General features: G+C 44.5%; 1 protein-coding gene and 1 long non-coding RNA gene across 2 annotated transcripts; both read right to left on the reverse strand.

Moving 5' to 3' along the window:
- Nucleotides 1–21,797: 21,797 nt before the first annotated feature.
- Nucleotides 21,798–33,016, reverse strand: LOC144143396 (uncharacterized). Its single transcript, XM_077675159.1, has 6 exons — nucleotides 32,923–33,016; nucleotides 24,621–24,778; nucleotides 22,866–22,937; nucleotides 22,659–22,786; nucleotides 22,538–22,587; nucleotides 21,798–21,910 (listed from the first exon to the last, which is right to left on the reverse strand). Exons 1-6 carry the CDS (start codon nucleotides 33,014–33,016, stop codon nucleotides 21,798–21,800), a joined length of 615 nt encoding a protein of 204 aa, XP_077531285.1.
- A 1,652-nt stretch (nucleotides 33,017–34,668) lies between these two features.
- LOC144142106 (uncharacterized) lies at nucleotides 34,669–51,421 on the reverse strand. The gene is made up of 3 exons (XR_013316838.1): nucleotides 51,235–51,421; nucleotides 40,009–40,193; nucleotides 34,669–34,779 (listed from the first exon to the last, which is right to left on the reverse strand). It is a non-coding gene; the product is annotated as an uncharacterized LOC144142106 (long non-coding RNA).
- Nucleotides 51,422–72,089: the final 20,668 nt, after the last annotated feature.

The following is a 72,089-nucleotide window of genomic DNA, read 5'->3' on the forward strand; positions in this document are numbered from 1 at the left end:
ATGTACATCCTCGCGTGCTTCTTTTGCTCGCCTTTTTTGTTATTCCGAATACCAGGCAAACCAGTTGCCGACATTGTAATCAAAATCAGCGTGTTATGGGGAGCCCTCACCGGGTGTTTCAAGTGAATGCAATAACGGGCTGCCATAGTTTTCTCATGTAGTGGCTCTAAGTGTACTCGCTTAGGGAACATAATTCTTTGCTTGAGATGGACCTCTTTGCCTATTTAGATAAAATTGGTCATGGTGCTGACTGTCGCGACAGCCTGGCATGACCAGTGGCTCAGCGGATGCTAGCGATCAGACGTCGGCATGTCTCGAGACTGTGCCTGTCACCAACCTCGCTTACTAGCGGCGTTCCGCGACCGGTGCGGCTTCCATGAACACCGCCTGACTCACAAACTATCCTTTAAAACGGGAAGGGCGTGTTAAGCATGGCCGTTCGTTAAATAGTTCCGGTGACTGAGAAAACTTCCGAGGAGGAGGGACAGGGCCGAGAACTCAATACGCACGCACCCGTGAAGAGCTTGCTCACATGAAAATTTGGCGCTTCTTTCTGAGGAATGCCTCTACCTATTCTGTAAATCATGGATGGAGCCGCATGTTTCATACGTGAATTTTTTTCTCTCTGTGTTTGCGAGTACCACAGTCATTGGTTGTACCGTGACAAGGCAGACAATTGAAATAACGATATTTTGATAAACCAAAAAGTCGAAAAAAGAAAAAAAACACTACAAATTTTTAATAACGGAAGAGGGAGGGAGAGAGAAGTAGTAAAAACAATATTCGTCTTGAACGTATGAAAAACTTGAAGACAAAAATAAAAAAGGCCGAAGAAAAACGGCGGAAGTATAAAAAAAAAAATTCCCCAAACGGGCCAATCGTGTAATGCCTTACAGTAGAACGAGAATGCATAGTCGGCAGAAATACTGCGCTTAATAGTTACAATAGCGTAAATTCAGATAACCGGTTTAACGGAATCTGAAAAACAAAGAAAACAAAAATTAAAAACAGATAAATAACAAACTGCACTCCAGCAAAATACGACAAATTTGAACAACGAACCCACGTGACTTATAGAATTATTCAGAGGTGCCTGAATAGGTGCCTGGGACCATTTGTTCCGCGACCATTTGTTCTGGCACCATAGGTTCCGGAATAATTTGTTCCTACTTTCGAGTTGGGACTATTTGTTCCGGGACCAGTTGTTCCTACACCCCGGATAAACGCATGGTAGAACCTGCCGCACCCATGCCCGGCTAACCAGCTAAAAAAGGCGAAAAACACGTCTGCAGTAATACTATTGCGCACAAACAGGCTGACGGTCGACTGAGGGCCGTAACTGGTGTGGTCGCTACCAACGCTGCCGTGGAAAGAGTCCATCGCATAAAACCACAGCGCACAACAAACTTGCTCTTAAGCAGTCATTGAGCGAAAGCCGCCTCAATGTCGTCGCAAAGGGGGTCCTGCACCAGGTAGCTGCACAGCCAATGCATAGTACTTTTGAGAGACAAAACGTGGCTTGAATTCCTCCTCCGCTAATGAAAAAAACTCTGTCGGGATAAATATATGCTTCCTACGGCGACCGTGAACATTGACTAACGCTGGAAGAGCCCCCGACAAGGTCGTCACGAGTTCAAATCGGCCGTACAACATCTATCCCGAGTTTCCTCCGAGTTCTCGTGCCAACCACACAAACACAGCTCATTCATGGGCGTGGTGTAGTGAACGAAGGCGCACGCAACCAGGGTGTCCACTTCGGCGGCGGAGTTGAGTCGCAGCCACAAAGTCACTTGCGTTTGATGTTCCGGTAACAAAGCTTAGCAGCAAACAATGAACAATCTCCGCAGGCCACCGCAAATCAAATGCTCCTGCAGTCGTGGAAGGGTTCGGTCCGAATGACAGGAGCGCCCAAGGCGGCGAGATTTTCTCACGGCAGCTGAATTCAAACACAGAAAAAAACGGCTCCAATCTACGCTGTGAAGCTGGTTGGAAAGCAAATCTGTAGGCGAAATCCACAACAATTGGCCATGCGACGTCATTTGAATTCACACACAGCACTGAAAAGAGTGAAACCAGATATTCTGCCTGCATATTCTGCCAGCGTCAGCCACGCAGCGGACGCCATCGCTGTTGCCCGGGCGTGCGTCGGCAGAAATAAAACAGCGAGGAGAGTCATTCGAAGGGCGAGACAGGAAACCTAGCTATCCTGATGTTCTAGCTCAGGGCTATGTTACCGTGCTACACAAGCGCGGCCACCGAAACAATTCGGCATGTGAGCTTAGTGAGTTCCATTTATACCGATTCAAACAGGTAATTTAGTTAGTTTGAGAAACGGGAGAAGTGTGAGGGAAATCTTATCGCTATTTATCTGAACCAGTTGCTCCATTCACCTTTTTTAATACCTGTTAGAACACAAACGAATTGGTATTAACAAAATTACAAACGGAGTCCCATTCATGGCAAGCAGTGCGCAAAAGGAACCGTTTGTTTATAGACCAGATATTTGTATGTGGTCTCTGCATTTCGTTTTCGTGTCCTGGAAACCTACTACCACTTACTTCCCTTGTGGCTGGTTTACCCAGGAGCTGCTGTTGAACAATTTCACCAAGCCGCGCGAAGGAGGCGCGTAATGAACGCGAAGCTGCGCTAAAACAGGCCACAAACGACCGTTACTAAAGTAGACGACAAAGCTGGGTCGCGCCGATGCGCCTAAAGGCGTGAGCGCGCTGGGAACGCTCAGTACTAGACTGTGCTCCGCGAGTGAAAACCGCCGTTGGCTCCGCAGCCTCATTGAGAATATCTTGTCCGGCACGACACAAAAAAACTAATTAATTGATTGGTTGGAGTTTTAACGCGCTGATGCAAAGGAGGCGATGACGCATGTGTTAGAGAAGTTCTCCGGATTAAATTTGACCCCCTGGGGATCTTTAACATGCGCCGAAATCTTGTACATGCCGGCGTTTTTGCTTTTCTCCTCCTTCAGAAAGTCGGCTGCTGCGGCCGGGTACCGAACCCATGAACTCGTGCTCAGCAGGGCAACGCCTTAGCCACTGAAATACCGCGGCGGGTGCCAAGAAAGAACCGTGAGCTGGTAGAAGTAGAAACATTGGCTTTAAAACGCAATCGATGACACAAGACACACCTTCAATATTTTAAAGCATACTCGTAAAATGTTGAAATACGCCCACTGGATTGGATTGAAACAGCCTTTATGGAACAAATCCTGCAGTAGGTAAGAGCAGGTTAGCAGGCCTACCTCAACGTGGCCGCCCTGACAGGCTAAATGTTGAGGGATGTCTGATACTACACCCACAGTGCGCAAGTAAACAAAGACGGTCACGTTTGTCTTTCGGGAAAAGGGCGTGTTTTTTTCGCCACATTGAAGTGCTTCGCTTAATTGGTTTGGGCTTGCTTTGATCTATGCTGGAGCCACCCTCAAGCCACGTAGAAAACATATTTCACCGAACGAACAGAACTACAAGAAAATCGGCGCAGCCTCGCGCTACTTTTACATGCCAGAGCTTTAAGAGAAGGCTGGGGCGAGGCAGGAGATTTAAAAGGAATAGCTGGGTTATTTATTTCACGCAACGGACTGTATATTGCAGCTAGATTCTGGACAGTGCGGCACGCGGATTTTCGCACAAGCCGTGCATTTTAAAGTGAGCCGCCACAACAGGGCTCGCTGATAAGGCCAGCCTGCTCCGCGCGATTTCGCTGGTGTCGCGTTAGGTTTATTAGATGCTGTGTTATGACTACTTTGTTAACTCGAGCCGCTGGAGACTCCGGAACGAGCTATGTCGGGCTTTCTAAAACAGCACCTTTGTTACGGACCATTCGTAAGGGTGAATGGAAGTCTAAAAGAATAGGTCATTTACTGCGATCAGTATACCACACCCTTGAAAGCAGCAACTGTCCTTGAGGAAAATTGGATAGGTCACAGAAACTTGTTATCCCGATTACCTTCTCCTTTGAAAACCACGTTTTTTTTCCCGATATAGATATCGCCAGAATCAAAGGAAGGAATATTGTTAAGGGCATCAGGAAAATGTTTCGAAGATTTGCTCGAAGCAAAAACATTAGGTATTTTTCGAAGCTGCGCAAATCGTTTGCGAAGTGTCTTTGAAGGTTATGATGACTTGTGTCTCAACTTGAACAATTTGGCTCGTAGTTGAATTAATAAAGTACCTTGCGTGATCCATGTGACGGCACGCAATAGATTTCCATTTTGCAAAATGTGTTGGGCTGACGCCTTTGTGGAAATGAAATATTGACGATGATGACAAATTACGTATTTTTGAATGGGAAGCGAACTGCACAAAATTTGGTTATTTCTATATACGAAACGCACACGTGCAAAATGCACACACCAATAAAAATAATAATGGCTGCTTACCTTATGACGTAGTTCATTTGTGCGAGACTACAAGTTGAGAAATGGTGGTGGGAGGGCCCTTTGTTAATGTAGCTCATTATGTGGCCCCAATCCCACGGGCACGCTAAGGAGTCTGGTTTATTTGGATAATTCACGTCACGTGGGGAGCCATCATGAGATGCACCTAGGCTAAAATGGGAATGGAGGGCTATAAGTACGTATGTTGTCTTACATTTCAGTCTTACTAAATAACACTAAAAATTTATATTTGTCCTTTAGAACACGAATAGGTGTTCTTTACCCAAAGTAGCCCAGAAGTCACTGCTGTAATAAGACGGCATTACCTTCCCCAGCAGATGTAGGAGTTAATAATATACCACAGAATATTACTATAATACACCACCGGCACCATTTTATTACACCAGAAAATACAATCCAGACTACATACAGAGTTCAGGTTCTGCAACATTTCATGTTGCTTCTAGTTTCACTTTTTCAAAACTTTTGCTTGTGGAAATATTTTATCAAAACATTTCACGGTGGATATTTCCGATACAAACATTTTTTATTTTTCAGAAAGGGAATAGCTTTCAAACAAACTGACAAGTATCTCGAAACAAACGGAACCACATTGCTCTTACGCTCAGGTTAGATTCACGCCTCTTCATTTTGCGGATTGCGTTTTTTTAGTAACGGATTTACCGAGGCATTTACCGAGGTAAGTTGTGGCCGGAGTTGAAAATGCTCAGGACTTCTCATAGCAGCTGACAAAAAATTCTCCGCATTTCCCCGAGGGGAAGAATGTGAAAGTGCGAATGCACGAGTTGAATTTGCGCGGTTCGCTAATGTTCGCGAAAGAGAGATCACACACACACAAACACACACAACTACAAAGAAAGAAAGATGCATTTATTCACAGACACCTATTTGTGTTGTCGTTGTACGTGATTGCTAGAGCGGAACTCAGCTTTGAAATTTCGTGTCAGTACTCCTTTAAGCAGGTGCATTAGCCCTTCTCAAGCCCGATTCTTGGCCAATCCCCCACGTGGGTATGTGCCATGTCAGCTGCCAGGCAGCGCGCGCCCATCTCCCCCCGTTGCCAAGGAAGACGAGGAGATTCCTGGCAAATCCCCCACGTGGGTATGTGCCATGTCAGCGGCCAAGCAGCGCGCGCCCATCTCCACGTGCGCGGACATCGCCGGTGGACGCAGGTTCAGGGTCGCCTAAAAAGAGCATTGCACTTAAAAAAAGATTATCTTTCACCTGGGCTGATGCATTTTAGCAATCGCTAAAAAGTTGGGAAACACACTGCAAGCCCCCTGACAATTAACATTCAAACATTCATTCTCTGTTGAATATCAAATATTTTAAGCTAGACTATGAATCTCAATATCCGGAATAACAGAACACCTTTCGCGTTATGGTGCTTGGTGATGCGCACAGAAACCTCACACGTTGCTGAATAGGCTGCAAATGTGTCGAAAGAGTGGTTAAGAAGCACAAATAGTTGCTGTCGCTCAAAGAGAACGTTTTTGAAGCTACATGGATTTCGAAGTTCATTTTACGGCAAGAAACCATTTACTCTGTAGAAACCTCGAAACGTTTCTTCGCAATAACGTTTTTACGCTCCCGGTAAGCTTTACGCCCACGAATAGCAATACTGGTTTTATTTTTGGACAGGCGAATTTATTTAAAAAATATATCAGAATGTAAACATTAAAATTACCAGCTGAAGAAAAGCAACGACTGTCACCGTAAGGCAGTTTTTTGGTGACAATGAGGTCAGTTATTTTGGAAATGGCACCAAGGGCAAATGGTTGCTGCAGAATTAATATCATAGAAAAATCAATTTATAGGGCATAGTCGAAACAAGATAACTGTATTACCAGAACCATCGGAACACTCCTTGAAGCCCAACTGTGTTAAAATGCCCTATCAATGACAGATTGCTACGTATTTGAAGATATGTAGGTGTGGCTCACAACTGTTAATCCTAACATAAAGGTTGCGCAATCAGCACTTTCAAACAACTCCTATAAAGTATGTTCGACTTTTTTTGTTTTATACAATATTTGTATCAGGTTCGGACTGTGAACATGAGTTTTAGCAACGTGGCAAAATGTAAAAACGTCGGCAGTTTAACCACACTAATCTGCATTCGTACATAGAATAAAATTTACCCAGTGTAAATGTATTTTGTATTGTGCGCTTTGGTATTCTACCCGATCCGCTGACTTCGTAATTCCCCTCGTCTTCTTCTCCTTATACCCCACCTAACATTTTGACACATATATTTGAAGGAAATTCGTGCATTGACAAGGAAGATGAAATATTCCGAGTTTTTCGTTCACATCTAAGCTGTGTATGGCTGGGATCCATCCGGTAGCCCACGGCGACCAAGCGAGCCTATGCCAACTGTTTTCCACGTATGAAAAACATTATCAAAAGTAAAGGTCCTAGGGCTTCTATATTAGACAAAACTTTATATGCCTAGGAAGCGGTGGATCGTCACTGTATTTTTGTATAAGGGCCTATATTTTCAATTAAAAGCCGTTTTACAGAAATTTGTTTGGGTTGACAGGTGAAGCCAACTATAGCAAATTTTTCTAGGCGTTTTCTGTCAGCTGGTATTGCCACATTGTGGGTTGCACAGTAAAGATTAACCATCTATGAATGGTTATGAGTATAGTTACAGCTCCAATTTTTATTCAACTACAACGCCAGTCACTACTATCCCATATTGTGTAAATAAACCTCCACGCGCAGAGTCAGTCGCGTGCTCTTTGGCGGCGACATGTAAGACGCGCTAAAGACATCATTGTTTATACACTCTAGTTGGTGACGTCAGTCGTTCGTGTAAATATTGCGCTGCTTTCCTGACATGCAACAAAGCAAATCGCCTATATGGCGAAGCCCATAATAGCAATTCAAACCAAAACAACGAAGGCTTTGATTTTATGTAACACAGCGTATATTAATTCCTAAAAATTGAATCTCCAGAACTGGAGTTTGTTACACCAAAATCCGACTTTAAGGTGGTCGGTGTAAGCAGGGTTTTTGTAAGTTGTAATCCCGGCACTATGTGCTCGCCATTGAAACATAGACTTGCACTTAAGGGATATGGTTAGAGTCAAACTTCATACAGTCAACCGAACTGTGCTCTTCTGAACTGCTGTTGGCATTTGCGATCATTGCGTCGTCGTCATCTGCTAGCGCCACCGGCGATAAGCTTACAGCAATTAGGCTTTCATAATAGCCAAGTCGGTGACCCTTGTCTCCTCTAGCCAGGAACGCATGAGAATCGTTGACAATGGTCAATAAGGCTTCTTGTATGAATAGTGGGATGATCGTTACTTTTATCAACGAATTGAACATTTACTTCTCTCTTTTTTCAAAGAGGAACCAGTTTTAATACCTGGCAAGTTGTTTCGCTACTCTAGAGGGCGTTTCATGGCCTGGACTTTACATTCTAGTCGCCACAGCACTGTGAAAAAATGTTTAAGGATGTTATACTACGACAAAGTGCCAGACACACGTGTTGGTGGTAGATACAAAAAGGGGAAAGTCTTGATGAATATTTGCTTGGCCAACTCCAAAATGTCCAGAGAAGCGCTTCGCACTCGTCTATTATGTGTTCTTTTAAATTACTATTCACAAAATGTGGAGCATAGCGTTAGGGTTCTATTTGAGGGGTGAAAGGCAACACATTCACTGAAGTTCAGTTACCTGATGTTCTGAACTCACCCTTTCATCATGAGCTATAATAAAGTGTTATTAGATGACATTTGTTTTTCAGAACGAGCCAAGTTCATTTTAGATGGAATTGAGAAAGACATGGTTTTTCGCTACCAAAATAACGGTGGCACCTACTGAAATAATTTTCGATCATGGTTTAGAAAAGAGGAAAGGATCTTATTGCATCACTGAAATAGAAATATGGTTGTAATACTTCCCTAGGTAGGTATTTGTCAAATTTGCATCTGGCACACATAGACGTGACACGCAGGATTTGGCCCCTTTTAGAATAAAAAGGTGTTTATTGCACAGGTCTTTGGTAGTGATAACCGGTTAAAAAAACTTCCTTGTGCTCTTTTCGAACGAATGTGCATAAAGAAGTAGCATGACTGTCATTTTGTAGCAGCAATTTTTCGCTGCTCTCGAATTGGGGTCACTGCGTGCCAAGACCACGACTAAGTCTGGACAGGAGAGTCTCCTTGTAAAAAACCGCACTGTTCCGGTTTTTCAGCTGCCCTTTCCTTATTTTGGAATCTCGTGCAAACGTCGAGAAATACTTCAACACTTCATGCTGCTGCCACTATGATTCTACCAATTGTTTAAGGATATGACACATTGTATTTGGCCTATTTTCATTATGACAGGTAGCGTACGTGGGCCGTTTTTGAATTTAATAGTCATTTTGAGTTCGTAATTCTCAGTATATCTGGTTAATTTTATTTTGAACGGGTTTTTGTGTCAATGCTCTCTAAACGTGCTGTTTATTACACTCAAATTAGGCGTAGTTTTGGTTTCGGTATTTCGCTCATTTTGAAACAAACTGATCAATAGTTGACTGTAGTGCAATTCATTGTGATAGCACAGCACTGTCTTCAACATCTCACTCACTTGCATGCCTAAAGACGGCCTTACTCACCGCAAATATAATTACACCGTAATAAATACAGAATATTAAGCAACGCTGCAAAAAACAAGAGATGAATGGGTATCTGTCACTGCTGTAAATAAATAACAACCTGTTGTTTTTCGCAGTTCTCCAGTTCACATAGCAGGCGTATTCGTGTCTACAAAAAGACCCGTATCCGTCCTCTGAGAATAGAAAAACTATGAAACCCTAACATTGTGTAAAGGGTATTTGAACAGAAAAACTACATATATCTGATAAACCGGATAATGTTTTTCTACATTTTACTGTGAACTAGGGACAGGGTTTTTCTTGTAGCCTTTCTAACGAATGTTTCATTTTGGGACATTGTTGGCGGCGACGCGCGCCGTGGTCCCCGCACGGATTTAACAAACATTTATACACTAAATATTATGTGACCGGTTTATGGAACAAATTAGAAGCCATTCCAAAAAAAGCTGGGATATATTTGTGGCCTTTTTGCACAGAAGTAGGAAATTCGCAATGCTTTCACACCGGTCGCGTAACTTTTCCGATGTATTATTGTGCTCGTAGACACGTTATCACTTCGTTATGCCTCTAGTTGTACGAATTGAACGTAGTTATTAAGTGAACCTTATTCGGATCTTGAACTTATCAAATCATGCACAGAAGTGCGTTGAATGACATCCTTTTTTTATAAACGCAAAGACCATATTTTGAGTTAGCTATCGCAAAATTTCCTAGCATACAGCTCTATTGCTTAGACGTTCCCTAAAATTTTCCGCTGAGTATGAAAGGAAATATTAGGCATAAATGTTCAGAAAACGACATTGATAACGTACCTATTCACCTTCACGGCATCAACTGTGAAACATAGTACGCCATTTTGAAGCACAAGTTGGAAGCCGTGTTTACGAAGACCCTCAACGAAAACTTTTTTTGAGACACACCAGAAGCTGGAACTTGGCCTCGCATTTGTCGCCTTTGGGGTGAAGATAGCAACAAAACTAAATATTCAGAAACAAGATCTCAGACGTCAAACCATCTGCACAGGTGGGAAAAGGCTGAGATTGAAGATGCGTTTTATGCTATACGTGGGTGTATCCCCGTCGTCCAGTTAGTCAACAAACGTTTGCGGTAAATTGGCGAACCCCAATCCGTCATTCGGCAATGCGGCCGCCGTAGAGAAACGGGACGACCAAAAACAGAACAAAACTGCATTCAGAAAGTAAAAGGGCGTATACATACGAGCAAACATGAAGGGCTTATTTGCTGGAAAAAAGGAACAGCCTCTTGGATCTCCATTTTGGGCGATGTTTATCTTGATATGGTCCGTAATGTGCGACCATACCTTCGCAGGTACGCATATTCTACGAAGCTGCCTCAATATGTGCGCCCTAAGTGAAAGATTGGTAAGCAACCACAGGTACGCATAATCTACGAAGCTGCCGCAATATTTGTGCCCTAAGTGAAAGATTGGTAAACAACCACAAACTGGCATTTTTAATGTGTAAGGGGGTATTCCACCCGAACCGGTGAAGATGGGCATACTTTCCCTGGAAAATAAAAGAGTGCCAGTAGCACTTCTAACGTTTCAGGCCTATCTAATGCTGCAACGCCCCTACTGGTACCAGAGCGGTCAAAAAAAATATAGGACATCCATACACAGAAGCGGCGAACTGAACCGAACATTTTAATGCCTCGTAAAGCACAATCCGTATTCAATCTTTCTAGAAAATTTGAAGTGATGTTATTTACTGGCGGTTATAGAATGTGGCCAGCCAGATCACCGTTAGATTCAATGCGCCCTCTCAATTTCACACTGCTGGAGAAACATGTGTTGAGCCTAGACATGTATAACAGCACCTTTTTACCACGAAACCAATATTACTGATTTAAAGAGAGGAAATAATGCCGCAATTCTGCAGCAAAAACAAATTAGTTGCTTCCTGGAACTTCCCATCTCAAAATTTAAGCAAAATTAAAATCTTGATTTTATTATAACTATGCTCAACTAATCAAAGCCAAAATGTAGTTCCATGCGTAGAGAACAACACGTCACTTTTGCTTTGAATTTTTCTCACTATTTATTCAAACCTACAAAGAACATCCCAAGCTCAGAACCACGCCATGGAAGTTTATGAAAGTCATAAAAGTAGTAACGCTGCATAAAACGTTTGCAGAGTATTAGTCATCTTTGGGATATTTTACATTACACAACTAGCCAACGTTTGAAATGGCAGTGTGCTAATTGTATCAGCCGCAACTCGGCTGATAAGGACGTAAGACTGACACGCTGGCGTTGACAACAGCAAATGAGCAAAAGAAAAACACGCGCCCAGAGTTTTTCTTTCTTTCTTTCTTCTGTATATTTAAAAAAATGTTTACTTAATTACCCGTATTGAAAAAGAAAAGAGCCTAACCACACCCCTATGCCTCCTTTGGCGTTGTAGACTGCCGACCTCTCTTTCTGTATTTCCTGAACGAGCCCCTCATTTCCTTACTATATTATTCTGCGAAAGCCTAGCGAGGGTCTCGGTTCTGGCAGCCTTGATGCCTAGGTAGCATAAGAGGGCTTCCCGCCAGTTACCCGCTCATGACAGGCTGTAGACGCTCGAGTCACGCCCCGGGGGTTGAAAAGAAGGTCCCCTTCTCCCCGTGTAGTCAGAGTGGCGCTGGCTACCACCCTCAAGCGTCAGATACACTTCTAGTAAATATAAATAGCCCAGAAAGTGAAGAAGAACACAGTCGCCCAGATAGCCGAATTGGTAAGGCATTCGACATGTAATCGAAAGGCGTAGGTTCGGTCCCCGCTCTGGGCGCGTGGTTTTCTTTCTTTCTTTCTTCTGTATATATGTATATATATATATATATATAAAAAGAAAGGAAGTCCTCTCCCTGAAACGTCAGTAAACTTATTTTTATTTTCTAAGTCTTTCTCGTTTGTCTCTGTCTCTACTAACCTTATATTTTTTTCGCGCTCTGTGTGAGTTTTTATCTTTTCAGTCTATATATATATATATATATATATATATATATATATTGGGATACTTGTAGTGACTGTATTTTAATTATTTGCATAGTAGGAAAATGTAAAACAAATGGCACAGGAACCACGCACGCCCCACCACATTCATGGCATTCGTGCACGTCGAAAAACACGCAATCTCCCGGGTTCTCCGCAATGTTTTGTTTCCGCTGCTTAGAAAGGGCGCTGTCCTGTTTAAAAATTTCCGTAACAGGCAGCGATATACAAAATTTGTGATTTTTTCCAGGGCTTTGCTTGTTGAGCAGGAGATCAAAACTGTATCTGCATGTAGTAAAACCGAGGCAGATGTTTTATTTATAAAAAAATAGTTTACTGATAACAAGTGGCGGGCGCCAGAACAATTTTACAATACGCAGCAAGAGTGCAGCTCAGTAAGTGTTTGAGTGAGAATTTTTGTACAAACTGTTTAATATTAGTTTCAATAAAAGTGGGGACAATGTATGTAGAAAATGTTAGGCGAAATTCCACATTTTGATTTCTTCGGCGAGTTTTTACGTTGTTGCCGGGAAAGAATAACTAATTGGCCAAATTTGCCAAAACAAGTGATGTGATTATGACTCTTATATTAACAACACAAACATACTGAAAGGATTGTAAAATAGGTAGGTTTACCCCAATGGTAAATGTTTAGTGCACACGTTTTGCACAGTTGTCAGGAAGATTGAAATACTAAGCTACCACCGTTATGAAAACTTTTTGACGCAGGCCACGTTTATTCATAATATAAAACTTTTATGATAGTGTAGACAAGGACATCACTACTACTAAACAGAGCGAGGTATACTTATTACTTCTTCGTGCCCAGGAAAATTTTGCCTAAATATGTCTGCTTAGTCACTTGACGGAAGTAAAGTACTGTGTTTTTATTTAGGGTTTTGTCCGGCTGTATCTTCTTAAAAAGTCTGTTCAGTTTTTACAAGCGTCTTTCTTAACTACACTGATAGGGGGAGGTCTTATTGTACACAGCTTGCGTGTACTAAACCGAGAAGCAGTGCCGTTGTACCAAGGAAACGATGACAGCCGGGCTCTTCCTTTAAGTGATGACTCCAAAGTAATTTCATACTTAGTTGCTTTGAGCAAACCATGTGGTCTTATAGTACTTTTACTACGGGTAGCAGGCGGTATAAATGTAAGAGGTTAAAGGCAGTTCATATTTAAAGTTAGCGCTGTAAAGAAACAATAGTAAAGACTACAAATGCTGGGCAAGCCTTGTCTTTTTCGGTCACATTTATGTTTTTTTTTTCAATACAACACGAAACCACGCGGTTCCACAGAACTAACCTATAATCCCATCATCAAAAAGTGTGTGTTTTTTTTGTCCAAAATCAATTCGCAGCACAAATAAAACGGACGAATTGAACCGCCACAGTTTCTAAAGCAGAATATTCTCAATAAATCATTTCATATTCATAAGTGTGCCGTTGCCCTTGTAGGGACTCAGCCCCTACGTGCGCCCGCGGAGGGTGATTACACTGCAGTGAGTGCCGGACGAACACTGATAGTGGCGTCAGTGCGTCATTGTGCCCGTGCGCGCGTGTGCGATGAACAGTGAGCCGCAACGGACACGTGTAGTGCAACAGAACCCGGAGCATGCGCACAACCAACAGAGTGGCTTAAAAGCGGCGCTCACAGGAGCAGCTGGACAGTGCGCACCGAGGGACACGCGAGAGCAGCTGCGGCCGCGGGCGGCGGCGAGCCACGACCATGACGCCCGGACCGCGAGGAGCAACCAGCGTCCGAGGCGGACGCTCTTCACCCGACGTCGGCACAATTGACTGAAGACGTCGTCGTGAGTGTACAGCACCATGCTGTACCTTTCAGGACAAGCAGGGTTTCAACCACCGCAATGTTTTCTTTACGCGCTTTCGGCGCTTGCTTGCTGTGCTCTCTTTTTGTTGCCTCCCAACCTGCCTTGTTTGTTTTTTCCTGTTTTGGTTTTCCCGGAATAAACCGGTGATTTGTTCTCATGCGGATCGGCGTTACTTCGTCGGGCACGTTCGGGCTCGCGAACCCTTTACGCTCGAAGGGGGATCCTTCACTGGCGCCCAACGTGGTTTCTTTCTTTATTCCTTTTTTTCTTATTGTCTTCGAGCCTTGACTCGCCCCGCGAGCTACACTGCCACCCGCACGTGAGAATGCTTGCAGAACGCTTCAGAACTGTGTATGCTTTGTTCGGGTGGCTAACCTTTTTCACGCAGAAGTCTCCGGCGGATTCGGCGGCACAAAAGACGGCCGTGCCTACTTTGCGAGCATCACTCAGAGACCGGAGAATGCTTCCAACCGTCTACCACAAGCCACCGCTCAACGACGAAGCTGGCGTGGAAAGGAGTAGCCGAAAGCTGCGCAACAAATCCTGTGAGTGACTTCCCACAGAATTTGCGCTTATCGAAGTGTAACCGCTGATTTACTGTGCGCGCCCACTTAGGAGCATTTTTTTCTTTCTGCGCCGGTCAGAGCGGCTGTATTCAAGGCAGTGTTGACAGTATTCTGCAGCTACAACTATGTCGACGGACGAGAATGCTGTTCCCGCGTTAAGCGAAAATGCCTCCGTACGTTTCTCGGATAGTATTGCGCAGACTGATATGCTATCGGACAACACAAAGCCAATTCTTGACTTAATGGCCCAACTGATAGAATCGAAGGCCGAGTTTGAAAAGCAACTGTTGGCGCTTCAGACTAGCAAGCTTAACACTGAGGCATTATTGGATGATCGGCCGCCGCAGGCTCGTCAATGCAACTGTCACTGCAGCGCGTCGTTGCAGTTAAACTTAGCCGTGCCAACGTATACAGGTTTCACCGACAAGAAGTCTGTTTTCGACTTTCTTTATGAATTGACGGACTACCAACAAGCCATGGCAATTTCAGATAGAATGCTGATTAGCAGGATCTTGCCAGTTGCTTTGCGGGCGGAAGCTGGCGCATGGAGACGTCACCAGAAGCCATTCGAGGACATGACGGACTTCAAAGAACGCTTCAAGCTGGAGTTTTTGCCACCTGGGTATGCGTACCGAATCAAAGACGAACTTCGCGCTCGGACACAGGGAGAAGGTGAAAGCCTTCGGGGATATGTGCGTTCTATGCAGGACTTGTACCAGCGGGCTGAACCGGCAGCACCCGAGGAGGAAAAAGTTTTCCGGGTCATCCGACAGTGCCACCCCAGGTTCCAGCCGTACTTGCGGTCCCGGCGGTTCTCAGACTTTGAAGACCTCGCCAAGGAGGCCACAGCCATACAAGCTTCGCTGATGGCCACGGAATCCTACCAACCGCCGCCGCCTAAAGAGGCATGCCTAGAGGCTTCGTGTGCGTACACCTACCGCACACCCCCAGGGATGAACCAGCGGAGGCCCCGAGCGAAGCGAACAACGCAGCGAGGAAGGAAGGCGGCGCTGTTCATGGGCGCGGGGCCGGACAACCGGCAATCGCAGGAGAAAAACCACAAGCGAGCAGCGATCATTCATGGCAAAGGTGGTTGCAGCGGTGACTCACCCCAGCGGTGCGGCGCCACCGTGGGAGATGGCTGCAGCGCTGACTCACCCCAGCGGTGCGGCGCCACCGTGGGAGATGGCCGCAGCGCTGACTCACCCCAGCGGTGCGGCGCCACCGTGGGAGATGGTTGCAGCGCTGACTCACCCCAGCGGTGCGGCGCCCCCGTGGGAGATGGTTGCAGCGCTGACTCACCCCAGCGGTGCGGCGCCCCCGTGGGAGATGGTTGCAGCGCTGACTCACCCCAGCGGTGCGGCGCCCCCGTGGGAGATGGTTTCCAAGCGCCGACTCACCCCGGCGGTGAGGCGCCGTCGGGGGAGCGCCCGTTCAGCCGGAATGCCCAGAGGCAAGTACCTCACAGTTGGGAGACATTTCCTAACCATCGAAAATCCATCTGTGCAGACATCAGCAAGGAATTCGTGTCCAAATCACCTGAGTCGAGCAACAAGGAAAGGCGGCAAGCGGCTTTCCACCAGACCGTGTACTCAAGCTCTACGAGCTCGGAGGCGCCACCTTGCCTGGACACGGTGCAGCCGACAGGCGCACGCGACAATGCACTGGTATTCTGGTCATCCTACCACCCAGCGGCACGCTGTGCAGACCCCCTCGCGCTACCAATCGAGATACGCCCCTCGAAACTGCGGCGAGACTCGCCGCATCGCGGTAGGCAGCAGTGCACAAACCCGCAGACGCAGCAGTGCAAAGACCCACTGCCTCCGAAGCGGCCAAAACGGCCGCCGAAAGCTCGGCGCAGACGGCGGGTGCAGGAGCAGAGCCGAAATTCCACACCAACTGCCTTCGAGCATGCCGCACCCTACATGGACGACATGGAAGGCGGGAACGTGGTGCAAAAGGCACACGAAGGGCCTCCAGCGAGCAACAATCAGCGCATGGTGAGCTGTTGGCCGTTGGCCCTTGGCGGACAGGCTGCAGGCGTGGACAATGCCCCTTTCATTACAGTCAAGGTAGCTGGCCTGACTATACCTGCCCTACTGGACACTGGAGCAACGGTTTCTGTGTTTGGAGACGTTGTCCGAGAATGGTGCTCCCCGAGGAAGATCAAATTCCGGCACGTAAGCACCAGTATCAGAACAGCTTCGGATCAGGTCGTGCCGATAACATCGGCAGTGAGGCTGACGGTAATCGCAGATGGTCGCAAGCACAGGCAACGTTTCTTGTACCTCCCCGGTCTTTCCTGTCCAGCCATTCTATGCGGCGATTTTATGGCCAGGACAGGGCTAATGCTTGACGTGAAGGCTGGAAACTACCACTACGGCCCAGGAACGCCGCTGAACAGCTTTGCAGCAAGACCACCAGAATCTCTGTCAGGGTTGCTGACAGCGGAGACCACCGCCGGAGAGGTTGAAAATGGTTTGCGAACAATCTTGATGTCGTTCGCAGGACCACCGGAGGAACAATCGCGGCTCGCAGCGGTACTACAACCCTTCGCAGCGATGTTCACGGAAGCTCCGGGTACCGTGAACATTTTGGAGCACCACATCGAGACGGGAGATGCGCGTCCACTACGGTTCAACCCAAGGCCCTTGAGCGTCCACAAGCAACCACAGCTGGACGGAGCCCTGGAGGAGATGGTAAATACAGGAGCGGTGAGGCCATCAAAAAGCCCTTGGGCATTTCCGATTGTGCTGGCGGATAAGAAAGATGGTAGTGTCCGCATGTGCGTAGACTACAGACGCCTAAACGCGATAACTACGAGAGATTCATATCCCTTTCCATCCATCGATGCGGTTATGTATGCTCTAGGTTCAGCACAGGTTTTTACCACACTTGACTGTAGTAGAGGTTTCCTACAGATCCCTGTAGCGGAGAAGGATATCAAGAAAACAGCGTTCACTTGTACCAGAGGGTTGTTTGAATTCGTGAGGCTGCCTTTCGGTTTGTCAAATTCCCCAGCAACTTTCCAGCGCGTGATGGACATCGTGCTGGGGGACGCGAAGTTCAACTACGCGATGGCGTACATGGATGATGTGGTTGTATATTCAGACAACCTTGAGGATCACGTTGTACATTTGCAGACTGTGTTGGAGCGCATGCAAAACGCAGGCCTCACAGTAAACCCCCGCAAGGTACAACTGGCTGCCAGCAGGATCGAGCTCCTGGGCTTCGTTGTGGACCACGGTTCAGTCCGGCCAAACGAGGAGAAGCTCAAGGCGATCTTGCAGTTCCCGAAACCAGAGAACGTCAAAAGTCTGCAGCGCTTCCTGGGTATGGTCGGCTTCTACAGGCACTTCATTCCGAACTGTGCGGACTTGGCACGGCCTCTCCATCAGCTGCTAAGGAAGGGCGCCAAGTGGTCTTGGACGGCTTTGGAGGAGCAGGCGTTTCAGGCGCTATCAACAGCCATCGCCGACACCACAAGCCTGCGGTTGCCAGATCTCAACCGCCCCTTTGTTGTCCAAACCGATGCAAGTGAGTACGGCATAGGGGCTGTTTTGCTACAGGAGCATAGCGGCGAACTGTACCCTCTGGCATTCGCCAGCCGCACTCTCTCAGCAGCCGAACAGAACTATTCAGTGACAGAAAAAGAGTGTCTTGCCATAGTGTTCGCCCTCAAAAAGTATAACATGTACTTGGATGGCGCAGATTTCACGATACAGACTGACCACCAAGCACTGTCATGGTTGTCACGGCTTCAGAACCCTGCAGGTCGCCTCGCACGCTGGGCGCTAAACCTGCAGAAGTATCATTACAAAGTGGAATACAAGAAGGGCACCAGCAACAAAGCCGCGGACGCCTTGTCTCGCGCACCCCTACCAGCACAACAGCAACCAGAACCCCAGGTCTTCGCGGTTACAACGCCTGGAGAAGCCTGGGGAACCCTTGTAAGTCGCCAGGAGATGCTTGAAGCGCAGCAGGCCGACGAGCAGTGCAAGCGCATTCGGGAGTCGATTACGGCCGCAGAGAACGACGATACTACGGCGGCGAGGGCCCCGGACTACGACTGCTACGTCCAAAGCCAGGACGGCTTGCTACTGCGGTACATTCCAAGCGCAGACACCGACAGTGGTGAGTATCCCTTCCGGGTATTCGTACCAAAGCGCCTAAGAAGGTCTTTTCTGGAATATTACCACGACAGTACCCTTGCTGGTCATAGTGACGGTTAGAAAACCTACCAAAAGCTATGCCGCGTTGTCACATGGCCTCGCCTGAGAAAAGAGGTAATGAAGTACGCCCAGACATGCCCAGTTTGCCAGTCTGTCAAGCCAAGAGGCGGCAAACCACCTGGCCTCATGAAGTCAGTCGAGAGCCGCTTCCCTTGGCAAATCGCGGCGTGTGACGTGATGGGTCCATACCCAAGATCAGTGAAGGGCAATCGCTACCTTCTGGTCGTTACAGATCATTTCTCCAAGTGGGTCGAGCTGTACGCATTACGTAGACTTGATTCTAAGTTGATCTGGGAGAAGTTGTTGGACACTTTCACCCGCTTTGGTTTTCCAGAACAGCTCATAACAGACAATGCGACGTACTTCACCAGCAAGAACTTCGTGGACACTTGTTCGGTTCTGGGCGTAGTGCATAAGAAGACTACTCCGTACCATCCACAAGCGAACATTACGGAACGGGTCAACAGAAACTTGAAGATGATGCTGGTGGCCTTCACTGAACGTCACAAAGACTGGGATGCTCACCTCCCGGAAATGGCGTTTGCCACTCGGACTACGGTCAATCGCTCTACCGGGTTCACACCAGCAGTCATGCTTTTTGGTCGCGACCTGTGCTTTCCTATCGAACACTCATTCAGTGACCAGGTCGAGGTGCACCCTCGCACTTATGTTAAGTATGCGCAGGATCTCCGCAGCAGCATGAACGAGACCCTCCAGGAAGCCAGGCAACACCTGGACTTGGCACGCCTCGAACAGCGCCAGCAGTACGACAAGGGACGGCGCCAGGTCGAGTTTTCCGTGGGTGACCTCGTACTGCGCCGCACGCATCCTTTGAGCGATGCAGCAAAAGGGTTTGCTGCTTCCCTGGCTGACCGATGGGAAGGTCCTTATAAGGTAACAAAGCGCACATCTCGGCTGACGTATCGCCTTCGCAACCTGCACGGAGGGCGGGATACGGGTCCCGTAGGCATTGACGACCTTAAGGCATATTATGAGCGACTCTCTGTAGAAGAAATCTAATCTTGCTAATGTTCTTCCAGGATACGCTATCCGCTCAACGTTGCAGCAACAAGGTTCGGCGGGAAGACCTCCACCGGCACTCATCTCAAACCCACAGGAGAAGGCATCCTCAACGGCAGCCCCCCAGCACTTCTCGGACAACTAGCGAGTTGTCCGGTCTTGGGGGAGGGGGAATGTAGGGACTCAGCCCATACGTGCGCCCGCGGAGGGTGATTACACTGCAGTGAGTGCCGGACGAACACTGATAGTGGCGTCAGTGCATCATGGTGTCCGTGCGCACGTGTGCGATGAACAGTGAGCCGCAACGGACACGTGTAGTGCAACAGAACCCGGAGCATGCGCACAACCAACAGAGTGGCTTAAAAGCGGCGCTCACAGGAGCAGCTGGACAGTGCGCACCGAGGGACACGCGAGAGCAGCTGCGCCCGCGGGCGGCGGCGAGCCACGACCATGACGCCCGGACCGCGAGGAGCAACCAGCGTCCGAGGCGGACGCTCTTCACCCGACGTCGGCACAATTGACTGAAGACGTCGTCGTGAGTGTACAGCACCATGCTGTACCTTTGTGGACAAGCAGGGTTTCAACCACCGCAATGTTTTCTTTACGCGCTTTCGGCGCTTGCTTGCTGTGCTCTCTTTTTGTTGCCTCCCAACCTGCCTTGTTTGGTTTTTCCTGTTTTGGTTTTCCCGGAATAAACCGGTGATTTGTTCTCATGCGGATCGGCGTTACTTCGTCGGGCAGGTTCGGGCTCGCGAACCCTTTACGCTCGAAGGGGGATCCTTCACCCTTTATACACAAGTAGGGCCTGCTTGAAATTTTCGATCGGTTTTGTTCGTTTCCTTCCCTGGCCGGAAACATGAGATCAGCCAGGTATAAGCCTGTATAATACCAGTGGTACTAAGAAAGGTTACGTGTTGGGCCGGGTGAGGCCACAAATTATAACTGCCACCTGTATAGGGTGCTTGATGGAAAAAAACGCAGCCCCATAGCAGATATGTCAAACGTTTGCGGCAAATGTCTACCGCAACCGAACAGATCGAACTAGAGTTTTGGCGTCTTTATAGGTTATTGCATTCCGTGAACAAGAGCGCGAGAACGTAATACGGGTTAGAAAGTGAGTAAGTGAAAGAGGAGATGAATAAAAGCGTTATTAAGCATGATATTTTTGCGTACGAACTTTGAGTGCTAGTCCTGCCATGTAGTCATTTGAAAATACAGAAAAGGTGGGGATACTGCATTTAAAATTTTTTTACATTGCAGCACTCGACTATACTAGTACAATATAATGCTAGCACCCGCCTCGGTTTCTCAGCGGCTCAGGCATTGTGGAGTTGAGCTCAGAAAAGCGGGTTCAATTCCTGGCCATGCCGGCCGCTTTGTTGGGCAGGCCAAAAGCGAAAACACCCGTGGGTTCGAGATTGCGGCACACGCTGAAAACTTCAGGGGGTGGAAATTACACTGGAGCCGTCTTTTACGGTGCTCCTCGTCGCTTATGTACAGTCGCGGCGTTAAATCCCACGATCCGTCAACCAATTGTAGTGTTATCAGGCATTTAGGTTAGATGATGCGAAACCGACACATCATAACATGCCAGTTGGTAAAGCAGCCTGTAAGCTATTTTCTGATACCTAATAAAATTGAGATAACAGCGATACGTAGGCTTCGAGAGACTAGCTTTTGTTGACTTTTATTTACATTGCAAGGTGACATCTTTTCAACCAACCCATAGTGAAAAGCTTAAAGTACCCGTTGTACAAAAGCAATAATGCCAGCAACCTGCTCTGTCCAACAACTTGACAGTTTTGTCTCTTTGTACGTTCTCAGCGAATTTACAGTGACGGTTGGCGTCTGAATTTTGTGACTCCGTGATTTGCAACATCCCAAATGCCTCCGAGGAATGTCTTTACACGGTGCAATATTTTGTTGCACTAAACCAAATCATGGCGCACAAGTACCCGTTTCTGAAGAGCAGGAAAAAAGCGCAAATAACCAATTTCCGCTTTCGAGAGCACCTTTCAGAATACAGGTTACGGCCACTGTGAGTACCTGAGCCTCTATTATTTCAACTATTTTACAATGTACTAACGGAGAACATCACACATTATTCACACTTGGGTGTTATACTACTTACACGTGCGCCATTTCATGTGTAAATGTATGTATCCCGCCATAAGATCCAGGCTTGTCCTCACCTAATCCGACGAAGTACTCTGTGCAGACCGAGCCGATGTAGGCAATGCCTAGAATTGACGGTGTGGACAGACAACACGCTTTAATGGTAATGACGCTCGTACCTGCTTTTTTTAGTTTTTCAAGACACAAATACACGCACACCCTCTGAAGTAAACTTTTTCAAGCTATAGTGTGCTTTGCATTGTTTGTAAAGGGCTCCATTTATTATAATACCGCTTTATAGAAAATGTTTGCGCTTTGGGAAGCAATTCATATTCACATATGATACTGTTTTATGTAGGTGGGTAATACTTTGCGTGCAGCCTAAAATACAGGCGTTGATCTTGTGTTGCAACATACAAATATTTCTATCAAGTAATTGTTTGGCTCGCCAGCACGTCAGCTATGGCCAACCGTAATTCAAACGATTCTATTTCGCAGTACCTGTTGTTGGCCTTCCCGCTACGTACCTTTGTCTACTGATAGAGTTGATCTTGGCCATCCCATCTACCCGGACGTGAGACGTTGCATCTTCTCGAGGTAGCGCTCATTGCTACCTCCAGAAGATCAACAATTTGCAGTGCAGTATTCTGAGTGGTCACGTGCAATCAGCTTTAAATACCTCTGACAGATCCCATTAGTGCATTTATAATGCAGGTTAGAAAACAAAAGTATCAAGTTCAAGGTATGCTTACCTAACAACAGAGTATTAGCTGTACCGTGACTTATAGAGTATGTGTCACGCCTGAGAGAGAAAAATGTAGAGTTCGTCCTCAATACATTTATGGCCTTCAATATTTGCGAGCAAATACTTACCCTGTCAACAAAAAAACACTGTCCGGGTTACCGTACAGCTGCCTGTTTCCATATGCGTACGTTTTAAACAGTGAAAGGGTTGCATCGCCACTGATGTATTTGCCTTTTGGTGTGAGAAATGTCTCATGCTGAACAGTGAATAAATATGTGTATTATATTCATGGGGATGGTTTTTGTAAATATTTTGGTTTTAAAAATTCAAAATACCTGATTTAGTTCGACTCCAGTGAGAATCAGTTGTACCATTGGCTGCCTGGTGGCAGCAAACCGAATGTTCGCCTAGAAGTATTACAATAGCAGAAGTTTAAAACTGTATTTGGGTTATATTTGCTTCATGAGTTGAAAATATTGCCCAGATTAAACCTCGAGCAGATGTGTTAATACCTTGGTATTGTTTAAAAGATTATCTGAGAACATGCACTCTATCAAGTTGTCGGGCAATCAACCGATCGATCGATCGATCGATCAATCAATCAATCAATCAATCAATCAATCAATCAATCAATCAATCAATCAATCAATCAATCAATCAATCAATCAATCAATCAATCAATCAATCAATCAATCAGTCAATCAATCAATCAATCAGTCAATCAATCAATCAATCAATCGGTAGTTGCACCAGTCAGCCATTCAAGTTTTATACACTAAGTGTACTTGTAATTATTCTGCAGTAATGAATCTTTGCGTTTTATTACTTCTTTGTTTTGGTCAACTAGAGACTGTTGGCTTTCGATTGAATTGCTACAGGTGGTATTGATTATTCTTTGCAGTAATCGCTCTTCCATTCGGTTACTGCGACAGGCGCATACCCTATTATCGATCTGCATGTTGTTTTCCCCTTATTATTGATTCGCTAGTAAGTTCAAAATTATGTTTTATCAAATCAACTCGCTCCCTCAGCAAGTGATATCAAGGATTGCGAGACCTTTTCTGGATGCTCTAAGCGGATACAATTGATATTTAGCACACTTTATGTTTACCCCTCCCAAGTCTCATTCTATAAGGCCGAAGTATAGTTACAAAGACCATTCGTAACTTCGAGTTTAGTAAGTTTAATTCAATTTTTATATTTTGAAGAGTTGTGGTATTTTAATAGTTGACACAGGAAAACTTTATTCAGACGTATTTTCTCTGTGATGGTTTCGCAACTAGTATTTTTGTAGAAGATAACATTGTGCGTACTACTCGAAAGTTTTGATGTTCTCTAGTCAATATAAGTTTCTTATGTATACAGTATACCAAAAAAAGTTCCCGACTTTTATATTGCCCCTTTTAACACAAATGTTGTTTATTCCAGGATTTACGAAGACTTCGCTGGCGTCATGTCCGTCACGGAAGTGACGGCAGTACAACGAAGCAAGCGGCCTGTAAAGGGTGCGCCCCAGCAAGCAGCGTCCTCTTGCAGGGAAGCAACCTTTATTACTTAAGAGTACTTTCCTCTTTCGGTCGTCCATTTTCGGGTTTTATAATTTAACACATAAGTGTTTAATGCCGTGATACACCAATATTTTACTGACGTCATATTCGCCACGGCAATGACGCCAATACAGCTTTGCAAAGTGATACTCCAGCAGGACGTCACTCGCAACACACACCCACAATACACCCGCTTACCCGTAAATCATGCCAAGCTGCAGATTTCGCTGAACATTTATTTTTGTGTTTTACCGATTTGAATGAGAGAGTAATAAACAACTATTCTTTATTCTGATGTACTGCTCTTCAAAGTATATCAACAACTAAACGTTAAAGACCTTTTTCTGAAGAAAATTTCCATTCAACCAAATAATCGAGCAGTAGCACCACCGCGCGATTTATTTCTTTCTTCACAGATGCTTGTTCCGTATTTTATAAATGATTTTAAAACGACAGTATGTGGTGAATGTTGGTATACTATGTCTTCCCAAAAAGTTTATCCTCGTACAGGGTCATAGATAAACCGCCGTTGCATTTCCTTACCGTGGACACCATGATGCAAATGTAAGTGATGAGCTGTTCTCTCGACGAAAAATGCGTGTGATGATAGGTGTCAACCACAACAAATACCTCAACCAATACTGTTTCTGGCATGGTAACTGTGGCGGCGCCATTTCTTTCATGCAAGGCGGGTTGGTTTTCTGAAATTATTCAGAAGTAAACAACACGTTATGCAGTAGAGTGTATACAAGCGAAGATTAACAGGCCCAGCGCTGACCTTTCATTCCGAAAACAATTATTCAATAGAACAGTACCGCTTCCGTTGTCAAACAAAATTTATTATTCTTGAATTAAACTTCACTTTAGGTTTATTTCACGAGTGTTTGCAATGGGTGATGTTCAAACCAAGGCAGAGTTCCTAAGGCAACAATTTCTGGTGGGGATTCTAGCACTGATAGTCAAACCATATTTACAAAACATGGGGAAGAATAATAGTAATCTGGGAAAGAACAATACATGTACTCAGCGTACGAGCAAAATAAACCGCAATAAAAGAGGCAATTGGTGCCCTAACTAAACAAAAATTCAGTGCTATTCCGCTCTTTGAAGAAAGATCAGCAGAGCTGGATGCACTTCGAAGAGCGGAGGAAACAAAAGGCGTCTTTTTTTATTTTCCGATTGATCGAATTTCCGAACAAATAAGTGAATAAATCTTGGATATGCACAAGCTGTATTCTATTGCACAAACAAGGGGCTGTCTCTGTAATTCTCTGGTAGTAGGCATGTTACGTTCGCTGTAACACAGCAACCCAAACTTCCCGGCCACAAAGCGCACTGACCAGGCCGCATTAGGCTGTAAGATGTCTGCATTCAACTCTAGCACAAGTGAAACGGGAGGTCATCAGTGAGGGTGTGAAGTGCACTAGCTCCGCCAGCACGACCCCCTGCCTTCACCCCAACGCATGCGTGCAAAACCCGGCAACCGCTGATGTTCCCTCGCTAAGCTGTGAAAGGCACCATTGAAAATAACGCTTCCGAATCTCTTCAATCTTAACGAAAATACTGGCTTATGTCGGCGCTCCAACCGGGCATAATGCTCTTCATCCGGGAGGGCTTCATTGCTCCTCGACGAAACGAAATTTGGGCCGGCAGCGGCGCTGGCTGCACGTCCTCCGGGAGTGGCTTCCTGTTGCTTTCGCAACTATATGTGGTTCAGTAGACGCCGGCAAAAGTTCAATTCGCGCCCGTTTTCCTCCGATGGAAGGACACGCGTACGTCACATGGACAGTTATAAGTGCCCCTGATGATAACGGTGCAACCGGCATTACCTGACAATTTCTGAACTTGTGAAAAAGTAATAGGTGCTGTTGAGCTGCATAAAACCTGTGAGCGAGGCGTCAGCATTGGCGAAGAGGAGTATGGAAGCGGTGAAAAGTCAAGCGGCTTCGCCGGAATGAAATCCGGCGGAGGGGGAATGTGGTTAGCCGTATACATCGTCGCTGTAAAAAGTGACATACAGGCTGCCAAAAATATTATGCACCAGTATTTAGAAAGATTGCTCAGCTTCCACTGGGGCTGCACGGTTTGACAAAAACAGAGGGGGTGGCACGTCTCCCTTCATTGGAGTCCAGGGTTTTATACCTGACACAGATTTGCGAAATTACCGCTGAAAGTTCTCAATGGCTGGCGCGTCTGGATAAGTTTGCCCAACACTTTCACAGCTATTCAAAGTAATAGCTGTGAACGTCTGCGTGGCCCAGCGTTCTCATGGATTAGCTGGGCCACTCGTCCACTGAATCTCCGCTTGGTCCTTCCTCATGGCCTCACTCACCACATTCCCCGCGTGCGGGGCCGTTAATCCTGCGCATTCTCTGACTCGTCTAAGCGCATTCCAGGTGCACCAGAACCCCATTTTTCGCTGACCGTACATGGGCAGCTTCGAATACGTTTGTCTCTCCCTTTTTTCCAAAGTGAACCGTGTGAGCACTCGCTAGAGCAGGCGGAAATCAGCTTCACGACCTGAGGATCTGTAGCGCGAGCTATTCGATACTCCCACCACTTCAACCGCGAATGGACGTGAACTGGCGAGGAGAAGAGCACGCGGGAAATGACGCCATGAACGGGAAGCAGAGTGGTTTGGATGGTTGGGCGGTGTCGGCCCGTGATACATTTTAGTATCACGGGCTGTTCCACCTTGGCAAAGGAAAGGACTTGAATGAAAGAGCGAAGATTATCCTGGTGTTCAGCTATGGCCAACCTCTCCGCGGGGTATAATCTTCGCACTTTCATTCCAGTCCTCTCCTTTGCCAAGGTGGAAGAGCCCGTGACAGTAACAAGGTCACGCTTGGCTCTGCTTCGCGGTTGTGAGAAGGGGGACCGCGCTTGGTGCCGAAAGAGTTTTTGCTGGTATTTTTTTCGAACGCAAAGGAACCAAGCTTACGAATAAAAGTACCATGCATACAAAATATGTTTTTGTTTTTAAAATGTCGTGTTTTGTTGTACCCCTAGCGTTTTTCCGACAGTAAACGATGCTGTATTTACTAAGAACTTAATCAATTTCGTTTATATGTTTGATTCTCCAGCCAAATCGTGTGTTTTCGGGACGCGTGCTATGATGTCACAAGGACGGATATTCAAACAAAATTCCATTGCGTCATCAGGTTCTGCAACCTTGCTTACGCCAAGTACTTCCAGAAAGCGCTTCCATACTCAGCCGCGGCTTGTTTATAGCCGTTGGTTTTCTTTTTGACCGTATTTGCAACTTTCTTGCTTTTGTTACGGTAGAAAGTAATCGTTTCGTGGAAAATGAGGTATGCTCAAAAAACAGGGTTACGTAAGTCAACGTCGCGTACGCCAATCGGCCAGTGTCGTATAGGAAAAGTTCAAAGCGGTGGACTACTGTGCAGCTAGAACAACCAGGGTGCAGCCCAGTACCAATAGCCGTGCGCATCGGTACTTCTATGTTTACGTCTATTTTCGTAGGTTTCATTTTTTACGGCACCATTCTTACGTCTGTACAGTGAATATTCATCATGTTTGACCGGAAATAGCGTGTTCGGCAAGTTTGCAAGCCGTGCCTAATTTACGTTTTCTTTCTCCCGCCTCAATTATTCGCACAGCTGGGCGGATGGCATCATGTGTTCTCTTGCGGGAAATGAGCCTATGGGTCGCATAGACATTCGTTTTTTTCCCAATTATATAGCTTATTTGAGTGAAGTGTTCAGTAGAGGGGCGTCAGTATATTTTTAACAAGGCAATCTTTGAAATGAACAAACTTGTTTTAAATGCGGACCATTTCTTAGGCTCGCGATGTCACTCGCCGATGTTGTCGGCGCCGTTCACACGCTCACTGCGCATGCGCGTCGCGTCGAGGCGCAGGTGTGCGTCTCTCCCCCGTACCCTCCTCGCTCTCAACTACATGTGCGGCGGTGCGGAAGGAGCGCGTGTACCCCGTGCGCTCCCTCGTCCTCAACAACAGCTGCGGCGGTGCGGGGGGAGCGCGTGTGTGCGCGCATGCGTCGTAGCTACCCGTGCGCTGCGTCGCGCTCAACATTAGCGGCGGCAGGGCGTGAACACGTGATAACGGCGTGGTGGGTGCATGGAAAGTTCGCGCGCTTGTGTACGGAAGTGTGCGCATGCGCGTCTCTCCCCCGTACTCCTATCCCTCGAAAGCGGGCGGTGTGTATATAAGCGGCGGAGCGCGCGTTCGGAATTCAGTCAAGGGCGTCTTTGCTTGGCTTTCGCTTGACTTGACGCTTTGTTTGACGGCACCAAGCAATAAAGACAGACTTGAACTTTACACTCCTTGCCTTCGCTTCTCCTTCATTCAATAAATAAGAGTATTAAAGACGAAATAACAATTAGGCATTCCCAAACCATACCCAATTACGCAACATTCACGCGATACCCCCACCACTCTGCGACGCATTTACTCGAGTTCCCTCCGTGGGAAGATGCGGGCGGGTTTTTTTTCTGCATGGCTCTTTCACACTGCTCTGCTTTTAAAAGAGCCATCGTGTCATTGTATAAAAAAACACACTACATACTGTTTTCTGGTTAGCGGAGTCGCGGCCAGTAACCATTTCGGTAATGCGGTTTAATTAGGTAATTGTATTTACTTATTTGTGTTCAAAAATACTCTGCAAATCAATAATGGGTCAATGACGCACTTGTAAGGGTCGAGAAGGTACCTCTAACTGCGGTATTTTCAGCGACAAACTAATCGCGCGCGCAATATTTCTGACTGCAAGGGAGCCAACGTAATATACAAAATGCCACTTTACGGTGCTGCCGCAGCATCGCGAGACGGAGCCCGCGAACGGCCTCTTTCTATTAGCCACAAAAAATACAGTAAAAGAACAGCTGTTATGCCGCGATACATAACGTTGCTGCTTCGTTCATGCCGTATGAAAGTGACCCACTGTTTCCCCCATCGTGTAAAAGTTCAAGCAGTTACTTTTAATTATCTTATTTGAGTGCACTTCTTTATGATGCGGGTAGAAGCGCTGTGACAAGATTTTGTTTTTGTTTTGGGATGTTTGGTTATCGCAGAAAAAGAAGTGCGCGTTCAGTGCATCACTGGAGATGCCGCAGTTAGATATCCCTCGTGCGTACCTGCATGCGCCTCGTCGACACCTCATTGATCTGGACAGTAATTCTGTAGTTAGATAATTATTAAATTTTCAAAATAAATCTTATAATGATAAAATTACTGCCGGCTACTTTACTGTACTCGGAACATTTCGCATTTTTGTTTCTTGGAATAACACCATTGGTCAATATAAAATAGCCCATGGTAGTTAGGACACACTCTAAGTAGCAGTCCACTCGTACGTTCCTTATTGCTGTGTTTTCCCAGATGCTACGTTGTATTTGTCTAGTCCCCGTGCACCTTACGTAGTGTCTGATGTATTAACATACAACCTGTTCCGTCATGGCTCATAGTTTGTTGCCGAATCATTAGTAGCAATCTAATACTACGAACCTTCCCGGGCAACCTGCGTGGACCACCATTATGACGTTTGACGAGCCTTGGCCGGACTTGGGTAGAGGACTGAGAGCACTAATCCGCACTCGGTTGCGATTCGTCACGACTAGATGACCCTATATTACTCTATGATATCACCATCATCACTGCGCTTACAACGTCGTCTTCATTGTCTTCATCTTCATCGTCTTCGTCGTCTTCATCTCGTCTTCATCGTGGTCTTCAATCATGCAGAACACCGTAGAACTTGCAGCGGCGAACTTTGTCGTGCCTTTATGGCGTTGCGAAAACGGGAGGCCTTTTCCCTTGAAAAAAGCTGGACGTACTACACGCCGTACACAAGCAGCCAGCGCGAACAAGAGTCGACATCTTTAGGAACCTCTCATTGCCACAACTGGTGTTTCCCAGCGTTCGCAAAAACCGGCAATCCTTCAGTCTCGAGTTTTTTCATTGCACAAACCCATATTTGCAAAAATACATGCTTGCAAGTCAAAGCAATACTGGTTTTGTTCATTTTCGCAGGTTTACTCACTGCTGAGTTTTAGTAGTTATTACGCTTAGCTTTCCTGGTCCAGGTAAGGAGTCTATGATCAAGGTTCCACGTATAATGGTGCAAACTCAAGCATATTAATAACAAAACATCAAAATGTAGTGCCAAAAATATTGGGTACTCAGTGGTCCTATTCATGCAAACACAGATTACTTCATCTACAATTGGCTCAAACGTTAAATATCCAATCCAAACGTTTATAACTAAAACGTTGAAAGAGGGATTGTCTTCTGAAATATACCGTAACGACTTTGATAATTCCAAAGGAGGTAGAAAAAATATGAATTATTTACTACTGTAGTAAGTATGTAAGAATCGGAGAATCAGGCTCTGTCGGGAAATCAGCAAGTTAAACTTTGTTTCAGCGATATGTTGGGATACAACCGTCGAGAAAGTTGATCGCAGAAACAGGGGAAAAAAAGATACCAATGTTGTAGTTTTAAAAAAGGATAGTTTTCTCAAAAAAAAAATTCGCAAAATAACTTTGCCTGCATTTTGATCGGAGAATAAAATACAGCGTAGTTGTCATTTCTGTGCGTCTACTTCACGTACGGTGCGGTTAATATGTGAACCGCACGGAAAAAAAGTGAATAAGGCTGACTATGGACAAAAGCATATAACTAGGTGTAAATAATGAGCCCATAAAAGTGTGCTCTAACTGCGAGCGAGACTCTGATCGCGAATAAAGGTTTTTTGTAATGGAGATGGCCTGGTCAGAAGAAGGACCTTTACGCTATACAATTCACCAAGGAAGGTTTGGCTACGAAAAATTACGGTTACTACCCTGTTAGAAGACCCGCCACGGTGGCACAGTGGCTAAGGCGTTGTGCTAATGAGCAGGAGGTCACGGGTTCGATTCCCGTCCACGGCGGCAGCTTTTCTGATGGAGGCGAAAATCAAAAACGCCCTTGTGTACGAGATTTCGGCGAACGTTTAACGATCCCAGGTGGTCAAAATTAATCCGGAGCCCTCCACTACGCCGCGCCTCATCGCCTGCGTTGTGTTGGCGCGTTAGGGCCTACAATCAGCGCCTACGGCGGTAGGTATTTTTGGAGTAGGAGAAAAGAGCAAAAAATTCTCAGGGCGACGCAGCGATCGCCTTCATTCGTCAATACCATCTCTGGAAAAGAGAAGGTTCGCCTTGAGTATTTTTACATCACGCACACATTAGGTGGTGAGTGACGTGTCGTTGTTGATTACAGTAGACATTGGAATGATATTAGGCACACTGGACAATCACGTTTAAAAAATAAAAGAACCCTATACCTGATAGAGAAGGTTGGGGATTGCCTATAAAATGGACGCCTTCTCCCTCGGCGAAAGTGGATGTCCAGCGCAGCTGTTGTCAATCATTACGCATGCTGATGATGGGCATAAAAAGTTTGTCGTTGTCAAGGAGGCCTCGTCGCTGGCGCTCGGCTTCTTTCGCGGCAAAAAATGGGTCCAAATGCATGGGTTTGCCGCTTCGATTGAGAACTGCTGGGGCCTGACTCACCTTGTGCATGCGCTAGCCCCAAATGACGTCAACTCCCGTCCCCTTTCGAGAGCAGCTGCAAACCTAGTCTTTGCGGGAACACATGGGGGTCTCATTGTTCACCGGGGTTTTATCATTCATCTTGTGATTTTAATGCCAGTTTTGTGATTTTTTGGACGAATACTAAGCTGTGTGTTTCACGCCTGATTAGTCTGACGCGTAAGCGGTCATTCATCTTAGGCGAGCACTGCTGGGTCGTGGCGGGGTTTTTTGTTTACGTCAAAAAATTTTCCGACCAACGAGAGGCTATCAGTTTCGCTGTAAAAATATGACCTGATTGTACTGCGGATATTGAAGCCAATTGCAGACTACACAATAAACAAAGCTATTCATGCAAAGCTTTTACCCAAGAAATTACTTTTACAAAATTTCTTCCAATTCTAGGAGAAGTCAGCCTATTTTACCCGCACCCTACTAAAATCCATCCAAAACAATGTGTGTAATCTGGGCCTTAGGCGGGTACATTTGGCGACTAGGTGCTAATTTGTGACTCAAAAATGATATTTGGTATTTGAGGACTCTTTAGTTGGCTGTTGTTCGCTGTAAAAACGCTGAGAAACTGTATTGTGTAGTTTAAGTATTTTTACATTGGCTAGTTACCAGGTTTTTGCGAAGGTCTGCCAAAGAGATAATCTTTTTTAGGAACTTAAGCGCTAAGCTAGCTGTCTGGCGAGAGAGAGTGGACATTCGATTTAAACCACTTACTTATTCGTTAGTTTGGCGAAGTCAAAATGCAAAAACTAGGCGGATACTCTCCCGATAACTGCTAGCCCTTTCATGGCTAATGCAAAACTTTATTAGGTGCGAATAAACTGTCGTGATCCTCAGCGACAAATACGCAAACTTACCAAAGGTTGCGTTCTTTTCTATGAATTTACGTTTGGTTGTTTGCTTTCAAACTAGTTCAAATAAACCTCCCTATTTAGGAAGCTATTAACACCGTGAAGTTGTGGTAAGAGAGGTTATATCAGGTTCAATGACAGGAGCGCTGCCGCTTTTGTGGACCGATTAGTCGGGACTACAAAGGACGCGTACACACCATCAGGAGAAGCCATGCTTCTGGTGTTTTCGTAACACAGCGTGTACTAATACAAAGTTGTTGTATTGGTAAAAATAAAAAACACTGTGTTTGCCATCCTGTTGTCAATATGCATACCGTGGTAGGCAATTTATTTATTCCCAACTCCATTACTACAAATACTTCATTGTAAATGAATGATGCCATTGTCCGACGTCTACTGCCAAACATGGTGTGGCTAGACAATTTACGCACCTGTGGTGGAAACGAAGAGTTCTTTGTCGAACATTTCAGCTTCTTCAATGTCGTGAAGTACATGAGCCGCGGCTCCATACTCAATTCTTTCCATGTGCGGGGCTGCTTCAATCCGTTGGTTAGGACTTACGACGCCTTCCTAGAATAACTCAATGCATTTCATGTCAAGAAAATATGACAAGAAAGACATTTAAGGATATATTTTCAGTGGGCATTAGGCAAACATTTAAAGCTATTATGCTGCAAAATTCACCATCATGCAATGTCGGTCTTTGTGTGTCTTAGCCACCTACTCCAACGTGTACGTGCCTGTGCGTGCATGTGTGTGTATGTGTGTGCGTGCGTGCGCGTGCGCGTGGGCGTGTGCGGGTGAGTGTGCATGTGTCTGTGTTTTTGTGTGTGTGCGTGCGTGTGTGCGTGAGCGTGTACGTGTGCGTGTGTGCGTGTGGGCTCGTGTTTGTGTGTGCGTGCGTGTGTGCGTGAGCGTGTACGTGTGCGTGTGTGCGTGTGGGCGCGTGTTTGTGTGGGCATGCGCGTGTGCGTGCGTGTATGCGCACTCAAAACGGTGGCTAAGGAAACGGCCGTTCCGCCGTCATCTTCGAGCCCGCCCACTGAGCATAACGGGGACGCGACATTCAAAAAAACATCGTGAAACTCAGTCCGATTGGGCGCCGCGAATTTAAGAGGGGTCCGCGACTGTAATGAAGGCGACGGCACTGAGATTGCGACCGTGAAGGGCGACAATATTAAGCAAAGCAAGCATGTATATGTAGTTGTAAAGTACTGCCTTCGCTTCGAGAATGCAGATTGGATCTTCAATCAAATTCACGATTTGACCTGACGGTAAATGGTTGTCAGCTCATATGATCCTAAAATTATTTCAAGAAACAAAGCACCCCTACTTTCCCACCGATAACCCTAATAAATGCTGAGCCAGGCGTGGGTTTTTCATAGAACGCACAAACAACAATTGAGTGGTCAACGTAGAGCTAATTCGCATCGGTTACTTGGATCTCGAAAGAACAGAGATGGTTATAAAATAGGTATAACTGCTTTCGCAATAATATCAGATTTTCGACTACATTCCGCCTGCTTTGTACTACCCTTGTACATTCCTCCAGCAAGGACGCTATGTCGACTAATTTTTTTCTGTAATGAAACTACATGTGTAACAGGATACCACGTTACTACCGAGTTGCTTACGAAATCAAACGGTTGCAGCACGCTGTGTAGTTGTTAGTACTAAAAGACCGCGTATGTTTTAGTACTGACCATTCAAGCAATTTTTTTCATTAAAATTGTTTACGAATTTGTAGACGGCGTAATGTATTACACAAAAGGGATCCTGTATATTGCGTTTTGTTTCTGCCTTACAATACATACGCGCGAGCAAAAACACAGAAGAAGATTTTTACTTTCATCATTAGGTCCAGCAGTGCCCGTTGTTACACGAAGGTATTGTAGTAAGTGATATACTCAAAAATTACACGTAGTTCATGCCTGCAGATTATGCTGACCCACGATAAATATTGTTCACAGTTTATGGCCAATAATAAACAGATTTTTTATAAGGTGCAAAATATACTAACTATATTCGGAGAAAAAACCGGTTTTGCTTTATCCGTAATTTATTCTCCTTGCAATATTGCACGTTCGCAAAGCTTTTCTTCAGGCAATAGAATGATGCCTCCACATCGTGTGGGTTATTGTTTCAAGGTCCTGTGCTGCTGAAAGTTTAAGTGATACTGTCGTTGAGGAGCTTACCAGGTGAACTCCCGTTCCGCTGTAGGAAACGGCAATAACCGCCATTTTATCTCTGTCTTCATACAAGTTCTTTTCGGCGTCTTCTCCATTGTACTGAAAAATATTACTCATAAAAAAACAGCGTGAGCTAAGTTATTTTCGCTAATCATTGTAGTCTATTCGTTAACCTCTTTGTCAATGGCCGTAATAAATGCCCAAAATTGAGTGCAAGAACAATAACATGATAAGCACAACACAGATTCACCGACAGTTGTTTTTCCAAGCTTATATATCCTACTTTTTTTTGGCACGGTTTTCCAGTCACCCATGGCAATACACTGTACACGTTACTTTTCCCGTATGTAAAACAACTGAATTGCTATAAACTAGTCTCCCACTTCTAGCTTAACCGTATAGCCCAACGCCCTCCAATTATTATGGCTTATTATTTCTAAAATATGTATTGATTATTTATTAATGTTAGCCACAGCTCGCACACTTTACGTTTTTCTACACAAAACATAATAGATTTGTCTCGATATAACAATAAACTGCACCAATTTAGAGTTCGGCTTTACAGGAATGCAAAAATACCGAAAAAACAAAAGGTTTAACAAGAAGGCGCCATAGCTCTGACGGACACACCAGTATATTGCAAATAACGCATGCAAAAAATTCCGTAAGATTGAAACGACAGTTACTACATTAACAGTACGACGTAGCCGAAGCATTGGCGCATCATCACACATAGACCAAAAAAATTACGATTGCCATTCGAAGTCGTGAGCAAGTGCACTAAGAAAACAAAATTGCTGTGTGTACCAGCGCAAGTGAGCTGCGTTAGGACTAAATAATTTCCACACATAGAAACAGTTTGTAGACACAATGGTTATCAACACCTGAGCGGTAATGACAAACGAACAACATATGGCGCGTTGATAAAAAACAGCAATTTAAAATTTTACTTTTTAAAGAATAGAAAGAAATATGCTAAATGATTCATGATCAATAACTACCGCAGCAACTGATAGATATTGCTATAAAAAGGTGTAAATGTACCAGATTGACATGTAGGGTATGAAACCTCTAATGAAGTGTTTGTGACATTATCTCCACTGTAACCGCGTAACGTAATGGTCAAACTAACTAGCCCGTTAATTTTTAAATGGTATGAAATACAATCCAAAAAGCTTTTTCGCTGAAGCGGCTTCGCCAAAGTGGTTTGGGACCCGCTCAACATCAAAGGATTGGTACCTGGTGTTGCACAGGAGGGTGTTGTAGCGTCTGCAATAATGAGCTGCTGGTCAGTTATACCAGTAGGTGCAGGCCATGCAACTTCCTCAGAATGTAGTTAGCGTGTTTGGACTTCGCCGTTGATGGTGTTTTCTACGATGTGCACCAGTATTGCGCCGCGCGGCGCCGTGGGCTGCCGCCTCCAGGCAACAAGAATGGTCTTAAGACCAAATATCACCGATAGCATTTTTAGTTGCTCTGTAGGGCTGTCCGTCAAGGGGTGGTACACCATTCTCCTTAGGTGATCTGTCTGGCTGTAACAAGCTTTTTTCAATAAGTTCTGCAGCGAAACCATCTGAGCAATTCACAATTCTAATTTCAGCTGCTGTATGTTGCAGTTCAACTGGTTCTATGAAGGATTCGGGAGACTTCTTGTGCACTCCACCTGAACTGAGCGGCGGTGTTTCTTTAGCCTGTCACACTGAGTTTGGGGGGTAGTAGATCGTTAGAAAGAGGACTATGAAGGTTCATTTCTTTCGTTAGGATGGGAGCCAAATGTGTGCCGACAAACGAAATGAGTGCGGCAGATGCCCCCTTCCGGATTCTCCACCACTGGTTCTCCCGTACCCTCGTGTCTAGTGGTGAACATGCAATGTAGATCAGGGCAATAATAACTATTTTATTTTAGTTTAATGTGCGTTCCTCTGGTATTTCTTCCCGCAGGCGTAGGTTCCGCTTGTTCCGCAGGCAGAGGGAGTGTTACGGGTGCGTACCAGATATCACACAGTGAAAAACAAAGACAGGTTTTCACTACAACCAACAATATTCATAATTGCAATAGTGGTCTGTAGACCGCCACACATTGTTTTTATGCAATCTGGATCAATTCACTACGAAGAAGAACATTGTCAATAAAACAACCACTATGAGGGAATACCTAGAAAACATCACAATCACTACGGAAAATCTGCAGCACCACCGCTTATTTGGGTGGATCAGCTTCATTCTCAAGCGAGAACTTTTATTTTTAATAAAGGCCTATTCACAGCATACAGCCACTCAGGCACTACAAGCCAAAGGGTACAAAGTACGAACACATTTCGGAAGCCCTGCGCCCCTACGGTGTGTCCTGTCGCTCAAACGGAACGCCTCGAGTAGCAAATCGCGGTCAAAAAGAAGCACATGGTAAGCAAAGGTGGAATTGTTCATGCCTACTGAGTAAATAATTCTGTAGTAACTATCGCATCAGCCATTAATAACGAAGAGCCAATGTCGTGCAAAAAAGGGCACTGCCTTGTTGCGAATAGAATCTTACTGGCAGGTGCAAGCCCTGTTTCTTAGCGGAATAGTTTTATGGGAGGCACAGACAAAATATACAAAAATGTGGCCCCTAATGACTGAATCCTCGGAAAGAAATGGTGGGCTCATACCATAACATGGCGTTGTTGTGTATTTGCCAGAAAAACTTAGGGAAAATGTCCTTCCGGATATTTAGCATTTCTGAGCTTGAATTCCTCCAACAAATGAACTAGCTGACCGTAGCCAAAAACTACAAGCTGGTAGGATCTAGCCTGCGGAAGACACTATGAAAACGGGCTATATATAATACACTAATCAGCCAGCATCAAGTCCCTACGGTATTGTAATTATTAGCGTACAAGTTAATGTAGAGAAAATAGTTAAACCGACGCATATTTGACGGCATAATTGACAAATACATTTCATCTGCAAATTATCCTTACATATATAAGAAACGCTGCTTGGCACGTTTTTTATTTTCTTTTTGAAGATCGATTTTGCGGGCTATCACTTCATAATGGCAATTTTCAGTAATAAAGCACTACACAACTACATGTATTTCTTTGCCTAAACACTAGAAATTATAGTGAACAGACAAGTGTTCGGCAAAACAATTTGCTATATAATAATTGGAGAATATTGTGAGGTAGCGTATCAATTTTGCCACAGATGAAATTTTTTGATCACCATTCCGTTGACCAATGACCATTTTAGGGGAATGAAAAAGTGTGTTTTAAAGTGAAGTTTTTATTTCTCACTGATGGCGACCGTACCGTCAGCAGAACGGCCTGTAAAAACGCTTACTTAACACAATAGGTCCCCCAAAACAATGATGATGACAAGCAAAAGCAAGTGCATTTAAAATATGCTGCACGTCAGAGTTCAATCTGGGCGCATCGCGTTATGAAGCCGACATCTGTCCCCTTAAGCCATTCCAACACGGTCGAAGCAGTTTATGTTAGAAACAAGGCTTTGTAGGTCAAACGCATGGCCACTGTTTCGTTACTAAAACTCAGTGAACAATTGAATATGAAAAATTGGGAATGGAACCTTTTCCCCATTGCTCATTGCCCATAGGTCCAGTTTTGTAATGGCAACTTTCGCGAAACTTTCTCGGTCGTTTGGAACAGAAAATGACTAAAGCAAACTCAAAACGGCCGGAATCAATGTCGAAGCTTTTAGCGACATTGTACAAACCAGTAACAATCAAAATTCACAACCCCAGTGATAGCCAACCTATAACACACAAGGAAGCTGAGCGTTTTAACTATCGTTGTGCTTAGACCGAAGAGCCTTCGAACTTTCGTAATGCTTGGGCATCAAACCACAAGCCAAACGGATTCATTTGTAGACAACGTAATGCCGGCAATGAAGATTGGTACCGCTTAAAAAGTTTCGTTCTCAAGTGGTTTTTAAAGCATGTCCGTGAAATCTGCGTCGCTGATATCACGCAATACTTAAGCAAGATTCGGTAAAGTGTCAAGATCTGCGGCCTATGAAATATTTCTTGCTTCTCCATGGGTGAGAGCAAACTGGCGCATAAAGCGCGGCTATCGAATCTTCAATACCAATGGTTTTTCTGGCGGTACATGCGTCATTTACCAGTAACCAGAAGTTGAAAGGCGAGCTAGAATGCTTATTGTGGGAATCCTTTGGTCAGAAGCATCCTGCCATATTTTTGCCCTATACTCGGCTTAAAATAGACAAACCGCCTTTTCTAGTTTTTTGCGGAAACTTTAACCTCACATCTCTTTAGATTAGGTCGAAACTAAATACAGGGAAATTCTGGAATTACCAACCACCATTCGCGTTTTGCCATATGTATATTGTCTTATATATCCTCTGTATAATGAGCATGAGCGCTACTCCGGAACTTGTCTATTTTAGGTTCGTGAGCTTTTGGAATTGTTTGTATGCTCCGCAAGAAACTAACGCGTAGTACATATCCACCCTTAGTTCTACAACTAATCGAACGGTCTTATGACTCTTAAAACCAATCTTTGCACAATCCGGTTTGGCGTCGACTAAGTACCAGTTTATATCACAGGTACCTTGGGTGACCACCCGCAAGAATAATGTAACAGTCTCGTTAGGTTTCAGAGTGGTCAATGCAGAGCACAAAGTTTTGATTGCACAGCCATTGTGAAAACTTCATTTCAAAGTACTAACCCGAATCCCCCTGAATCTTGATGAATTTCTGTGGGGTGAAACACCGATAATTCTCATCTAAGTAATTGAAACTTGCATGGTTAATGTTTTTCTGTTATCGAAAATGGCGACATATTTTTTATTTATCCTGACACCTTTATTGATATAAAAATTAAGAGCATTCATCTGGCTGTGATAGAAAGGTGCCTGTGAAATTTGTTGGGGAACTGTAGAATTAGTGACAACAGGAATAGATTATACTATACAGGAACTGGCACTAGAATATGATCTGGTTAAATACGCGTATTTATATATCTCGGGGTTGCAAATAGGGGAGATAAGAAATCTTCAGCCGCACTATTCCCACCCTGGCAGTTGAGTAGAAGGGTGGCCCCGTCCTTCACAACGAGGGAACGGATGAGGATAAAAAAAAGCTGCAGTAGATAATTCTACTCATTCAGCCCTGTTTGTTTCTAGCGCAGATGCTGGAATGTACTATTTCCTTGACAAGCGCAATTGCATATTTTTAATAAATTTTAGCGTCATGCTTTCGCTCACAAGTTTAAATAGCGATTTTGGACATTAAAATTTCTGTTTGCGCCGTTTAGGAGTTCTAATACCCCAGGCGGTTTTGGGCTATTGGATGGGAAACATTTTGCTTACAATGTGAGTTAAAGGTGCGCCATTGTCAAAACTGATAATTCTGATTTTCTCTGACGCCACCGACGCTTTCTTCATGTGGAGAACAAGATCTTTGTGGATGTGTATTACAAGTTCACTTGATTCCGAACGTTGCTCAAGAATCCGAGGGTAGACAACCTGAGCTGTCCGCCTTTGGCTCGCGGCACCTGTAATGCAAAAAAAAAACAAAAAAGTACTTCTTTTGTTATAATGCCGCTCAAAAACACCGCGAACGCCTTTTCGAAATCACCTAATAGAATTTTTGGTGAGATTCCTATTTACAAAATGTATATTATTTTTAAGAAAGAGAAAATGTCTTGTGATAATGAGGCGGAATGAAACTTAGAGTGACTTGAGTATTTAAATGTAGCTGATTTTTAACCGCAAAGCTTTTCAAATCGTAATTTTTTGTGCCAGCAGTAAAAAATACTAAGAAACTGCACAGCGCGCGCACCTGAGCGCTGGCTTCGCGATGTCCGCCAGGCAGTTAAGGAAGCGAAGAAAACGCCGAGCGCTCGTTTGTGCATGCGTCGCTACAACCGCCCAGCGTCAGAGGCGCATGTTTGTCAAGACAAGGATACCCACGTAGGGCGATTGGCAAATATTGACAAAGGAAAAACTCCAGCAATCGCCGTGCTTGTGGCCACACTTGCCCGGAATGAAAAAGATGTCAATACACACGACCCTTTAGGGTGATGTCCATTGATTATCACTTCCGAAAAAATAAAGGAAGCTCACTCCTAAAGCAATAATGATGAAGTAAAGGTCGTTGCAGCAGCGAATAGCAAATCGGCTGCAATCATGGACATAAACCTTCCCTAAGATAGCGAAAATTGCGTACAGCTTCACTTCCTCCGAGTCTTACGTGGCAGGGTGAGGATCATTCATTCTTTAACATAGCCTCGTCAATGTTTCTGAAATTCCACCACCGGCGATTTTAGGCTTATCTTGAACGTGATGCGTTAGCATGTGCCGTTACTCTGTGACGGCACACGCATAATTGTGCCGTTAAGACAAGGTTGTTGGTTCTTTAAATAAACACCTTACCTAACACTGCAATAAACGTAAGCCTTATTGTTCCAGCACTGAATAACGATAAGCCCACAACGTATGATCTAACGAAACACCGTGGCTGATTTCTTGTCCTCCATGCTGCACCGGGCAGCAACAAAATGTGAATTGAACACTGTAAAAAAGCTTGCTAGGCTTTTCCTAAAACACATTAACGCAATGTGCCGTAGTTAAGACTGTTTAGGTTAAGGGGCACTGAAACAAAACTTTTGCATCTTGGTTTTTTTTTTGTGTTAAGCAGCTAATGACCTACTTGTAACGTCCGGAAACCTCATTTGCATCAGCGTGCGACGGTTGTTTAATCCGAGACGTGTTTGCTGCGGCCAGTTGAAGTTTGGTATTCAGCGGGTGCTGTGAAACTTGGGATTTTGTATAAACAAAGCTGTTCACGGTACCGTCGGACGAATATCACCGAGCAGAGAGTCCGCAGTACTGTCAAATTCCCGTCACCGATAGTTTCTGCGAATGCGCCTACGTATGGATCTCGTCGCCTGTTTAATTGAAAACGACCCAGGACGTGACGGAGGCGCTGGGAGTGCAAATTGCTGCCGCGGCTAGGAAATGGTGCACGACTCTCGACACAGTGGCATAGGAGACGAGCACTGGGAACAGCTGCCCGAGTAGCAGAGGCCGATTCCCAATTATTGGAAACCGAATGGGTCCCCATTGGCTTCCGAGCTATCCGCCACTCATCGGTTACTCGGATGAAAGATTGATACAGCGCCAAGCAAACGGCGACGGGAAGTAAGGTCACACGGAAGGCCCATCGAAGGACGAGCTTCAGCAGACGCATAAAAGCGCATTTTGTCCACGCGCGCGCCGCGCACGTAGCGTTTACAAGCACGAGGGTTAGAGCGGTGAGCAGGCCACAAAGCAGCAAAAAGTAGTTTCCTAAAAACCCACAGCACCCTGCCACGAAACAAAGCGTACTCAACCTAAAGTACAGCGTATTGCGAATAGCTTGCGAGATAGTCTAAACACGTCCTCTAGGAATAGGTTATTTGTGTGTGCGAACGCAATGGTATCCCTCGGACTACTTGAGCGCTGTGCCTTTGCTGGTTCTTTTTCTCCACGGTTGAGCTAGCGGACTTACACGTCGCTATGACGTCTTCGTCTTTGTTGTGGCAATAAAACCACCGCAGTACTCCTGAACGTGTCTGCGACGTGCATTTTGGTGTCGGTGGAGTTGCTTGAAGTATACCTCACTGGTGGAATAACATCGTTTGCCTACTGCGACCACTGGCAGAAAACGTGATTCACAATTTCATTTTTGTTACGCGATGCTGGAGAGCTATCGCCCGTTCCCGCCAAAACTTCCGCCGTCGGATAAAATTGCCGCGCATAAGTTCTGCTTAGTACTGGTTCTTGCGAAGAAATAACTTGTCACATAATTGTGCTTCAATATGTGTGACGCCACTTCTAGTTATGCTCTTTCCGGCTTTGTTTTCTGAACAAGCGCCCATGCGCCCACTGCAGGTTTACGACGTTGAGCATGCGTTGAAGCAAGACTCGTGTGCAGAATAGGAGTTTTTGATGTATTAGGCTGGCTTAATTAAACTCTAGCTATAAATAAAGCTTTCGTTTCATTATTTTCTTGAGCAACGTAAAGATATTGTCGAGCGACAAAGTAATTACCCTGCCACTGGGCTTCTCCGTCGGTTCCGCTCGCGTCTGGCGCGTCCGACGAGGCAGAAGTATACGACGGCCACAGAAATACCGTAACCAGTTTAATACCTACTCCAGTTTGTAGCGTAAATTTATTTGTCACTTTATTTGGATGCTTCTTAAAAATATACCGCTATAAGAGGTCACAAGGCTTCTCATCTACCACCAATTGGGCATAGATGTGTTGCAAAAAAAATGTGAACGTTTGTACGTTCCGAACCCATTGTGTAGTGCGTTGCCTTGTAGTCTGATACCGCATTGTTAGGAAGAAAACTTATGGTAATAATTACGTTGACGGCACGATATTTCAGTCGTATAATTGTTGATGTGACTACAGTAGCCACAACAAAATTTCACGAAACCGCTGGCGTGTTCTTTGTCTTGTGGAGTTTTTTCCTGTTTACCTTGCTCTACTGCGGTATAAGCGTCAAGGCCGTTTTCCGAAAAATTCTGAACTTTTTTGTGATGAACAAGCCAAGTAAATGCTGGCCTAAAGCGCAGTATTTCCAAATAAATAGTGCAGTACGTTTCCTGTTTTATAGCGAGTGTTAAATATGTTAAAGTTTAGGTTAAATATTTTCTAACGTGCATGCGTTAAGGATGGTGCTAGGTGCTGTAATTCGTAAGCAGCGTTGAATTACTATTGTTGTAAACATTTTTTACTTATCTTAGGCGCTTCAACATAAAGGCGTTTCCCGTGGACAAGTTGAGGATGGAGCGGAAAGGACAAACCTTCCAAGCTGGAATATTGTACAATAGTGCTGTTGAACTACATTGTGTGCACTTGCCAGGTTGGCGATGTACCGGGGAGTAGGGCCTTGCTTTCACTTACATAAAGGCCTCGGTTTTGTAGCCAATTCAAGCAGCTAAACGATGTGTAGATAGGTTCGCGCTTCATGAGCAGCGCTTTTTAATTTTTTTACAACTATTGGGTTCGTGTTTGCTTCCGCGTTTGTGTTTCGAACAAGCTCTTTTGGTATTCTTGAAACTGTTATGCCAGGTTTCTCGGAGTAAATTTTATGTGCATAATAAGAAAGTAGGCAAAGAGTCCTGATGTGCTGTGGTGCTCAATTGTGTTTGGTAAGCCAAGTAATTTAATCGCAAAGTTGATGCAATTTATTGCGCCTGGTGGTACGATTTGTGTTTTATGCATGCCATTGTAAAGGAAATTATTTACTTGTGCAAAATAAATAAATTATAATGCGAACTTCCTAAATTATTTCCTCTTTAATGGCATGTATAAAGCAGAATTCGGGCCACGAGGTAACTCATAAAATAGGTTTTTGCCATAAGGACTGCCCATGAAGCCACAAATGTGCATTAAAATAGCGTGGGATCCACCCGTATTCTACATACTTTGCCAATGGCAACATAATGGCAACATACTTTGCCAAGCATTGCCCAATATAGGCTTTCTAGAGCTTGGCTTGTCACCTTTCTTAAGCACCAGTCAATAATGGCGGCCAAGGTATTGCCAAGCTCGAACACAATGGCCACTGATGATTTGCCATGCTTGGGCTTGACAATTTCTGCTGCTTGGGTGGCCCTTCTGCCGATAGGTCCGCCTACAGATCTGTTAGGCTTAATACTACGTCGGATATTCTATTGCCTCTCTCGTGGCCTGTGCCAATGGCAATTTTTAATGCAATCCCCACCGCATCATTCACTCGTTTCTCGTAAGTGCTGCCTTGTCTGGCACTTGAGTATCATTTCTTGCAGTGGTAACGAGGTATTATTAGAGCTACCTGTGCCTTCCTGCAACACTTTGCGGCCATTGCCGCCGCCTGTGCAGCGACCATGCGGCTCGCTGAGTGCGCTTTACGTGTGCCCGGCGCGTTTTCGCGTCCAGTCTGATAATACGATGCGAATAGAGTGCCTGTAATTCCTGTAGAACTTACGTTGTGACCAGCTGCTCGATTGGCCAATGACATTTCGGCACTTCCGCCGCCAACGATCACATAGTTAACTGCTCAGGAGCAGAAGTTCCGACCTCCCATCGGAGCTTTGAGCCAACACAACATGGTAGCGGCGAACGCAAACTCGTGACGTGTCTGGACGTTTATTTACTCAAGGGAATGTCGATTGTGCGAGGCTCTCCGCCGGCTGCTTGGTGGCGTCTCACACACTTTATTATTGATTTTAAATATGCTCTCGGCAGTATTTACCGCTCTATTTTACTGATGATGTAGGTGTGTTCCCACCATCTAGCTCTGAAGTTATCTTGCTTTCAAAACTTTTTATCACTACCCGTTTAAACATTATTTCCTGAACGAAATAAGCAAAGTGTTTTCTTTAAACAGCAGCGCGGCTGCTGAGCGAGAAAGCCGCCCGAAGCAGTCACTTTGCGTTTTTGTGGGTCTCAAGTATTGGCCACTATTATTGTGACGAGAAATAACCTCTAATTTCAAAAATATTCCGCTATAAATTATGTGAAAACTTGGGGGAAAAGCTAATAGTTAGACTTCACCACTGCCAGTGAAGATAATTTAGTAGAAGAGAGAGAGAGATGAATTTATTTGATGCCCGAGGTGGGTTACGAAGGGTAGACGACTCGGACGGTCTCCCTCCTTCATCCGTCAGTCAGGATTCCTTGGATCCTCGCGGCCGCTTCGGCCCTGCCGACTGCTGTCAGTTGTTCCTCTGGTGTCGAGCTGAGCAGAACAGTCTCCCATTGTACTGTAGTAATTATTTGGTATCTTAATTTACATCAGATTTGCTATTATATCCGGGCGTAGTTTTTTTGGAGCTCATGGCAGGACCATATCAAGTGGTGTAGGTTGGCGTTGCTACTGCACAAAGCGCAGAGGTTTGAGTAAAGGTCTGGGTAGGAGCGACGGTTGCAGACGAACAGTTTTCCGAGCCCTGTTTCCTTCAGTAGAAGAGGCTCAATTTATGTGTCAGGTTTACAGGACAACCGGTTACACTTAAAAGAAAAGCATTTTCTTTGCGAAGTGACTGAGTTTTAAAGCATACGTCTGAACGTACCTACTGTAATTATTAGCATGTAGAACCCGGGATCGCTGGAGAAAAATAGCGCGCTTCGTTTTTGCCATTTTCAAGGAATGTATTTTGTTTGCATTTCGACGGTGCTCAAGCACATCCTGTGTTATATAAATGTTATAGCACTGGCAGTTTTGTTTATCGAAAGGTTCTCCTTTTTATCAAGCCTATTACAGCTGGAATGTTCTACAAAGAAAATAAAAACGAACGTATGCAAGATTTAAAAGAATCCCCAAGCGAGAAACAGGGTTACGATTGTAGCTTCATCTCTGAAGTGGTAAGTGACCTTCATAACAGTAGTGGTGCTCACTGCACCACTACTGTAGCACACTGCTTGCGGCACACTCGCCAACGCCACATAATAGTAGGAATGGTGCCACTGGCGCCACCTGTTCTTTATTGCGCTATCTCTATGCGCTCTACTCGAATGACGTAAGCTCATTTCAATGCAGCATGCCTCTCGAGGGGTTCAACTCTCATGTGGATGGGGCAACCACAGCTGGAGAATTAGTTGAGGCTAAGCGCCGATATTGAAATCAAGTAAGGCAAGAAACGGACGAGTTTAAGCAATGGTCGGAACCCCAGATTGCGAAAAACTGTTGTAGAAGTCGAATAGTACGAGGTTGAAATTGTCACTAGGTGGGCTCGTGAATTTAAATTTCACACTTGTGTTGAAAATTCTCTGTTGATAAAGTTGCAATATTACAAGTGCAGGCACATTGAGATTTGGACAACTAATAGCAAAGGTCTACATCAATATGTGAACCGCAACCATGTACGTTAGGGACAGAAGAACTAAACACGTTTATCTACAAAAACACCCCAGGAGACAGCCCCTCTGTGAACGTGTTGAAGCTTCATAAAAAGCTGAGTGAAAGGCACTTTGTCAGTTTCCAAACGCAATACAATTTCTTCTGAATGAATCTATGAACAAGAAAAACAGGCTACATTCTTGTAGCGACGGAATTGAGGAGAATAGTTCGACCCTTTACATAATAGTAGCGGTGTAAACTGTATTGTTTGCTGCTCTCTCAGTGGCGAAGAAAAGCATTCAAAGCAATGTGTAATAAATTTTTTCCAGGCTGACGTCGTCTATGATAACTGAAAGTGGGGCCCGTCTTCGATCTGTTTACAATCAGCTAGTGCAATTTGAAAGTGTTCGAGGGTTTTGGCAGTTTTTACACAATATTGCAGACACCGATTGCTTTTCTACAGGCGCAAATGCCATGCCCTCCAACATACAACATTGTAATTTCAGCAATACTCCAAAAGTTCGCCTCTACGCAACACAATCTCCTCGCTGATGTCGAAGGTACTTTTCACCGGGTTGCGTCAGCAGTCTTGAAAGATGACTTCTCCGCCGCACTTTTCGTGCTATCAAAGGATACGTCAGAAATATTTCCCTTTCGGAGAATCTCAGTTTTCGTGCCATCACCCAGTTTAATAAAAAAATACCTCTGGCGAGACACAACCACAATCTTGCGAAAGAGAATAACGTTGAAACGGGCCGGGCAGTGTTTAGAACAAATCAAAGCACATCCATAGTTTACACCTCAAGTGGGTATTTCTGCACTCGCGAAACTGTCCGTGACCGGAAAGTATGATAGCCTTTAGGCAACGAAAATCGTTTTATGCGATCATCTATGAGGCGCCAATGTAGCCGGTTAATACTATAACCCCGTAAATAGTGCAAACAATTTTGTTCGCACTTTTTAATAACGCCAATTTCTGGTCTTCTCCAGCGTACCGGGCACAACCTGGATCATCCCGCGGATTCGCGCTTAAGTAGACAAAGAAAGAATCTTCTTTTTTAAAATGAACTGCGGAGATACGCGCCGCCACCTTTCAGCTCGCAACACACATTGCCTAGCCACCCCAGCACCACTACTGCCGGAACCGCAATAAAAGAAAATCACTAAGGCGAAAACCCGCGAGAACGCGACAAAGCCATACGGAAAGCCCCGCCTAAAGAAAGCTACCGAACAGCGGCTTCACGCGTCGTTTTGTGTATTTCCTTTAAGAGCACGGCCAAAAGCCAAGGTTGTCTGACTGATAGCGCTCATTTTCGTATGAATGCGACTGGTGGGGAGGAATATGCATAAAAGGGGGCGCCTGTCACAGGTAAGGGCTGCAGTGCGTCCAGTTACTGCAGGGGTTTGGCGCCCGTTACGGCGCTGTACTACTGATCTCTCGTTGATGATGCAGACAACGACAAGGTAAACAGACGCGTTTTTAGAGGCGTCTGTGACGTGTTTCAGCGACGCGTGGACTGCATCCGAGGTGAAAGTTTGCAGCTCTCATTTAGAGCAGCGCTTTGTTCCCTGAGAACGATATACCAAGGGCGGTGTCGTAATGTGCAGGCATCATATCTGGTGAGACGTTCCAAAATGTGAGGTTAAGCGAAACATCCCTCTTCTGGCATCCGCGCTCATACAGCGTTCAAATACGGCCTCTAATGGGGCCTTCCAGAGTGAGAACACAAACTCGGCTGTAGCGGCTAGCGAGGGCGGTCGCCCCATCGAGTATACGGCACATGAAATTAGGGTAAGAACAAGCAGCAAAATTCACCGTCGCCATCTGGTCTATGTTTATACGTGGGCATAAACGAAAAGTGTCGCCACGCGTAGGAGACAAATCAAAGACACTCGAAAGAAAAGTGCTCCTCCAGCGGCCAGATGTAACAGCTGTTCGACAATGCGATGTGAGAAAAGGTGACGCAGGCGTTCAGCGGCTAGGAATATGGCTTTAGGCTCACAACTGACGGACGCCCTTAGGCGAACTCAGACGTTCAATTTTCTTTGGATCTGACAATTGCCCCTCGGCGCCTGCGCTGTTTTTCAACATTGAAACGGCACTGCACGAGAACGTCGTCCTAACGTATCTCAGCCAGATGCTTCTAAACGGGAGCCCACTATAAGCAAATGGGCGCATGTACATTAGCAAAATTACTTCTTGAATGCGCTCGGCGAAAGATTGCGAAAGTTTCGTTGGCACAAACCATATAGCCTATTCAGCACGAAATTCGTAAATTTATTTTGTATATTTACATTAGCGGTTTCGGTTACAAGCCGTCCGCACGACGCGCGTCTACAAAAACCTCTGCAGCGCGATTAGTGCATGATTTGTTAGCAGCCTTCCTCGCGTCTCCCCACTGACATTTAAACCGCGCAGGCTCATAGGATTCACCCATGTTTTCCCAAGTACTTTATTTGTAAACAAACAAAGCGGCGGCAATGAACACGTGCCGTATAAGCACTGTACCGGCACCGGGTTGCCCACCCGGCCACCAACCCCACTTTTTTTTCTTTTATCTTTTCTCAGAAGCGCAGCAGGCGATCACCGTAAAACGGTAAAAGCGCCAAATGGGAACATGCAAGAGCCGCAGTTTTTTTGCCCGTTTTTACGATCCGTTATAGTTAAGCGGCGCAGCAGTGCCACTAAATTTATGCGACTCCGCGCGTCTCGACTTGAGTTCGGGATCAAACTGGTGTGCACTACTGTACTCATGAGTGCTTGTAATCACCAGTGCATGCCTACTCACGATAATTGTACGCACGAGTAAGGTAGTGTAGGGTAAAACGCTGGTGAGTACACTATATGTCAGCACTTATACGCATGAGTACAGTACTCATTAGTACCCATACTCGTGAGTATTGTCCTCATGCATATGAGTCCTATCAGCATTATGAGTACTTATGAGTACTCATACTCATGAGTACTACACTAAAGAGTACTGTGCTATTGAGAACACAAAATTATGAGTAGGAGTACCCTTGAGTACAGCACTCACACATACTCATGCTAATGAGTACTGTACTGGTGACTACGGAACTAATGAATACTGTACTGATTTCTATTATACTCACGAGTCCCTTACCGACGTGCGCACTCAGTCCTCATACTGACATTTTATTCAGCCTACTTATCATCGTACTCACTCCTGTGAGTATAAATTACTACATATGAGTCTACGCACGATCGAGCACGCCGACCGATGGTTCCGACCGATTATTTCTATATTTACACCAATTTCTCACACATCTTCCCATCAGTTTTCACGTATAACTGCAGGTATGTGAAATAGCTCTTACCACCTGCCATCTCTAATCTCCCACCAGCATCACCCACCCCCTTCATCCCTCTACTCAAAAGTTGTAATCAGCTCTGACAACCACGGAACCGGCTCGATAACCTGTTTTTGGGAAACAACTATTGAATGGGTGCGCGTTCGCGGCCTTCCGCGCGTGTGCGGCTGACCACTGCCCCTTCACCGCACCATTAGGCTCAAATAAAACGCTTTGCCACAACCACCACCATTGTATTAGCTAGGTGTGTAAGCAGGCCACGAACGTTGGCGGTCGAGTAAGGCTGCATACTTAAGTGATACTTCGGCAGCCAATAGAAACATCCATACTTTGGTTACCTCCGTTTCTTTGTCTGAGTAATCATAACCCTAACACTCAATGCTAACAGTTAATTGTGTCGTCACTGCATGTGTTATACCAGAATATGTATGGCGAAGGAAACTGTTTTCTGGTCGTTGTAGAATTTGTAGATGCGCGGAGAGTCTTTGCCTTCCCAATCATTGAAACGTCTCTCGTTTTACTCGCATATGTTCGAGCTGGCCAACAATTAACTATAAGAGAATACGCAATACCTTTGTCGCAGTTGGCTGTATTGAAAATTTCTCGTACGCAGTTCATTTTCATGCGGAATAAAAATACGAAGCTTGCGGTGTGCCCGCTTCAGCATACTGTCCGTATCACTAGAAAACGCCGTTCAAAGTTTTTAGCGACTCAGCTATATTCAGAGCAGTTTCCGAGTAAGCTACTTGCCGCATCCACTTTAGCTGAAATAATTTTAAGATTTTGTAAATCAGCAAGAAAGAAGATAATCCTAACCGACACTACCAACTTATAGTCAGCCTATTTGATACGTAAATGCTGTATGCTTCACTTGATTGGTGACAACTCAGTTTGAATTATTATGTACACTCAACATGCAAGTTAACAACGAGACCATGTGCTTTTGTTATTTACGCGGTACCTGTTCCGCTGTGTTCACTGCAATGCGGAGTGCATGGGCTGTCAATGCATTATACGGTCCTAGAAATAATACCTAACTTTGTACGTTTTCTTGTAGTGTTGAGAATATATTTGTACAAAACATTACTGCACCAAATTCTAGAATTAAGAAAGGTGTAATTTTTCTCTCAGTATTTTTCAACGAGCTTCCGCGTTCATTTTGTATATTCGAGTTTTACAAGGAGATTTTGTGTACGCAAATGATGTAAAATGAAGTCTGTTTGATCAGATATACAATTTTTCTACCGCAGAATTTTAGTCGTTCGCCTATAATACCCGTCCTTTGGAGACGCGGGCCCCAGACGGGCAGCACAAAAATATATGACAATAACAAACAAAATTTTGCCACTCCCCAGCATTCACGTCAGAAATGCAAAATAATACATACCCGTAAGCGAAGTTGACAAAAATAACACTGCCACAAAAGCGTTCATGTTTTGGATTGAGTAATAGCAGTAAGGTGGGATTTTGCCACTCAGAAGTATATATACAGTACCGATATCGAAACCTTTGAATCTAATTCCAATTTGTCAGACTCTGTAAGCCGGAAATCTTGTAATCTGTTCAGAGCAAACGGTGAGCCGCAAAATACTAGTGATGACTGATTTCACAGATTGTGTATTCGTATGGATTTTTTCTGTAAAAGTCATGTAAAAGATTCCAAACTTTGTGGTCGAAAAAGGTTGCGCCATTTCAAGAAGGTGCCAACTTTATGTATTGTTATTCCAGTCTTGCACATAATAAATAATGCAAAATTGTATTCTGAGCTGTCTTGATCTTCAATGCATACGCCAAAGGTTTTACTTGGATCACCAAAATGTAGCTTGGAGCAACTGGACTGAAAGCATTATGGCGCAGTAAAATAAAAAAATGGGACGGTGAAGTCAACAGTTTTGCATAAGTACATCATTCGCAATATGTGTTTAGGTTTTCTCAATGCTCAAGCTGGTTTCCAGCAAAGAACATAAAGAAAAAATACTCATAGTTAATATGAATGACTATGAAAATGACAATTCTGTACAGCTTCACTACGTGCGTGCTGTTTTTTGTGGGTTCTGCACTTTAAAAATATAAAATATTTGTTAGACGGACCTTCAGTCGTACTGAGTTTATTTCAAGTTTGGTCTCAGTGTTATTAAACGTTTAACAAGTTTTATAATATGGAGTAATCTCATATAGGCGTTTAACTTTGCCAATTGTCAAACAACAAGTCAAATAGGCACGGAACCGCAGCCAGTACGAACACCTAACCTTCCTTGTTATTGCAGGCTACAGTGAACTGAGTTATCTGCGCTTGGCTCCCTGGTACCTGACAGCGGAATCGGAACGACGACCTTTTCAACTGGCCTGCATCGTCGCAGATGGTGCCGAATTGGGTCACGGTGAGCCCACCAACTTGGCAACCGGAAGTGTAAAGGACAGCATTTTGCAAGAAACACAAGGGATACCAGCCGCCTTGAACCTCCAGCCATTTCGGCCATGGAACCGCAGCTAGTATGCAACACTCAGTGGTGCGGGATTTTACGTTAGTTACATAAAAGGTGCTGCCGCAGTAACATGACTAGATTGCTGTACGATTGCGGTATCGTCCGCATTAGAGTAGTTTGAAACGCTGAAGCGAATAATGTCGACTGACGTAAATTCTGCCCATGTTTGCTCCGCCTTCTAATTATGGTTTTGGGAGCTGCGTCAAACCTAGGACGAGGCTGTTCTGCTGCTTTAAAAATTATGAGTAAGCTGGAGGTGTCAAACGATACCCTGGTGGCGGGGGTAAAGCACCTCAAAGACAGGGCGGTAGCCTACAAAAATGAACTTTGTGGCTTAAGTGAAATTCATAGCAGTCGAAGAGAACGTTGTGGCCCATACAGAATCCGATACTAGAACTGCTAAAACAGCCATTCTTGATATCTCCGACCAAAGATTACCCTCGCACCCAGGTACAATGGCACACAAAGTCGGCAGAGAACGTTCTATAAAGTACATAAAAAAATGACACAATCCTGACGTTCACTGGGCCTGATCGGTAGAATAACCAATAAATGTCTGCTACAAGAGATTAGAAAGGAAAATACAAGAGCACAATGTGAATGCATGCAAAGGTTAGGCGTGTAGAAAATGGACAAGAAGAAATTCGCAATCGCAAAATAACATTCATCAAAGATAAACCGAAAGTTATCTTGTGTGGGGCAAATCTCAAAGAAATAGCGTTGTCAGCTGGGTAAGATTTCGCTTTTGCTACCAAATAAAAAGGAATATACTTTCCGGTTTTGAAAAGGGCCATACATACGTCGCCTGTAGTGTAACTAACAAAGTTGTACTGTCGAAGACTAGCTTCATAATAGCAAATGCCCTCATAAGCGCCATTACAAAAACCGAAGTTTTAATCGCTCTTTACTGCCAGCATGCCAATATAAATCATTTTATGCTCCTTTGCACTTACGACCAGTGTCATCATATCGCATATTGTGTGCTAAATACATAGGTGTGAGTACAACTATTTGAATGTGCCTCAGGAAGACCTGGCGCACTCATCTACCGAAGTCGCGGTGGTCCATCGCCAAACCGCCTTCTTCCCTAATCGCTTGTACCACGAATAGAAGTATTTTGCTTTTCTTTGTCTCCTCTTTCCTACCGAACCTGTAGTGGCAAGAATTTGTATCTGATGAACCCAACATTTCCTAGCGGGTAACATATGCTCGGAAACCTGAAAGTTTATTTAAAGTGATGAGTTTTTCTCGTGCAATATCTGACACGGAAGCTTTCTTCTTAGGCAAGGGAAAGGATTTGCGTGTTGATCCCTTTATATTCGCAGCAACCCCTTCTTTCAACATTGAGAGACCCATTGTGTTGGTTTATATTCTACAATACTAGCAGTGTTTTTTGTGCGTGCGAGTTTATCACGAGAAGGTTCCTAAGTAGCTAGCGGGATTCTTCTAGCTGCAGGTAACCGGATCTCCGCACAGATACGTCTGGTTTTATTTCTTTACTCAGCATCTGCCCGGACGTAAAGATGAGCGACTTTTTGTCAAGTGTTCCCGGTAGTATCAATTCTCTTGCTGCGACGGTTGCCAAGATGATTCTAACGTTGCCGCATATGCTCAAACAAAACATGATGTCTTCCTAATTGTTTTGTAGCAAAAACTGGCACTTCTTTCTGCACCCGTTTATAGTGCCTTTGTGGTAAAACTAATATGATATTTTGGGGATAATTTAGACGATGAGCACAGCAACGTTTTGCAGTGGCGTTGTTGTCTTCGAAATGTGGCTGACACCCTCTGCACAATAAGGTTGGACTGAGGACCTTTTTCTTGTAGCTCACGAATGGCACAGATGCCGACGTCAGGGAGGTCAAGTCGCCCACAACGTCATCGTATTATTGTAATGTACGCTGTCGTAGAACAAAAAGGAGAATGAGTCTTCGCTTTGGAAGTTTAGAGGACCCTGCCGTTCGCGTCCATTTTACCACACTGTTTTTAGAAGCTTATTTGCTCTTTGCTGCGTTTATTTCGCTGCTGAATTTAAGCTGCAGACGCTTGTTGGCCAAGGAAGCATTTTGTTGTGCCGCTACTTCTTGTGCTTTGCACATAACCTCTCAAGTTTGTATTGTTTTGTGGTGTTATATTTCTGTAGCCTTGTTATTGGTCACAAAAACAATCTTGTGGCTAATAAACATTTCTTAAAAGTTATCGCAATTTTAAAGCTTACGTCACTTCCTACGCTAAAATTCAAATTTATGGGTTTAATACAACGGGGCCATGAATAATTGCAAGGCCTGCACAAGGGTTTTGAAAATTAACGGTGGCCAATTTGCGATCGTCACCATACTGAAAATCTCACACATGAAATTTTTTGCTCTTCACGTCCATCTCAAAAGCACCTACCTTGGCCTGCATTGAACTCGCAATACCGAGCTCAGTAGTAGCTACCCCACCAGAGTCATCAAGTCTAGGTAAAATCAGTGCTCTTCCCCTCTTTGAAGAAGGATGACAAGGATGACCAGCGAAGAAGGATGCCCAGTGCAAACTCTGAACGAAACAGGCCATGTTTGTTCGCAGTCTGTCATTGAGCACACTTCCTAGCTAATAACCTGATTGAAAGTTGGAACGAATATAGTACAGTTTTAGGAGACCATATTGATGCTGTTCGTTTGCCTCCTGATTCCAAGGTATCTTGCTCTCTGTGCAGGACCTACCAACCCAAACCACTCGACCACGGAGAACACCAGTTGGGTGGCATCAGACGACATCACCTCCTTCTTAAAATCTCCGCTCAGAATATCTGCGTAAAATTTAAAGCGCGTACATATTTCTGCTTCCCTCGTACACGTATAGGGGGGGGGGGGCGTACTGGTGATATGCGAGCACCAAAATGTCCCCCCGGGATCCCTTAATTTGACGCCAACTCGGGCCAAAACGTTCTCCAAGATGGCGTAAAAAGAAAGTACACAAAATCAGCTATGGTGAGTTTTCCTATGGTGCGGTTCTCTTGTCATGATTATAGATAATAGTGTAACACTTCTATTTTTGTGTTGCAAGCGAAGAAGCTACTCGACGAGGTTGTGCAACTTTAGGCGACAAAGAAGCAAGCTACACGTACTGCAGCGGCGGCTCTCGGTTGCTCGCAAGCAAGTTCGCGCTCCCATGCGCCCCGTACCTATTTCCCTTCCCGCTTCACTTCAGCATACGGACTTGGATGGCTCAAGTAACGGCGCGCATTCGGGTGATAACAGCGCGGCTGTTTTATCTGCCGAATGCACCATTTGTGAAAGGGGCGTCGGTGGTTTCAAGTATGTATAAAACTTGTGAGACTCATGGGCTAGTCCTAAGAAGAGGTAAAGAACGAAGGTGAGTAAATCGTAGCATACAAAATAGAGATCTGGGTTAAGCCCTAAGCAGCTTTGCTGCAAAAACTTTCGAATAGCTGGTTCATGCTGGCCCTGCATACGCAACAAATTGCTCGTAAACCTTGTTGTCTTGATCATTGATTTGATTGTAGGGTTTAACGTGCCGACGCAACGCAGGCGATGAGGCGCGCCGTAGTGGAGGGCTCCGGATTAATTTTGACCACCTGGGGATCTTTAACGTGCGCCAAAATCTCATATACATCGTTGTTTTGATCAAGAAACTACTATTCAAATTTAAGTTCCAGTGCCTGATTATCATCGCTGTGCCCTCTGCAAAAGTTCCATATTTATAGTTCCTGGTCGCCGTGATGAATTGAAGGATAGCTGCCTTGACCGCTGCCGCCGTGAGTTGCATCGCAAAATTCACCTTCAGTGTTTTATGACACCACAGTTTCATGGAAATATTTGGCACATCACCAATGATGAAGTTTGCGTTATGGCTCTCATTCTTTGCTTCTCACGTTTTGGCTTCCGAACTTCTCACACAACGCATTGTCTGTGTCATAAAGCCGAGCGGAGAAATGGCTACTCAGATCCCAGAAGCGCACTTTTATTTAGCTTTTATATAGTCGCAAGCGCAGGAACGAAGAGGAGAGGCAGTGACAGCTGAGGCGTGTAATCGGCGGTGTACTAGGCGATGAAAGTGTGATGCAGATTTGATAAACTTTTCATGTCCGTTATGTTGGCGGTAGGTTTAAACGTTGGGGCCAAACGGCCTGATGTGACCTATCCAGCGCCCTCTCAGTGGTTGAGCGGATTGGGTTGGTGTGTTACACAAACAGTATGATGCCTATGATGCGGGAGGCCAACAAAAAGCTTCTTGTTTGTCCGCAATACGAGAGCTCATGTTATACTTATACATCTTATACTAAACATCTTATATATATCTATACATCTTATACATCTTATAGTAAGTTATACTTAGTTATTTGGCTTGAAGGTATGCTCAATTGCCAATTACAAACAAGTTTTTGTTGCACCCACTCCAATGACTGCGTCCTAATTCGCAGTTCATCCTTCTTCACAGAGTGCAAGTGCAATACCCGTTTTCGTTATAAAACGAAGTGGTTTACTTCTCACCTCGCCTTGCGCATCCGCCCGATGTGATCGAGGGGCGAGGGTGACCCAGCTGGGAGAAACCCGCGAACAATATGCGTCTTTGTTTGGAAAGGAGACAGAAATGCCGACAGACAGATGGCGTCACAAAAAGATGTCCTGGCTTGACTACGCTACTGCCCGGCTCGCTCACCCGCCGACAGAATGAGTCGGCCGGCCGCCAGCGTGTATTTGAGATTCGTTTGCGCAGTTGGAACTAAGCAACGACATGATTTGCTCCTAAAGGAATGTGGTTTTGGTTTCTTAGTTTGTACACTGTATCGAGCGCTATATCCAAGTAGCTCACAAAAGTGCACATAGCACGCTTCGATGGCTGGTACGCTAGTAGAAAAAATGTAAAGCCGATTGAAAGCGGCAGAAGAGTAATGGAAGGTAATGTAGGCAGTAAGGAAATAATATCAACCTAAACTTTTACCTTACAGAGCAAAACCACGGTTCGGGAAGCACTTTTTTGCGCTGGGTGAACACGTACAGCCATCAGCAGCACGACGACACGCTTGCGACCGCTTTTTTGTCAGAGAAATGCAGACGCTGGGCGTGACAAATTCTGAGAATTTGGGGGACGCTTACTGCACGAGCGGTATACACAAAAACGTCATAAAAGGTGCCTAAAATTCTAAAAAAAACATGTAACCGGCGATGCAACACATAATTAAATTCCCTACACTGCCAGCTCTGCCTCACCTGTCTCTGCGGCAGCTCGTAAGCCCATTTTTGTTTTTGCGAAATTTGCATCACCTTTTCCTGCGTACTGTATTGTAAGTTTTGCTATGCGTGGTGTGTCAAAATTTCTGGTTTCTTCAAGTTGCATACCAGGGGGTGTTTGTGTGAATTTTAAAGAAATCATTTTGTCATTCTGACTTCTGGCAACCAGCTTTCTATTGCAATATCTGGCAAATATAAGCAGGAAATAATACTTAAGGATGTATGTGACGTGGTATTACCCGCGCCGGTGTACAGAGCTCTACAGAATCAGTATGTAGGACAAGATGTGTTACAACGAGCGAAACGAATGGAAGTGCCACCTGGGACAAATTCTTTCTTCTTTAAAGTGCCCACCGGTACAGTTTCATGCGCATAATGGATGAAAGAAAAGCAGCTCTCAGTGTCATAGGGAACTGACTGTCCTGTTTGTAAACACCCAGGAGCTGTGTAGCATGTCTTCCTTCATTGTTGGCCCGCACTGTTTCATTGGGGTGTCCTCCAACGGACACTTACAAAATATTTTTGACAGTGTCATGCAGTTAGGGCTCCAAAGCATTTGGCGATCACGCATGGTGATGTAGACGCGCGACCACCGCTGCAGCATTTTCGGGAAGGTGTCACATAGCTTGTTGAAGTTCAGACAGCGAAGATTTCTCTACCAGAGTTGACGTTACAAATTGAACCTCTGACTGCGCTTAGAGAAATTTAAATGACAACGCCAAACTGGTGGACATGGTTGCATTACTGTCAATTTTATTTGTGCGTGTTCCTGGTGCCTTTCGTTACTGTCCTAGATCGACAATACGAAAAAAAAAGCTCGTGGCCAGTCTCGAGCACGGGGTTTCCTGTTTTGCAAGTTGCATGTTCGCACACCTAAAAAGTATTATATTTTATGATGATTTATTTGGTTTTGGCCAATGTTTTCTATGCTCAATTTACCATTTTTGCGCTGTAATGTTCAGTGCTACGCGAGAATATACCACACCTTTTCCCACTTGCTGCGCAGTTTCAAACAAGTATTCGAAAAGAATCTCAACGTTTTTTTGGAGCTCTTCGTATCAAAGAAGCTTACGCAACAAAAATGTCATGGTCAAATAACGGCTAAAGTTGCAATACCATTTGCTTGCGGAATACAGCTACATTCATGATGCGTTTTATGTAACAGGCCAGCATTGCTCTGTATTTAAAATTTTGAATGCAATTTTTCTTTTTCCACCGGAATTCCTTGACTTTACCATTACCAGATTCTAACCTATCATTTTGGGACCCTGTCGTTCCCAAACGTGCTTGGTGTCAATCGGGCTATTTTTTAAAGATATTTTTTAGACGATTTAACTGTTGAAGAAAAGTATTGTAGCTGTGGTCTTCAAAACGCCAGAGAATGGCCTCAGTGGTACGTTTGCCACCAGGAATAGCGTTAGCACTAAGTGTTGTGACAAGCTCATTTTAGTGGCAACCGCATAACAAAAATGTTCTGCAAGTAATATAAAGTGTTAACGCTCTTTTCACGCTTGCAAACTCTACCGGGTAAAAGCATGAAATTTACAAACTGCTAGAAAAACGTTATAAAAATGGCAGAAATCCAGCGTCCACAGGCAGATAGATATTAGTAACAAGAAAGTGTAAGTGCCGTTTACACTCCACAAAAGTAAACAAGAATTCTGCCAAAAATCTTCTTTGGTTTCTCCATCTAAACACCGGGCAAAGATAAAGCCTGAATAATCCCAGCTCCTTATTCCACGATAATTCATTTCTGGTAGAAAATATTATTGAAAATTGTTTTTAATGAATTTTTTTTCCTACACGTGAGAACGTTCCCGCCCTTTAAACTGTGGCCCAAAATCACCTACATAAAAAAAATAAACTTCTACAATAGAATTTTGTTTCTTATATATACATTAGTCTTTATCGTTCCGTACTATGTTTTCAGCTGCAGTGTGGTGAATTCCATCTTTTTAAATAAACACACTTCCAAAAAGCAAACCAATACTATGGAGAATTCTCGGGCACATTCTTTGTAATTTCTAATATCTCGTTGGTACGACCATGCTGTCTCTGTACGGCGTTCCGTGGAACTGTTGATGGGTGGTGCGTAGTCCGCACGCGTGAAGACAACCTAGTGGCGGCACCGAGTGCCTAATGGTTTTACAGTTGGTAATTGGAATTCCGCTGCAATAGCACAAGTAGTGCAAGATGGTTCGGCGGTGATAGTTTAGTGCAGCACTTCGCCGGCTATGCCGGTCTGGGCGATCTTCTCAGACAAGTATGACTTCATTTATTTTCCAAAGCAAAAACCATATTCCCACGCCATTCATTCATGGGTCTCTAAAGCAAAACAAGAAATATCATGCACGCCGTCTGTACTATGATCTCTGAGGTATGTGTTGGAGGCGGCTAAGAGTGGGCAATGCTAATGACTGCAGGCTTAGATTCTAGGGAATATTTTGACATTCCTGTAAGGCCCAGGCACCTGCACCTGCCCATAGCGCATTAAAGCTGCAAATTTACTCCGCAATGCCTGGTTTCCTTTGAAGGCAGTTATTCTGGTAACATACTGTACTTAATTTGTTTCAGCCTATTACGTCGAAGAGTGCGAAACTAAAGTGAACTAAAAATAATTTTATTGAAAAGCTGTAAAGGGTAGACAAATACAGTGTACACCCTGCTGACCCCTGCGGGCGCTTCGCTGAAGCCGTGGTGAAGCCATGAAGAACGACTTAGAACTACTGATCACCAGAAATGGGCGGCCGAAGTATTACGTTAGCTTTATGTGCAGAGCGTGGACGCACAGTGGTCACAAAGGATAAAAAGAACCAAAAGGTTCGGGACAAAGTATATAAAACCTGGAAGCGCAGGGGAAACGACCAAGCCAATAAAGATGAAATGAAAGAATCAGAGCCAACGACCCGGCAAGAGAGGAGGGCCGCGGAGAAGGGCTTAGATATATACAAAATTGGTAAATAGCAGACCACCAGGGTATAGTTCCTTGATAATACCAAAGAGAGTGCAAAGCTTTTTGAAGCATGGGCGGGTTGCTTCAGGACAAAAATGCTTTTGTCCTGTGTAGAAGTTGCAGTAGCGAACCTGAAACGATGCGACATATTGTAACGAACTAGTAAGATATCGCTCAAATCCTTAGTGTGGAATACATCTAGCTTCAGGAAGCCCTTAGCTTTAACGTTTACGGAAACGTGAGTTAAACAGCAGTAAGAAATATTTAAAAAAATTTATAATGTCGCTGGGAAAAGAGCAGAGGACAATCTGGGAATACATGCGACCATAGAAGTCAGACTAGAGCTGAAATTCTATAAATGTTTGTTTCTGCGACGTGGTTGCATAGTGCCGTTACGTATAAGGTCGCTCTGCAAAGCCACCTCGTTACGAAGGGGAAGACACTAAGCATCATCATCATCACCATCGGTGCAGTAGTAAGAGCGGCAAATTCTTGCCCAAGGAACGTAGTTTTGATATTCAGACAGGGTAAATTGGTCAGGCACGAGCGCATAATAATACGTACCCACAATGTATAGCCCGTCATAGTCGTAAGGGCGTAATTCAGAAATGTTCAGTATAAGAGCAATGCAAAACATTTTACAGGACGAATGGTTTTTAGGTCCTGTGACTTATCCCGACTGGCCTGAGCGACATTTTTGCAGCTGTTCCGCTCTTGCGCAGAAGGACATCCAGGACTGCGTCACTTGCGCCACTGTCAAAGTTTGTCTTCGCATATTCGTCCGATGTTTATGCAGTTGCGTGCTCTGTAATAGAGATCGCTTATTCTTGTGAAATGTTAGTTTAGGCTCTTTTCATAAAAGCACGCTAGGAAAATTGTTCCCCCTCTTTCTCGGTTCTTCTGCATTAGAGAACTTGCGAATTGGAAGGTCGTCACCGCGTAACGCCGCACACAACGACGGCGACGACGGAAAAAAATGTGGTGTTCCTAATACGCCAAGCGGACCACTTCTGGTTTCATTCCTAAAACAATTTTTAAAGTGCTTTAAGTACAAACCCAAGACTTGCCACGTGCTAGCTTAAGGTCTAGGCAAATATGACAACATCAACGAAATGAACAGAGCTGGATATACAAAAGGATATACAATTATACTTGGTTAACTCACTTTTTTCTCCCGACAAATCAGCTATGTCGAACTTTTTGCGGCTCCAACCAATTTCCTATACGTGCCATGTGTTTGTGGCCCTTAATTTTGAAGTATTTTTGTGCCAAATTTGGGATATGTGGAACTTGTGACTTAGAGTGGAACAAAAATTTCGCCGCTGCGGACCGTTTTACAAGTATAGCGAGATGCTGCCGCACCAAAGTTTTTCGATGTTATCTCGTTCATCCACACTTACCAGAAAGCCGTATTTTAACATCTCTTGGAACTCTGCAAGGAGATGATAAAGCTTACCGATAATGATGCCACCGAAATCGACGTGACGTTTCAGGCGTACGCGCTATGCGACCATGAAGTTCTCCTGACACGGGAACTTATGGCTGCCGAAATTGTTGATATCGCCACAAAAGGAGGGTGCCGACAGCTGCTGAAACGTCGAATTTGCTGCGCTTGATGCGAAATAAGGTTGAATAACGTAGCGGGGAAGATCTGCTCATGAAATGCGCCAAGTGGCTAGAGAACTCTATACTCAGCCGGAATGCGACCACAAAGCATAACTGCATTACGCAGTTTTTTTGTGCTAATCAAAATTGCAGTGCCACAAAACCCAGCCGGTGAACTTTTCTTGTATGATTTTTTTCTCTTTATACGTTAGTAAAAAGCAATATTGGAAGATCCTGTTGAAGAGCTGGTAGAGCCCTTTAGTAGTGCCTTTTTTGCAAAGAACTGGGTATTTCCTGGCAATTCGCACAAATTTGGTTATTTCTAAATTCCGGTTATCTCAAAATATTTTCGGGTTTTTACTACATGGAGTTAAGGTGGTATTTCTGTATTTCAGAACGAGAACTTCAGAAACGTGCCATGAGAAAGTTCCCCCAAATGCCAGTACCAAGATCGACGCTAACGGCTCACTCCGCTCAAATATTGATGACTAAGCGCGGTTATCTTCTCAGTAAAAGTTATTTAGGCAACGCCGCACTGCACGATTACACCTTGACGATATGTGAGGTGCAAGCAAGACTCCCGCATTTAGGAGGCTCGAGATTTCAAAGCCGCAGCCTTGGATGGCCTAGTTGGAAGTTGGCTCCCCTCCAGCTTCGGCGTCATACAAAAGCAGCGCCCCAACCTGAAACTGAAACTGAAAATGAAACGAAAAGTTCATCAAACGGCAGCGGCCGGTTCTTCAGAACAGCATTGCCAACACTCGACCACCCCGCGCCCGCACAAAGACGACCGCGCGAGTCGGGTCGCGAACCGCCTTCCGCTTGTTCTCGACCCTTCCGGCTTGTTTCTTGGTGCTCCTGTGGTTGCTCAACTTGGCAGTCTTTCGGTCTTGACATTATGCATCGCGTTACCCCGGTGTCCTGTTAGGTACTTTCTTGTTTTCTATTACCGGCTTGTCATGATGTTGTCTGATAGTTTTGAGGGTTCACCGCACAGCAGCCGTAAAAATATTACCCATTGTTCTAAAGTCCAATATATATTGGCAATTTTGGAAACGTGTGCAATAATTGTGTATGTTACACAATATTACTGTGTGTATCAATTTTATAGAACAAAAAGTAAGGAGATTTGATTTCCGTAAAGTAGAAAGTGTGCAGGTGTAACTATTTTCGTTTGCCTCCCTTTCAAAAAAGACCAGTATTGCTTGGATTTGATAAAATACGAGTAAAATACGAGTAAAATTTCATAAAACAAAAATTTCAGCCTACGCACTTTAGGAAAATCTTCCAAACCAGGTCAGTGCTGAATTCTCTTTTCCAGAAAATTTCATTTCGAGGTACTGAGAGCACGCACAAGGCAATTTAGGTCGACAACAATGTTTCAAGGCTCCTCGTGTAAACAAAAGCAGCTGAGTTTTTTTAGGAATTGCCTACACGGGAGTTATTCGTAATTGTTCACTGGCATTTTGACACGCTGCCCTTCTGGGTTGCCCTTTATCAAAACGAGCGCAGTGATACGTGAACAAGACCGCCAATTATTTCCTCTTCTCTGATTTGTTCAGAAATTAGCGACAAACAACAAGCTTTTGAGGCGTTTAACGGTCTTTAAATGTCTGAAGATTAGTATGCTTTCACAAGGGTAACTGCTGAGTCATGACTTATTTTGCTCTGCGAATGAACAATTTCGGTTACTTTTGGAAAACAGAGCAATCCGAACATTAGGAGCCATAAGGTAGAGCGAGCGCTGTTTACAATTTTTGAATGACATAATACATCCCCAGAGGAGACGCAAAACACCACCAAAAACGGTAAGCTGATTTTGTTATGAAGCAGGAAACGCATATTCTTATACCAAACGCCCGTGTACACTTTTTAGAACACGAACAATACAGTGCTTCTGAACTGAATGGTAATAAAGGTGGATGTCGATAATAGCCACCTAAAGGCGACAGCTTCTCGTTTAAAACTGTTGGCAAGCGATGCGTCATTTCGGCGATTTCTCTCATGGCTAATGAAGATGTACTCCCAATTATCACGAGTAATAAAGAACCACGAAGGATGTTTCTAAAGCGCACCAAGACTGCATAAGCGCACCACCTAGTCATCCAGGGAGATAGGCCGAACAAGTTGATCCACATTTAGAAAAAAGCAGTTTCCACGTGCTGCAATACCGAACGCTATTCATTGCATTGCAATCCACTGCTTACAGTAAGCAGAAATCTTTTGACACTGAATTACTTTAATGCAATGCAAGACACCATAACTTAATCTGTAATTACACCCCAGCCACCATTAGTCACCAACGCTCAGGGCAACAGAATACTGCTCTGAAAGCGCCAGCAAATGTGCGAAATTTCTAGACTTCCGTTAGCAATTATAAAAGGTGCTTTAAGTGCACCCATGCTCATCCGAACTGCCGGCGCAGTTCAGTCAGGAAGCAATTATTTTCCAAATAACAAACGCTGCAGCCCACCTCTCAATATGAGCAGTTGTATGCTCCTTCACCCCGGACTACTTACGGATTCCGAAGACTAAAAGATGCATTCTTTCTAATGCTTAATGGATGTGGTGTACCCAAACCTCCTAATCGTATTTCGGCCGCTGTTATAAAAACATTTTTAATAATAGTGCGTCATAGTGTATGTAGTACGTTTGGGGACTTTTCTCTTCCTGAAAAGCACTTTTCTTCCTGCTGCTCCTGCATTTGCCTTGTTTGTGATACTTTTAGCAATAAATCTATATTGCGGTTTATTTAATTCCTACGGATGAGTTATTTTTAGTGACAAAATAGCTCTGTTAAAATGTTCAGTTTAGTTTACAGCGAGAACTGCATTCCTGCTTTGTTTTTTGCTACTTGCTCCTTGTTTTCCTTGGCGCCGATCTGGCTCAGGGAAAGGGAGCGTCACAAAGGCCATTTACTGCAGTTGCCCTTGCATTATCCTAAGCTGTGTAATGTACACGCCTGAAATAAACTTGAATCTTGAAACTTGGAGGAAGTTGCTTATATGAGAATTCTTTCAATTATATTAATAAAGCATCTGTCAATTTTTATTATTTGTCTCATTAAGGTTTCCCACCTCCTCCCGCACTTCTTTTCGCAGCCTTATCTCGCCGTGACGGGGCAATGGTAAATGTGTCATTTGGCGAATATTCAAAAGAAAAATAGGTAAAGACAGGGAAACCCCCTTAAGTATAATACTAAGTAATACTCACTACTACTCGAGTTCGTTGTGCCACTTCGGCCGCTTTCAGAATCCACCGCAGGTCGTCTTCTCTTTCGTTAGGAGCCTTTCAATTGTAAACTTTATAAAAAACCTCGCCAACGCATCAACTCGGACCCGCGCTCACGTGTCTGAAATCCACCTTGCTATGGGTGATTAGAAAAGGAGTGCTCAGATTTGCATGCCAACGTTCTTGAATATCTTTTTCCAGAAAGTAGTGGAGGGGGCTCCGAATCGGGGTGTGCTTAGTATCGCCAAAAATATGGTTGATCCCTCTTTCATAGGAATCCGTAAAAGAGAAAAGCGAACTGTGCCGTCACATGAGCACTTGACTGTTCCTGCGCATCGATGTGAACTTGCATATCCCTATTTATATTTCGTCACTGCGGCACCGTTAGACGCATCAAAACTAGACAATGTATTGCATACATCTGCTTGAAACCCTAGGCAATGGTGCATCGTGCGAATGAAACTGCACGGGTTCTCAGCAAATCGTTTAGTGAAGGCACGCTCAACTACAGTGAAAGGAGCATAATTTGTGGGTCAGCAGCCATCTTGGGGTGTACTTAGCCAGCGACGTTCTGCTGGCTGGTCACTTCGGTAAATGTGCGAACACTTCGGCCGTGCCCCGAAGCTCGTAATGCAGACGCGTGCGTGGCGAGTAGGTGAGCTTGTCGAACGCGACAGGCAGAGTTTGTATCCTAATTGGAAGGTGAATGCGTACACGCGTTTCGCTTTTCGCCGGCGTGTCTCTCGTCCCACGAAAGCCCTCAGAAAAGCGACATTCGCCAGTCGGCATCGTTGCCTTCCTGCCTTAATTTAAGAGTTTTTCTACACGGGACCAAGGTGGAGGAATTTATGGTGGATGAATAAGTTACTCCTTAAGCGTGCACGGGGCTATCATCCCACAAGCATAGGTGGCGGACGGATAGACACAAAAGCCTACACTGCTATACACTGCGCTACAGAGGAGCCAACTAGCGGCCTAAATTTGCGTCATGAAGCACTACTTAGCTTCACCTCTCCTAGAAGGCATCACCATCTGGATGGAGAAAGTTAGTGAGAACGACATAAGGTGCATTTGTACAACTACCCGCATTTATTTTCACGGCCTCCTTGGCAGAGCGTTCCTTACTTCCAGTCGTGATCAGAGTGATCGTTGAATAGAATCCTGGCGCCGCCGCGCCAACAAAACGTTTTCTGGTGATGTCATTTCCATGACGGATATGTCGTCGGTGAGATTTGTGTACTTCAGAATAAAACGTGTCGTGTTAAAATTCGGTATATAAGGCGAACACTTCAGCTTGAGCGTGAATTTTTAAAACACGTGTAGTGCAACAAATATTGTAATGAATTATCTCGCTTTTTACAATAACACGCTTATCAAACAAGATCGCGATGTTTCGTGACACGCTATCCAACGCAGGTTTTCTTTATTATTCCACCACGTGAAGCCCGATAAAGGTCGTTTCAACGCAGCCGCTTTTTCTGGTTTTTTAAAGACGTGAATTTTTAGCCTGGCTTCATGGTAGGCCACAGTGGACGCATCTTGGAAGAAATATTTTATTGATGCATAGCTGCTCTCTTTGGACACCGCACGTTAACCTATATTTAAAAAACATTATTCTCGACGTAGCCACTTGATCAACGCGTTTTCAAGTGGCCTGTACGATAAAACCCCTTCGCGCTTTCGGTCAGACCGTAAGCCTGCAGGTTTTTTTACGAGATTCAACATGGCCGAAAGAAGTTCTCAAGAACTTGCAAGAACTTACAATGAAGAGGAAAAAAATGAGCATACCGATGGTAGATAGAAATAGAAATAACTACGTGGTAATTTGCAAGTGCGATGAATCAAGCCCATGGGTGTGCTGCAGGCCACTTCACAAAGGTATAAAATAGCCAGGGTAACCAAACTCCCCACATATAAAAGAGGTTTGGTTAAGTTCTCAGGGTGGTTGGGCAGCGCTCGTCGAGGTTTCTGTAGCTAGAGTTTACGTTTGTCTATATCTGTTTTTGTATAAGGTCAATCTTAAACAATTCCATGGCGCAATTTACGTTCGAGCCATAAGACACGTTACGACACACTGCGCAAGAGTTTTTGTGCAAGAGCCTGGATGATTGCTATGGAAGTGTCCACAGCTGCGAATTTATCCTCTCCATATTTACGCATCATAAGTTACCGAAATATCTATTTTGTTGCTGCGCTCTTCATGCATCGACCGCCGAATGTAACCTTTACACTCTCCCCCCCACCTTCCTTGCTTCCCCGTGCTGACCGACGCGTCCACCTTCTGTAATAAAGTTTCGTTATGTTAGGTTCCTGTTCAATTGTTTTTATATACCTTAATAAATCGCAATTTTCTGCTTGCTCCATATTCTTAACTCGGTAGTTGTCTCTCAGCCAGTAATCAATCAAATACATCCATGTTATTTTGTTCCGTCTTATCTCTTGTTAATGCATTTTAATAGAACATAAATTGTCGTTATCCACATCAAGGCCAGGTTACAAAGGTCTATGGTATTTCATAAAATCCTGAAAATTCGCTTGTCGTCACTTCATACCTAGCCCAAATTCGACTTTTACATTCTTTAAAGTGGCGCCGTTTCTCTTAGTATACTGGCTTACGGCGATGCACAATGCGGTGATTATGGCCACATTGTGTTCAGCTTTTGAATAATTCACGACGCGTACGATAATTATATATAGTAAATCGGTGTCTTCATAAGGCTCTTGAAATCAGCTTCTCTGGGTCCCCAGGTGCGTAAAGTTGCAGCATAACGTTTTAGTCAGAAATATGAGGAACCTGCGTGCTGTGTCTCGCGTGACTGCTTCCTGTATGATATACCAAAAACAAAACTTCGCTATTAATCCAAAAAGCTACCGTTTCAACATTCCCTATAACCACTTAACGCTGTACCTTTGAAGTGGAGTGGCTTGGCGGAGGCAAACGGGAAAACCAATATAGTTTTGTCTTCACACTTGTGAACGATGGCCATTCGCGACCATCCGCTGGTAACAAAACCTTATCCTTACAAATTCTATGAAAGAGTCTTTAGGGGTGGATCCAGCCGACGCAAAAATCATGCTTGAATGCAACAGAAAGACGGTATATAATGTTTTATGATTCGGGTAAACAACGTGCATGACCTGAAGCTGGGCTCCTTGTCGTAATTATTTGTTTCTCCCCCCGAGGAATGTGCAAAAGCATCGCGGAGAAGTTGACCACCTCTAGGTTTAATGTGCACGGTTTGATCTATTTACAGTTCCAAACGAGTACAGATGTCTTAAAAATTTCGCGCAGAACTTCTCCAGAACAACGGCTGGCCCTCCTCATGCTGGTCGGTCTGGTTATTTTCTATGGGGTTGGTTATAGGCTGTACTGTTTTATTTATATACTTGTTAGCCGACTTACACGTGAGCTCCTCCGTGTCCTCAGAACTAGCCTGAGTGTACGCACGCACACTTACAACAGCTGTGGGCTTTAAAACATTTATAAGAATAATGAAATGTAGGGGCTGAGCACTCCCCTCCTTCCCCAACTTGCGTCCGTCAGGTTAATGGGTAGATCCTCCTTCATCCCCTAACTTTGGTCAAACCTGTAGTGCTTTCCAAAATTCCCAAAGTACAAAAATACATTTCGTAGCTTTTTTTGAACCGGTAGCAGCCTTTTAGAGATACTTGTGGTTTCTTTTGTGCTCGTGTTACCGTGTACTCTTTTTTGTTTTTTTGTATAAAAAGGAGATTTTTCTTGGATGTTGCAATTTCCCTGTACGTATTCGAGCCCCCATGCTCGTTACACTGCTAGATGTGTGGGAAGAGCATGGTTGCGCCACTCCACTGAAAAATTGGTATTATTTTACTACTCTCACTATAGTATTCGGAACGGCCGAAAGGCCAAAACAACTCACAACCGTGGAATAAACAAAATTCACAAAAGTTTTTATCCGCCAAAAAAAAACATTCGAAAGTCGTAATATTCTTTTCAGGTAAGTCGCGAGAGCCTTGAATTTCCGAATGGTAGTTCGTGCACCTACTCTAATAAAAAACGCAGTTTTTTTCAAACAAGAGAACCCGTGTATAGACGCGCGCGCTAGAAAGTTTGCTATAAATGCAGATAGCTGCCCAATTGCCTCCTAAGCTCACTTGATCAGTTTTATCGGCCCCTTGTGTCTGCGCAGTTCGTTTAGAAAACCAACGTTACTGCGTAATTTTGCGCGAAGGCTTCTCTTGAACTACAACAATTGCCCTGGCTTGCCAAATCTGCCGAACCAATCGCTTGGATCAGCAGAAGCCACCTTGGTGCACAGTAACTTCAACAGCGATATCATGAATAAAAAAAACGCGCGCAGTAGAGAATCCAAAAGCTAAAATAAGGGCGGTTTGGTTTCTAAACGACTTCGTAATTTTTTTGCTCTCTTTGAATAGACGTGTATAGGCAAAGGGAAGCGCGCAGGGTACGGCTACACTAAGCTCGGCGTCGCTACCTGCCCACTAACATATTAACATTTACAAATACGCTTGAGGTGTTGCCTACTGCATCAGAGAATACAAGAAAGGAGATGGCGCTTTTTTTCATTGAAACAGTTTTACCTTGTATGATTTCCAAAAGTAATGACACAAACTTTACCTCTTGGTACCCTGAAACAATGTACGCAAGAAAGAGTCGTTGGGGAAACTTCCTTTTCCAATGTGTTATATGTATCCACCTGAGAATATACGTTTGTGGCACAGAAACATAACTGTTTAATTTATTGTTTTCGGCACACTCTTTGTAATCGGCAGTTCATAATAAAAAAAACTACATTATTCACCAAAAGCGTCTGAAGCTGTGATTTCAAAGTAATAACGCATTTTTATCAGTACGTTCTCGGAGGTAACTAATGGTCGAGGAACTGAGCTATAAGGGGAGGAATTCGTTCGGTACAGCATGCACAGAGGCAAATAAATACAGCTGTTTAGAATTCTGTCTCGCTTGTCCAGTTTTTACCGAGCGAGTGGAATCTGTCGGAATTTTAACGCAAATCTGGCAGCAAGAACCTAACAGGTGCGTCCCTCTAAGACCAACCATAACCTTTCTTCGTATTCGAGCAGGAATCCACGACAGTTATACCGATTTAAAAAAGTGACCATAAAAAATGTAAATTTTGACCGTTGCTGTCTGACACTCACAGCGTCACAAGAAATATTTTAGGCTCTGAAAGAAAATAAGGACTGCTTCTTTTGTAATCTTAGCTTTTGATTCAACGGAGGCGAGCATATATAAAATTCTTCTTTAGAGGGCCTTAAACATCCCAAGTGTACACGTAGCAAGCAGCACGATAAACGAGGTAAGCAGATTTTACTTTACAGCGTTTTGTTTGGTTATATCTATGTCTGAAAGAAGCAATGAATAAACATGTTCATACAGGGCATTTTGCAACAGAAAAGAGATAGAGCAGCCTCCAAAATAGCGTAAATGCAAGGCTCAATTTAAGTAAATACTTCACAAACACAGATCGGCATGAACGATTTGTTTTATAATGAACAGTAAGCCTTTGTAACATTAGGAATGACGTAGAAGAATGAATGATAATGATTCATTTATAGCGGTGGGGGGGGGGGGGCGCCATTTATAGCGGTGTTTAAAGCACCGAAACTACGCATGTTATGAAGCACGGCGTAGGAGATGGCTACGGAAAAGTTCTGATCACTTGCGCATCTTTAACACCTGGGAAATCTCGAATACATGGTTGTTTATTATTTTGCCTATACCCGAAAGGCGGGCACCATGGCCGCAAATCGAACCTGCGTACTTGAGCTCAGGAGCACAACGCATGAGTCATTGAACCACCGGGGCGAACCCATAAAAATGGTTCTGTCGTAAACAGCCTAGAAACATTCTGCAGCACTGATGCTTTCTGGGTATTGAGAAAATTGTTGATAAGGGTAACAGACTGCCACAATTGAGTGTCAATATGCACTAGTAAATCCACTTTTTTAGAACCACGTGGGGTGTTTTGTGAATTTGAACAGGGAATAAACCAAGTGATTTAGTGTGCTCATAAATTATTGAAGCTATTGTGTTTTTGGCTTTGGTTACCTTTTCACAAGCGGTACCTTCTATTTTTAACGAACGTTCACAACTTCTTGCACGGTCCAACCATTTGCACCACCCTCACCCTGCTTTCTTTTGGCTTCTTTGTATTTCGCACCAAAACATTTTATGGGTTCCTAGCAGTTCACTCTTCTTTATGGAATCTCCGCTAATGAAGTAAAAACTACGTTATACATCTGCGCAGTTAGCAAGAGGGTAAATAGAAGTATAAGCAGGAATCAGTATGTTGGTATATAAGAAGAAATAGGCCTTTCATCCGGCCTTCCCTGTGAATTGTATCAATAGTTACCAGGGTATGGTGAATACGACGGCATGCGTGGGTCCACAGCCAGCATCCTGTACGTTTACATTGCAGATGCTCTCAAGTATAAACTGGTGGAAACAATTTCTTTTGTGCTAAAACCTAACTGCTGGAAAATTCGACAAGCTCAAATGAAGTAACGTTTAGAACGCTAATGTTAACGGCTAAACTACTTGGCGTTTCCTAGTCGCTCAACTCAAAGTTTTCTAATCGTAAACTGAAACCCAGCAAATGAATTTCGTTCACGGCATTTTAATTTTACCGTATTTCACTGCAGCTGGCATTTACTGGGACCTGTTGTTACCTTTCAACATGAAATACTGGTACAAAAGGTCGCCGCGATA

This window comes from Haemaphysalis longicornis, unplaced genomic scaffold (assembly GCF_048455015.1).
Source record: "Haemaphysalis longicornis isolate Haplotype H1 unplaced genomic scaffold, Haemaphysalis longicornis Haplotype H1 scaffold_6, whole genome shotgun sequence".
In the NCBI taxonomy this organism is placed as follows: domain Eukaryota; kingdom Metazoa; phylum Arthropoda; class Arachnida; order Ixodida; family Ixodidae; genus Haemaphysalis; species Haemaphysalis longicornis.

What these genes read in the sequence shown, in the direction of transcription:
- LOC144143396 (XM_077675159.1), bottom strand. Translation starts at nt 33,016, where the DNA reads ATGGAAAGAATTGAGTATGGAGCCGCGGCTCATGTACTTCACGACATT. An exon ending in CTGGAGTCGAACTAAATCAG is followed by an intron (nt 22,787 to 22,865) that starts GTATTTTGAATT and finishes TTCACTGTTCAG; the next exon opens with CATGAGACATTTCTCACACC. An exon ending in AGTGTTTTTTTGTTGACAGG is followed by an intron (nt 22,588 to 22,658) that starts GTAAGTATTTGC and finishes TTTCTCTCTCAG; the next exon opens with GCGTGACACATACTCTATAA.